At 45.6% G+C, this 72089-nt stretch overlaps 1 protein-coding gene and 1 long non-coding RNA gene across 3 annotated transcripts; one reads left to right on the forward strand and one right to left on the reverse strand.

Annotated features, from left to right (window-relative positions):
* Window positions 1–6454: 6454 nt before the first annotated feature.
* On the reverse strand, window positions 6455–17050 carry LOC139272676 (uncharacterized). Its single transcript, XR_011594934.1, has 2 exons — window positions 16965–17050; window positions 6455–7166 (listed from the first exon to the last, which is right to left on the reverse strand). It is a non-coding gene; the product is annotated as an uncharacterized lncRNA (long non-coding RNA).
* A 12580-nt stretch (window positions 17051–29630) lies between these two features.
* LOC139272677 (galectin-related protein-like) lies at window positions 29631–38313 on the forward strand. 2 transcript variants are annotated; one of them, XM_070888761.1, is made up of 5 exons: window positions 29631–29695; window positions 30358–30423; window positions 30566–30654; window positions 32006–32183; window positions 36449–38313. In XM_070888761.1, exons 1-5 carry the CDS (start codon window positions 29672–29674, stop codon window positions 36590–36592), a joined length of 501 nt encoding a protein of 166 aa, XP_070744862.1. In that variant the 5' UTR covers window positions 29631–29671; the 3' UTR covers window positions 36593–38313. The 2 variants fall into 2 exon arrangements, with proteins under 2 accessions (XP_070744862.1, XP_070744861.1); XM_070888760.1 differs by lacking the exon at window positions 29631–29695 and adding an exon at window positions 29940–30261.
* Window positions 38314–72089: the final 33776 nt, after the last annotated feature.

Below are 72089 nucleotides of genomic sequence, written 5' to 3' on the forward strand. Positions count from 1 at the left end.
TGATAAGGGGTTATGGGGAGCGGGCAGGGAAGTGGAGCTGAGTCCATGATCAGATCAGCCATGATTGTATTAAATGGCGGAGCAGGCTCGAGGGACTGTATGGCCTACTCCTGCTCTTATTTTTTATGTTCTTACATATCAGGTTTTAAGCAAATACAGAGCCAGGGAAATGGGGGAGGGTTGCGATGGTTTCTGATAAATATAAAACTATCGTCTCATCTAACACAAGCCTCTTTTTCTTTTATAGTTGTTAATAAACTTCAATCATTTTATTTTCTTGCAAAATCTAAGTACAATAACATCACTTTCCATGCTTAACCTTCACAGCACCATGGATAAATGCAGTCATGTCGCAGGGACAATGATGTTTTGTTTGTTTGCAGCAAATATTTCCTCACTGACATGATTTTCATGTTATGTAGGGGTACACAGAGGCTACCAGTTAATTTGGTAGCATGCCAAACATCAATTGTAAGGGTTTCTGCCGTGTAAAGGTGCTGCACAATCCTCCAAACATACTCATTTTGTGATTGCCAAATATCGAGCGGCAAACACTTTTTCCAGTCTTGTTTGTCGAACTGATTTGGACAAGGAAACCAATCACAAACCTGATCTTGAGGGATCATGTCTATCTGCAACTCTTGATCTGTGAAAATTGAACTGATCATAGATACATGTCTCGATTCCATTATAACGGAAATATGTGTTCTATTAATACTTTGGTGGTACTTTGCTGGGCAATATGCCGAGTCATCTAGTTTGTAAATGCTTTACAGCACAACCTCACAATTTAGAGGAGTGTCCACATTGAGATTAGTGATGAATGGACTACTGCCCTGGCTAGTAATGAGCAGTGCAGAAGCCTGCACCTGTGTTATCAAATTTTATTTGATAACACTCCTGTGAAGCACCGTGGGTCATTTTACTATGTCAAAGGAACTAAACAAATGCAATTTGTTATTGATGTGGTGATCACCAAACATTATAAAGAGAGGTTTGCAATGTGTTTACAACTCACTTAAGTTGAGGTGATATTCGGTTGCCAAAGTGAGATCGATCATAGAATGATACAGCACAGGAGGCCATTCGGCCCATCGTGCCTGTGCCGGCTCTTTGAAAGAGTTATCCTATTAGTCCCACATAGCCCTGCAAACTTTTCCTTTACAAATATTTATCCAATTCCTTTTTGAAAGTTACTGTTGAATCTGCTTCCAGGCAGTGCATTCCAGATCATAACAGTACGCTGCTCATCTCACCTCTGGTTCTTTTGCCAATTACCTTAAATCTGTGTCCACTGCTTATTGACCCTCCTGCTGCTGAAAACAGTTTCTCCTATTTACTCTATCAAAACCCTTCATGATTTGGAACACCTCTATTAAATATTCTTTTAACCTTCTCTGCTCTATTTTTTCTTTTTTTTTCCTAAACCAATTTTTGCCACTTCTGTTGAAGCCTCGTGGTGTGGCAGCCTTGATTCGTTATTGGGGTTTTCAATTCATTTTCGTTAGCAGCAGAACAAAACACTAGTCCTTGCGATTAGACTTCTGTCTTGTTCCAGCTGACCTGAAGACCCAGGCTAGATGCTTCTCGGTCAGGAATCCATTGGGCTTTAGTGAGGGTGTACAGAATTCCAGCCAAGGGCCACTAAGTCAGCAACAAATTCTAGATCTGTATACATACAGTCACTGCCTAGGCTGTTCCCACATCCACTTCTTTCTGTTGCTGACTTCAAGATGTAGTCAAAGCCCGCCCAGAATACGGTTGGGGCGAGAACACGACCCTAATTCTCGGGTATTCAACTAGGAAGGCTCAGAAAGTTTATAGTCACTCTAAAAAGCGGTGAGAATGTCAGTTGTGTTCCTGTGCTGCCCAATAGCACAGCGTGGAGGTGTAACAATAGTGCCCTCTTGTGGTCCGAACTGGATATACCTGTCTTTTGTATGTGGCCCAATGTGCCTCACAAATCTTCTGAAAAGGAGGTTGAGTCAACAGCTGATAAGACAAAGGCGGATAAAAAAAATATTCAAGCTGCGTCATACAGATATGATCAGGCTCACTTTGTACAATTTGCCTTTGCATAACAATACAAAACAGTGAACACACTAACCTACCCATGTCATCTTACCTGATTTAAACAAAATAACTTCTAACTACCCTCCTGCCTAGCAACCTTTGCAGCTTCCCTCACAGCTTCCTGTTGTTAATTAGCTGCGTGTCTACCTGTGTCTCTGACTCTATTTTTATCTCCCTTTGTTCACAGCCAGAAGTGAAGGCCTGTCATGCAAGTCCCACTGAGCAGCTGGGACCAGGGGCAGCAACCCAAGACAATGGATTGGAGCTGTTCACTGGATTCCTGAGACAGGCTAAACATGTGTCTGTGATGGTGGGTGGGAAGAGGATCAGGTTTTGGCTCCATCACCCTGCCAATGGATTCAGTTGTGATAAATACGGTGGAGGCTCACACTTTAGAAAGGACCACTTGTAGAGGGGTTGCTGCCTGTAGAACCAAACTCTCAGCTTCAGGGCAGCAGGAGGCATGAAAATTAGAGATGGAAAACATGTAATGATAAATAAAGCTCCTCGATGTCTGAGCTGGTTTAGGTATTGGGTAGTGTAAGCCCTGGCTCAGTGGGCAGCACTCTTCACCTCTGAGTCAAAAGGTTGTGGGTTCAAGTCCCACTCCAGAGACTTGAGCACATAATCCAGGCTGACACGCCAGTATGGTGCTGAGGGAGTGCTGCACTGTCGCAGGTACCGTTTTTCAGATGAGATGTTAAACCTAGGCCCTGTTTGCTCTCTCAGGTGGACGTAAAAGATCACTATTTCGAAGAAGAGCAGGGGAGTTCTCCCGGTATCCTGGCCAATATTTATCCCTCAATCAACATCGCTGAATCAGATTATTTGGTCATTATCACATTGCTGTTTGTGGGAGCTTGCTGAGCACAATTGGCTGTACCAGTTCCTACATTACAACAGTGACTACACTTCAATAGTACTTCATTGGCTGTAAAGTGCTTTGGGACATCCTGAGGTTGTGAAAAGTGCTATATAAATGTAAGTTTTCTTTTCTTTCTTTTTAACCAAAGGGAGAATTAACTTGTATAAGTTAAATAAGAAAGAAAATATGAAAATGATGGGCAGGAAAAGATCATCTGGTTCATCAGGTGTGCCCCGCACAGTCATGATGCCTGAAGCATCATGATTCAACACCCGCCCCGCTTACTCAGCAGCAGCCTGTAATTTCCTGGGAGAAGCAAAAAATCAAAAGAAAACCCAGGGCCAATTAGGGAAAAATAATCGGACAACTCCTCTTTACCCTCCTTAGCCAATCAAATCTAGTCCAGGAAAATAAGAGGAACTAAGTCCATAACTTGATTGAAGCAGAGATCAGCTTGGAAGTAGCCACTTGAATAGATTATTTGCTTAAGAGTAACCATGTTTAATAAATAATTTATTCGTGAAATTAAACGGAAGAAACCTAAGGGTGTGGTGGGGTGGAGAGAATTCATTTGTAGTTAATTCTTGACAACCAAAACTATTAAAGGGAATGCAATCCCAGGGAAACTGGTCATTGAATAATTTAGTAGTCAGGAATAAACAGAATTGTTGACAGTAAGAAATTAACTTGTTCCACAGGACTGACAGTTGGAGTTATGGGCAAAAAATTTTAGAGTCAGAATATAGATAGAAGGATTGCATTGAAACGATATGCACGCACTCTGCAGGTAGCTAAAGCGAGTGGCAGTGGATTTAGTATTTTATTAATTTGGAAACAGGAAAGTGAGGAGGAGATTCAATTAATTATTGACAGCGAATGTGAGGCTCCTGGCTTTTAACATGGAAATGTGAGGAGACTGGGAAGGAGATATTTCTGCTACATCTTAACGGTCATAGAATCTTACAGCACAGGAGACCATTCAGCCTATCGTGCCTGTGCCGGTTTTTGGAAAGGGCTATCCAATTAGTCCTGCGCTTTCCCCATAGTCCTGCAATTTCTTTCCCCTTTAAGTATTTATCCAATTCCCTTTTGAAAGTGAATGTTGAATCTGTTTCCACCACTGATATAGTGGTTACAAATTAGGAAGAAAGCGCCAGAATTTCCCTAACCTGTTTTTCTGGCGCTCTCACTCGAGCTGCGCCTCTTTTGTCTGCCTCCAAGCGTGCCGAAAAAAAGACCTCCATATTCTGGCCGCTTGCCAGCCTCTCCTCTGTCGTGGCGCAGCGTGGTCCAATGGATTGGGGACAGATCCAGATCCTGGCGCTGAAAACAGTGCCGGGACCTCTGCACATGCGCGCTAGAGTCTGCCCGCATGTGCAGTAGCTCCTGGCAGGCCATTTCTGCAAACGCGCGCTGCAGGCTGCGTGGGAGGGGCCCGAGGCATGCCGTCCCTAGCCCTAGCCAAATGGGCTCCCTCATCGGTGGCCAGAGTGTGCTCTGCAGGCTGTGTCATCTGATTGTTTTCTTCCCTTCATGTCAAAAGATGATTTGATTCATTTCAGCCTTGGATTAGGGGATTTACAGATTAGAAACACTGAGAAAATCAAGGTGGAACTTTGGCCAGAGAGGGGCCCGTGGTGATGGTTCTTGAATCCACCAGTGGCGACACCTCTGACCTGATTGTAAAACTCCTGCAGAGTATCTTGGGGTCAGGGTTTGTAACTCTCGATCAGGTGAACCGGGGATTCATGCGGGTGTTTGATGCCATGCCGGATATCAGTCTAGACGTGCTTCGCAAGAGGGTACTTCCACCTCCCCCCACCCTGCCCCCTCCTCTCCCCCCACTCCCTCCCCCCTCCTCTCTCCCACGCCCTCTCCTTTCTCCCCCCCTCCCCGCCCCCCAAGCCCTGGTCGAATGGGCTCCCTCATCGGCAACCCGCTGCATTCCCTAAGGTAGGACTTCTATTTATTATTTGTTATTTACTGATTGATTTTGGTGCTTTAGGTGCAGGGTTCCTTCTATTTTTTTATTTGTTATTTATTGATTGCTTATTACTTTGGTCTTGGTGCTTTAGGGGCAGAGTTCCTTATATTTTATTTATTAATTAATTGCTTAATACTTTTTGTGCTTTGTTTGATGCTTGGTGGTGCTTTAAATGTAGTTACTTGCGCCGATTCCTTAACAGTAAGGTGTTTCTGTGCGGATAAAAGTGGACACATACGCTGCCCTAAGTTAGTTTAGTTCAATTTTTTTCTGGCCAAATCTGCATAAATGATGTAAGTGGCTGGGAACGCCCCCTTTTGAAAATAAAACTGACCTTACAAAAAACTTAACTCACTTACACTGGCGCAAATTAAATGGCCATATTTGTAACTAAAAATATACACCAGAAAAATCAAGTTACGCCAAAAAAAACGGTGCAACTCATGGGGAAATTTGAGCCCATAGGACTTATCTTTATATAGCATCATGTCACATCCTCAGGCTTTTCTCAAAGCATATCCAATTAATTGCTTCTTTAAAGTCCAATGACTATTGTTATGTAAGCCAAACACAGCTGCCAATTTGTGCATAGCAGTATCCCACAAACAGGACACAAGACAAATGACCAGTTCATCTGTTTTTGGTCATACTGGGTGAGTGAAGAATATTGGCAGGACAAAGCAAAATATTAATATAGCAATCAAGTAAAGACAAGGGAGAAACTTACCTGTTTTTACTTCGTAGCAACAAAACATTTATAATAGAAATTAATGTATTTCTCCCCATATTTTCTCTTTTCCCCTTCTTTTCTGTTTCCAAGAATGTCAGATGCCTTCTGGTACCTCAGCCAAGAGATAATACATTATGCTTAAACATTGGCAGTGAGTTTTGGCAGCCTATTTGATTATGGAAAAGGTGGGAAAAACATAGTTGAGCCTAACTTGACATCTACATGTGTACTTTCAGAAGGGGTCACTGGAGAGCAGTTGGAAGCAAGTATCTCATACAATTCCCCTTCCCGATCTTAACTGTAGTGGCTGACTACAGCCAACTCAACACAGATCCAATTTCAGGCTTTGTATTGAACAACACCCATCCCTCAACCAACACCATCAAAACAGATTCACTCGGCATTTTTAAAATCTCATTGCTGTTGTGGGATCTTGCTGTGTGCAAATTGGACAACACATTCTCCTACAAAGCATCTTTGACTACACTTAAACAGTTATTGGCTGTGAAGAACTTTGGGACGTCCTGATGATATGAAAAGTGTTATATAAATGGAAGTTTGTTCTTTCTCTCCATAGGCAGGGAAACATTCCAGTTATGACGGTGGCAATGTGCTGCCACATTGTACTTGAGGACCATTGTGTAATGCCATAGAGTGGTGTGATTTGGGACACATGTGCAACATTCCCTACAATTCTAGGTTTGTAATCTCAATCATATCCCCTGTGGGGAAACAATAAGTAGAAGGTTTAAAGTAGTGACAATGCAATCTGTTTGAATCAAAACAGGACAAACAGCATGAATTTGCATAACGGGTACCATATACTACAACATCACATTGTTACTGAAAAGCCAACTTGCAGATCTGCAAAATGCTGAGTTATGGAAATTCCTAATTACTCCTACAAAACATTGCAGTGTGTAGGACTGTTAAACAATTCGAATGGGTACATTTTGAACAACGCTTAGATTGGTTGCATATTTAAAGGTCTAAATATGTCATCATCATCATAGGCGGCCCCTCGAACGAGGATGACTTGCTTCCACGAGAGTTCACAGATGTTTCAATGAAGGACCCGATGTTCCAGTCCTGAACTTCAGTTGAGGGGGTGGAAGGTGCCCATGCGTGAATTTTTTTAACGTGTGGTGACCGTTGCATATCAGCCACCAAATAGGCTTGACAGAGCTCGGCCTTTATCCAGTGGCAAGGATTAACCAGGATGACTGGAGACCTGCTCTGTCACACGGACCTAGTGTGCACACATATCGCAGTGTGGGCAGGTCCGTGCTGCCCCTGGGCCTTCGACTCTTCTGGGCCCCATACCCTCATTCGCCACACCTCCACCACGATGTTCCAGGGCCCGCGTTCCAGCTCTATTTATAGCCCCGACAAGCGGTGGTGTTCTCTCACAGGTCGGGGTGGCCCATGATGTTCCAGGACCCGGTGCTCCAGCTCTATTTATGTATATACCTTTTGTCAAACTTGCTTTGAGACGGTGGTACAACATGTTAAACCTGCACCAAGAGAGATTGAAAGTTACAGTAGCCTAGACATTATATAGGCAGATAAACATATAACGTGTTTCTATGACATCTTTTTCTCCGCTATTTTAATAGAGGCAGTCACCAATTTAAATAAACAGGTTAACATCTTTATTGACATAGTGAACTGGGGAAATGTCTCATCCTTTTCAACAGTTCAACCGTCACAAAAACAGTTAGTCAAATTATAGATCTGGAGATCACACTCATCACCATCCCAGGTCAAGGGCGATTGCAGACGTGTGTGTGTGTGTGTGTGTGTGTGTGTGTGTGTGTGTGTGTGTGCAAACCATGATCCCCAATGCCAACCACGGGTCCCCATCTAAAGAGGTCAACACTAGACGGTGGGGGGGGGGGTGGGGGAAGGGTTGTTGTATATGCAGACTATGGATGTACTCTCTGTGTAGTCACTGTGTGGTTGCATAAGATGGAGACTTGTTTACCTGATGTACGATCAATAAGGGTTACACTGTGTATATACATGCTGGCACCACTAGAGGGTGCAACTGGTGGAGACTAGGGGTTTCCTACCCTGGTGGCAGGGCCCAGTATAAAAGGCTGCACACAATGCTTGTGCCTCACTCTGGAGTTTGGAATAAAGGATCAAGGTCACTACAGTTTGAGTACAACACATTGCCTCATGGAGTCATTCATAAGTACATCACAGACATAACGCGGGGATAGGAAAATCCACCTAATATGTTAGAAAGTATAAGAGGAAGACCAGCAGGACATGTGGGCAGGGTGGGGATAGAGCTCTGTACACAAATGCATTTATAATGAGAAATTACATAGAATTACATGGAATGTACAGCACGGAAACAAGTCATTCAGCCCAACTTGTCTGTGCCAGTGTTTATACTCCACACGAGCATACAACAAATGAGTTAGAAACATAACTTCAGTTAAAGGGTATGATGCAGTGGCAATTACAGAGACTGGGCCACAAGCTGGGCATGATTGGGAGTTAAATATTCTAGGCTATATGATCTTTAGAAAAGGCAGGGCAATTGGGAAAGGAGGGAGAGTAGCAATGTTGGTAAAATACACAATTACAACAGTGGAAAGCAGTAAGGGTGATCAGAATGAGTTGACAGTCTGGTGGGAGTTGTCTACAGACCTCCTTGTTGTGTATAGAAGAACTCCACGAGGCTGAGTACTGTGAGCTAAACTTAGTGTGACCTTAGTCTTCTTTATTACAACTCCAGAGTGCCTAAACAACATGGCAGCCAACCTTTTATACTGGCCCTGCACGTATTAGCAGGTGACCATTAGAACTCCAACAGTCGCGCCTTCTGGTGGCAAGTATTACATAGTTACATACATAACATCACTCCCCCCCCCCCCCCCCAAAGTCTTCGGTACAAATTATTTACAAGTTGAGGCGATCCGGAGCCCTTCACTCCCTGGTTGATCCTCGAAGTTCAAACCCTGGCGTGTGTGAATTGGCCAGACCATTGCTGCACTGCACCGCAGCTGGTCTGACAGGACTGTCCAGAACGGTGGGTTCATCCTCGTGATCGACAGCGAGGTCGTTTGCTGGTTGGGTATGTGTTGGTGGATCGTCGATGGTGATGTCCTCTTCAAGTCGTTCCTGGTTGTCAGTAAATTGCAATTTGGTCTGATCTAAATGCTTTCTGCACGTTTGGCCATTTAACAGTTTGATTATAAACACCCTATTCCCTTCCTTGGCCAAAACAGTGCCAGCAACCCACTTGAGACCATGACCGTAATTCAGAACAAACACAGGGTCGTTGACATCGATGTCATGTGAAACAGCCGCACGAACGTGGTACATGTTCTGCCGGTGTCGCATGATCATTAAGATCCGGGTGGACTAGGGAGAGAGCCTGGTTTTGAGGACTCTCTTCATTAACAATTCTGCCGGGGGAACCCCGGTGAACGAGTGGGGTCGCGTCCGGTAACTGAGCAGAATGCGAGACAAACGGGTATGCAGGGAGCTGTCCGTCACGCGTTTCATGCTCTGCTTGATTGTTTAGACTGCCTGCTCTGCTTGACCATTAGACGTGGGCTTAAACGGAGCAGACCTGACATGCTTGATGCCATTGCGGGTCATAAATTTGTTGAATTCCGAGCTAGTGAAATATGGTCCATTGTCGCTGACAAGGACGTCGGGCAAGCCATGGGTGGCGAACATAGCCCAGGGGCTTTCAATGGTGGCTGTGGACGTGCTGGATAACATAATTACACATTCAATCCACTTGGAGTAAGCCTCCACAACTACTAAAAACATCTTTCATAGAAAGGGGCCGGCAAAATCTACGTGGATCCTGGACCATGGTTTGGAGGGCCATGACCACAGACTCAGTGGAGCCTCCCTTGGTGCATTGCTCAGTTGTGAGCAAGTGTTGCACTGATGCACGCATGACCCCAAGTCCGAGTCAATGCCGGGCCACCAAACATGTGACCTGGCAATTGCCTTCATCATGACAATGCCTGGAAGGGTACTGTGTAGGTCGCGTATAAACGTTTTCCTGCCTTTTTTGGCAAAACCACGCGATTATCCCATACGAGACAATTGAATTGGATGGACAATTCATCTTTGCGTCGGTGAAACGGCTCAATTTCATCTTGCATTTCCCCGGGAACAACCGACCAGTTCCTATTTTGGACGCAACTCTTTACTAATGATAGCACAGGTCCAGGTCCTGATCTGGCAAGCTGTGACAGGTGACCCCTCGCTCTCAAAAGCATTAATGATCAGTAACAAGTCTGCGGGCAGTGCCATTTCAACTCCAGTGGTGGGTAATGGTAGCCGGCTAAGAACATCGGCATAGTTCTCCGTGCCTGGTCTGTGGCGGATAACATAGTCATAAGCGGACAATGTTAGTGCCCATCTTTGGATGCGGGATGAAGCATTGGTGTTTATACCTTTCCTTTCTGAAAACAGTGAAATGAACGGCTTGTGGTCAGTTTCAAGCTCAAACCAAAGTCCAAATAGGTGTTGGTGCATTTTCTTAACCCCATATACACATGCTAACGCCTCTTTCTCGACCATACTATAGGCTCTCTCAGCCTTAGACAGACTTTTAGATGCGTATGCAACCGGTTGGAGGTTGCCCGATACATTGGCTTGTTGTAACATACAGCCGACCCCGTACGATAAGGCGTCACAAACTAGCACTAAACATTTATATGGGTCATAGTGTACAAGTAACTTATTTGAACATAGCAGGTTTCTGGCCTTCTCACAGGCTGTGTCTTGAGATTTGCCCTAAACCCAGTCACCACCCTTACATAGCAACATGTGCAAAGGCTCTAACGACGTGCTCAACCCGGGTAGAAAGTTACCGAAATAGTTGAGGAGTCCCAGGAACGAACGCAGCTCCGTCACATTCTGTGGTCTGGGTGCATTCTTGATGGCCTCTGTCTTTGAGTCCGTGAGCCTGATGCTGTCTGCTGCAATCTTTCTCCCAAAAATTCGACTTCTGGCACCAGGAAAACACACTTGGAGCGTTTCAGCCTGAATCCCACTCTGTATAGGCGACTTAGAACCTCTTCCAGGTTGTGTAGATGTTCGATGGTGTCACGACCAATGATCAGGATGTCGTCTTGAAACACAACGCTGCGCGGAACAAATTTCAGCAAACTCTCCATGTTTCTCTGGAAAATGGCTGCAGCCGAGCGAATCCCGAAAGGGCACCTGTGGTATATAAACAGCCCTTTGTGTGTGTTGATGCACGGCAGTCTTTTCGAAGAGTCAGCCAGCTCCTGTGTCATGTAGGCGGAGGTTAGGTCCAACTTGGTGAATGACTTCCCCCCCTGCTAATGTTGCGAACAGGTCATCCGCCTTGGGCAGTGGGTACTGGTCCTGCAGTGAGACTCGGTTAATCGTTACCTTGTAGTCTCCGCCGATTCTGAACGTGCCATCGCTTTTCAACACCGGAACAATTGGATTGGCCCACTCATTGAACTCGACTGGCGATATGATTCCTTCGCATTGGAGTCTGTCCAGTTCGATCTCGACTTTCTCCCTCATCATGTACGGAACCGCCCGAGCCTTGTGATGGACAGGGCGTGTATCGGGGCCTAGATGGATCTGTACCTTAGCGCCTGTGAAGTTGCCGATGCCTGGTTCGAATAGCGAGAGAAACTTGCTCAGCACTTGAGTACATGAGGCGTCATCCACTGAAGATAGTGCTTTGATGTCATTCCAATTCCATCTAATCTTTTCTAGCCAGCTTCTGCCAAATAGCGTTGGGCCATTGCCTGGAATAATCCACAATGATAGGTCATGCACAGCTCCATCATACGTTACCTTCACTGCCACACTTCCAGTGACTGGTATGAGCTCTTTGGTGTAGGTTCACAGCTTTGCATTAATTGGGCTCAGTTTGGGCCTTTGTGCTTTATTGCCCCACAGTTTTTCGAAAGCCTTCTGCCTCATTATTGACTGACTCGCAACCGTGTCCAACTCCATGGATGCTGGAACTCCATTTAATTTGACTTTCAGCATTATAGGAGGGCTCTTGGTGGTGAAGGTATGGACCCCTTACACTTCTTCCTCAGGTTGAGTTGCCTGTGCTGCGTGATCCGCGCCGGATCAATCACCCTCTGCCACATGGTATGTCTTAGCACGTTTGCCCATTCACTGGAGGTGCCCCATCATTGTGCAGCCTTTGCACACGTAGTGCTTGAATCGACATTGATGGGCCCGATGATTACCCCCGTAGCGTCAACACAGTGCTAATGGATTCACATTCACCCCCGATGGCAGACTCTGAGTCATCACAGGTCTTGCAGCCACAGACGTATGGGCCCTGCCATATTCAGTTTGGCCTGCTAGCGATGTTATTTTATGCACAGTACTTGCCGGTGCGCTTCGATGTTGAGAAGATATCTATTTGGTGTTATTGTCCGTGGCCATGCATGCCTGGGTGATCGCGATGGCCCTGTTCAGGTCTAGGGTTTCGGCAGCCAGCAACTTTCGAAGAATGATCTCGTGGCTGATGCCCAGCACGAAAAGGTCCCGCAGCATTTGCCCCAACGCAGCTCCAAAATTGCAAGGTCCCGTGAGGCATCTCAGGTTGGCAACATAATCCGCCACGTCCTGGCCCCCGGAGCGATGGTGCGTGTAAAAACAATACCTGGCCATGAGGATACTCTCCTTCAGCTTGAGGTGGCCTCGAACCAGCGTGCACAACTCTATATTCCTTCTCCGTTGGTTTTGTCGGTGCGAGCAAATTCTTGATGAGGCCGTATATTTTAGGCCCACAGACGATGAGGAGAACCGCCCTGCACTTGGCCATGTTAGTATCTCCTTCCAGCTCGTTGGACACGAAGTACTGGTCAAGACGCTCGACGAAAGCTTCCCAATCATCACCCTCTACGAATCTCTCTAATATTCCAACAGCAGCCACGATTGCGTGAAGGTTCGTATTTTGTTACTCGTTGCCAGTTGTTGTGTATCGAAGAACTCCACGAGACTGAGTACTGTGAGCGAAACTTAGTGTGACCTTAGTCTTCAGTATTACAACTCCAGAGTGCCTAAACAACATGGCAGCCAACTTTTATACTGGCCCTGCACATGTGTGCAGGTGACCATTAGGACTCCAACAGTCACGCCCTCTGGTGGCAAGTATTACATAGTTACATACATAACACTCCTGATAGTAGTGATGTAGTGGGGGATGTATAAATACAGATATCAGGGAAGCATGGAGCAAAAAATATATAGTTATAATAGGAGATTTTAATTTTCACTGACAGTGAGAATCAGAACAGCTTAAGTATTAAATGTGATGCATTTCTAGAATCGACGCGGAACAGTTTGTTAGAACAATATGTTATCATACCCAGAAAGGAACAGGTCTTATACTAAATTTGGTGATTAGTAACAAACCAGAAGTAGTTAACAATCTGAAGGTATAGGAACATCTTGCAAGTCGTGACCACAATATGACTGAATTTGATATTAGGCTTGAGAAGGAGATGGGAGAATCACAAATCAAGGTTTTAAAAAGTAAGAACTGAACTAACCACAGCAAACTGGGCTAAAATTGTTAATGGATAAACCTACAGACAGTGCAAAGTATGCAAAAAGAAATTGGTAAGTTACAAAACCAGTCTAGTTCCCTTGTGTAGTTAAGCAATCATAGTCAGCAAATGAGGTAAGAGACAGCATCAAGTTAAAAGAAAAGGCTTCCACCACTGCAAGGAATTGTGGAAACCCAATGGACTGGGGGAGTCATTAAGAGTAGCAAAGGGATACGAAGAAAGTAATGGTACAAAAGAGGAATATGAAAAAAACTTAAAAGGGGTATCAAATGTACTAGCAAAAGTCTTTATAAATATATAGAGAGAGTGGTAAAGGGGGTGGGCTCATTAAAGACAGATGCAGATGAGAGTATAATGGACAATAAGGAATGGCAGACTTGTTAAATGAGTACTTTGTGTCAATTTTCAGTGGAGAAAGAGGATAAATTATCAGCGTTACAAAGGAAACTAAAGGAAAGTAGAGGAACTTAGTGGATTTAATATAGTAAGAAAATGACAATGGAGAAAGTAATGGGATTTAAGGTAGGCAAATTTCCAGGACCTGATGATTCCCACCCTAGAGTATTAAAAGAAACAGGTGAAGAATTGCTGATGCGTTAGAATTTTGCAAAGCTCTCTAGATTCAGGAATTACACTTTTGGATTGGAAAATTGAAAATGTCATTCCATTATTTAAGAAGGAAGAGAGGGAGAAATCAAGTAACTATACACCTGTCAGTTTAACATCAGTTAATGGGAGGTGACTGGAATCTATCAGAGAGAGTTATCATGGATTTACGGAGGGTAGATTATGTCTGACTAATCTACTTGAACTTTTTGAGAAGGTCACGAATGTGGTGGAGAGGGGAGTGTCTATGGATGATGTCTATATGGACTTCCAGAATGCATTCGATAAGGTTCCTCATAATGGATTATTAGCAAAATTCAAAGCGCACAGAATTGGATATAACCTTATTGGTAATTGGTTGGGAGATACAAAACAGAAAGTAGAGATAAAGGGAATGTTCTCTAATTGGCGGAATATGATAAGTGGTGTTCCCCAGGGATCTGTAAGTAGGACTTCATAGGATATGTAAGACAAAGGTCCTCCACCAGTCTGTCCTCGCTGCACAGCACTGCCCTCCAGTCATCAATATCCACGGCGCGGCCCTGGACAACGTGGACCATTTCCCATACCTCAGGAGCCTCTTATCAACAAGAGGCGCGTTGATGACGAGATTCAACACCACCTCCAGTGCGCCAGTGCAGCCTTCGGCCACCTGAGGAAAAGAGTGTTCAAAGACCAGGCCCTCAAATCTACCACCAAGCTCATTATCTACAGGGCTGTAGTAATACCCGCCCTCCTGTATGGCTCAGAGACATGGCCCATGTACAGTAGTCACCTCAAGTCGCTGGAGAAATACCACCAACTATATCTCCGCAAAGACCTACAAATCCCCTGGGAGGACAGACGCACCAACAAAAGCGTCCTTGACCAGACCAATATCCCCAGCATTGAAGCACTGACCACTCTTGATCAGCTCCGCTGTGCAGGTCACATTGTCCGCATGCCAGACATGAGACTCCCAAAGCATGCGCTCTACTTGAAACTCCTTCACTGCAAATGAACCAAAGTTGGGCAGAGGAAATGTTACAGGGACACCCTCAAAGCCTCCCTGATAAAGTGCAACATCCCCACCGACACCTGGGAGTCCCTGGCCAAAGACCGCCCTAAGTGGAGGAAGTGCATCCGGGAGGGCGCTGAGCACCTCGAGTCTCATCACCGAGAGCATGCAGGCAGTGGAAAGAGCGTGCGGCAAATCTGTCCCACCCTCCCTTACCCTCAACGACTATCTGTTCCACCTGTGACAGGGACTGTGGCTCTCGTATTGGACTGTTCAGCCACCTAAGGACTCATTTTAAGAGTGGAAGCAAGTCTTCCTCGATTCCGAGGGACTGCCTATGATGATGACATACGATATATGGCACAGAAACAGGCCATTTGGCCCAAACAGTCCATGTCGGCGTTTATGCTCCACTTGAGCCTCCTCCCTTCTTTCCTCATCTAACTCTATCAGCATAACTCTCCATCCCCTTCTCCTTCATAGGCTTATCTAGCCACCCCTTAAATGCATCTATACTATTTGCTTCAACCACTCCCTGTGGTAGCGAGTTCCTCATTCTCACCAGTCTTTGGGTAAAAAGTTCTGAATTCCCTATTTGATTTGTTGGTGACTATCTTATATTGATGGCCTCTAGTTTCGCTCTTCCCCACAAGTGAAAACTCTCTGTATCGACTCTATCAAAACTTTTCATAATTTTAAAGACCTCGATAAGCTCATCCCTCAGCCTTCTCTTTTCAAGAGAAAAGAGACTTTGCCTGATCATCCTTTCCTGATAGTTATACTCTCGCATTTCTGGTATCATCCTTGTAAATCATTTTTGCATCCTCTCCAGTGCCTTTTTATAATATGGCGACCAGGATTGTGCAGTACTCCAAGTGTGGTCTAACCAAGCTTTGATACAAGTTTATCATAACTTCTCCACTTTTCAATTCTATAGTTCTAGAAATAAACCATAGTGCTTGGTTTGATTTTTATGGCCTTGTTAATCTGTGCTACTACTTTTAGTGATTTGTGTATTTGTACTCCGAGATCCCCTTGTTCTTGTACCCCGTTTAGATTCGTATTTTCCAAGTAATATGTGACCTCTTTTTTTTTACCAAAATATAATTCCTTACATTTATCTATGTTGGAATGCATTTGCCAATTATATGCCCATTCTGCAAGTTTATTAATGTCTTCCTGTAATTTTTTGCAGTCCTCCTCAGTACTAACTATCCCCCCCGCCCCCCCAATTTGGTGTCATCCACAAATTTAGAAATTGTGTTTTTATTCCAAAGTCTAAATCATTAATATAAATTGTGAACAACAATGGTCCCAGCACTGATCCTTGTGGAACACCACTTCCCTGCTTCTGCCACTCTGAATAGCTACCCTTTATCCGTATTCTCTTATTTCTGTCTTGAAGCCAGCTAATTATCCATTCTGCTACTTGAACCCTGACTCCGCATTCTCTGACCTCATTCAATAGTCTATTATATGGTACCTTATCGAAGGCGTTTTTAAAATTTAGATAAATTACATCTACTGCATCACCTTTATCTGCTCTCTCTGTTACCTCTTCAAAGAATTCAATAAGGTTGGTCAAATAAGACTTTTCCTTTTGAAATCCATGCTGACTATTCATTATTATATTTTTGGTTTCTAGATGTTCTTCTATTTTTTCCTTTAGTAGAGATTCCATTATTTTTCTTACCACCGATGTTAAGCTGACTGGTCTATAGTTCGCTGGAAATATTCTGTTTCCCTTCTTAAATATAGGTATTACATTAGCTATCCGCCAGTCCTCTGACAATACACCTTTTTCTCACGAATTATTAAATAAGTATAGGAATGCCTCTGCTATCTCTTCCTTAGATTTTTTTAAGATATGTGGGTATAATCCGTCCAGACCAAGGGTTTTATCTTCTTTGCGTTTGATTGGTTTATTTAATATTGTTCTTCTTTTTATTTTAAATGCAGTTATCTCATTTCGAATCTCATCACTGATTTCATGTCCACCTGTTCGGTCTCCCTGGCAAATACTGAAGCAAAGTAATTATTTAATATTTCTGCCATCTCGCTATTGCTGCCTGTGATATTGGCCCAGAAATTCCTCTGGGGGTCTTCCCGCGGGCAATTGCCTCCTCGCTGGATATTTTTTACGAATTTACCTGGTGGTCCCAGGAGGCGCCCTGATTTCTGATGGGGAGGCCTTCTCCTCCCACACTGTGAAGCGCGCTCCCGTGCAGAGGGTCCCGACGCAGAAGATGCAGTCATGTGTGACTGCTCAGCCAATCAGGTAAGTATTTCACAGCTTTCCATTAATAGCACTGAGAACTATAATAGCACTGAGACTCGCGTAACTATGAGTTCTCAGTGCTATTAATGGGAACAAAAGAAATCACACAAAATAATAAAAAATAAAAAACAGACCACACATATTTAAAATTAATTGAGATTAAAGTTATTATGTCTTATAAAAATAAAATAGTTTCCCGATTTTTAAAAAAGTTTTTAAAATTATGGTTAAAAATAAACTTACCGTAGTGGGGAGGGTTTTTACCAATAGACTATGTGTTTTTAATTTTATTTTACAATTCTTTTTGTGTGTTTTAAAACACTTGCGCCTGTAAAAGTAGGCGAAGATTTTTGAGGGCATTTGCCGGGCAAGATATGGGTAAATAGCCCAATCTTGCCAATATAAATGTCCTCGCTCCCGATCTGGCTACGATCTGTCAAGCTCCAGCTTCAGCGCATGCGCATTGCGTGCTGAAAACTGGCTTTTCCGATGCCTTCCCGGGTCTGTAGAAACTTTGTACGGGTCCGGGATGTCGGAAATTCTGCCCCACTATCTTGTCCATCCCTTAGTAGCCCTATTTACATCCGGACTTTCCTTTTTATATTTATGTGCCTGCAAAATATTTTACTATTTCGTTTCATGTTCCTTGATACTTGAATTTCATTGGGGTCAAAATTGGGTTTTTACGCCACCTGTTAGCACGCGCGGGAGATGGCTAATGGGCGGCAAAGGTCTCCCATCATCGGTAAGCGGTGTCGACGTCTCGACCTAAATTGAGTCAGCTCTTTGACAGAGGCATCAAGAGGCAATGCTGCGCCGCCCACGTGGTGACGTCATCCAGCGTACAACGCATGTGTTGCGACATTTGATTTGTGCAGCTGCCGTACAAACAGGCGTACAGCCAGGAAAAAGCTGTTGTAACAGAGCAGACCTCGCCCAGAAAGGAAGGTAAGTTTTTCTCTTTAGTTATTTCTGCATGTTTTCTTTGGTGTTAAGAGTGGGATCAGAGAAGTTTTAGTTCTTTTATTTTGTTCCCGTTTTTTTCTCGCATGGCAGCAGCCTCCCGTTGAGAAATTCAGTTGGCCTCCTGAGCTCCCACACCAGGATGACTGTGCAACACCACTTTTTAGCGCTGCTCTCCCATCTTTGGGCGTAAAAACTGAATTTAGGACTTTGAGGCTGCGCCTAACGCCCGGCGCTAAAATCAGCACTCAGGCGGTGACACCGTCTCAAAAACAGTGGTGCAGAATTTCAGCCCCATTGTTCCTCTTTGCCTTCCTAATTGTTTTTTTGACTACACTCCTAATCTCTTCATATTCTCCTTTGTTATGCTCTCCCCTGCTGTCCATATACTTAGTGTATGCCTCTTTGCTTACCCTCAATTTTTCCCTTATGTTTTTATTCATCCATGTAGATTTATTAATGTTTAGCTTGTTCTTGTTTTTTAGTGGAATATATTTTTCATGGATTCTGTTAAACACCATTTTAAATGTTTCACACTGCTGTTCTACATCATTATTTGCCAATATTATTGTCCATTTTATTTTCCCAAGTTTTATTCTCAGCCCCTCAAAATCATTTTTTTTTTCCAATCTATTACCCTGTTCTTCATCATCCTTGTGTCCTTCTCAATTATTATCTTAAAATGATTATATTATGGTCACTATTGCCTAGATGTTCCCCTACTTTTACTTCTCTTATCTGTTCTGGTTCATTCCCATTACTAGATCCAATATTGAATCCTCCCTTGTTGGGCTTCTTACATAATGGGTTAGAAAGGAGTCCTGTATACATTGTAGAAACTCCATTCCCATTTCCCCTTTGCGATTCTGGTCAATTAATATTGGGGTAGTTGAAATTCCCCATGATGATTATTCTATGTTTTTTACTCATTTCCTTAATTTGTTTGCATATTTCTTGCTCCACCTCCCTTCCACTATTAAGTGGTCTGTAGATTACCCCTATTAGAGTGATTGATCCTTTATTATCTTTTATCTCTATCCACATGGATTCTATTTCTGTCTTGCTGATAGCTGCGTCACTTTTTTCTACTGCCATTATATTATCCCTAATAAGTACAGCTACTCCACCTTCCCTTTGTCCCTCTCTATCTTTTCTAAATATGTTATACCCAGCAATGTTTAATCCCAGTCCTGGTTTTTCTGTAGCCATGTCTCAGTAATCCCTACTGTGTCTGGTTCCTCGCAACGTATTATTGCCTCTAGTTCCCATGTTTTATTCTGGACACTGTGTGCATTGCTGTACAGACAGTTTAAATCATTTTTAATAGCAGTTTCTCTCACGTTATTTTCAACCAGCTTTATACATTCCTGTTCTATAAATATATATTTATTCCCTGGCCATCAATGTCCTCCCTTATATTATTCTTTCCTCTGCTCTCCTTTCCTGTTTTGTTTATATTTAGGCTGGCTTCATTTCTTGTAGTTGTCTGGGGCCTCAGTTTTTCATCTTATATATAAATTACTTGGATAAATTAATCGAGAGTTGTATATTTGCAGATTACACTAAGTTAGGAAGCACAGTAAGTTGTGTAGATTGGAGCAGGAAGCTACAAAGGGACATAGACAGACTAAGTGAGCATACAAAACTATGGCAGATCGAGTTCAATGTGGGGAATTGTGAGGTCATCCACTTTGGATCCAAGAAAAACAAATCAGAATATTTTCTTAATGGCAAGAGACTAGGAGCTGTGGAGGAGCAGAGATTTAGTTGTCCAGGTACACAAATTACTAAAAGCTAGTGCACAGATACAAAAAGTAATCAAAAATTGGCTGTTATCTCAGGGGGTTTGGAATACAAAAGTGAGAAAGTGACGCTTCAGTTGTACAGATCCTTGGTCACACCCCATCTGGAGTTCTGCGTTCAGCTTTGGGCACCAAACCTCAAGAAAGATAAGTTAGTTTTGGAGGGGGTTCAGCGCAGATTCACCGGATTATACCAGGGCATAAATGGTTAAATTATGAGGATAGGTTGCATAAAATTAGTTTGTCTTCACTAGTGTTTAGAAGGTTGAGGGGTGGTCTAAGTGAGGTGTTTAAAATGATAAAGGGATTCGATAGAGTAGAAAGAGAGAAACTATTTCCTCTGGTGGGGGAATCCAGAACAAGGGGGTATAATCTTAAAATTACAGCTAGGTCATTTAGAAATTATATCAAGAAGCATTTTTCACACTAAAGGTAGTGGAAATCTGGAACATTCGTCCCCAAAAAGCTGTCGATGCTGGTGGTCAATTGAAATGTTCAAGATTGTGATTGATAGATTTTAGTTAGGTAAGGGCATCAAGGAATATGGTGCAAAGGTGGGTAAATGGAGTTAAGGTACAGATCATCCATGATCCAAGTGAATGGCAGAACAGTCTGAAGGGGCTGAATGGCCTCCTCCTGTTCCTAAGGATGTGTTCATCTCCAACACCATTGGCAGATCCAGTATGTTGCAGCCGTTGATTGATCTGTCCTTTCTTGCCAGCTCATAACTTGAATCTGCCTGAAACCACAATGCTTCTTACTGGCTTTGCTTTTTGTGCTGAAACATGAAATTGATAAGGCAATCTATACAGGGGCTGATTGATCCATTGTCAGCATTCTGTTGGTGCCACCAGTAGGTAATTAAAGGGAGCTTTACAAATCAATCTTTCTCAACAGAATGGGAAGCTATTTAGGTCTACTTAGAGTGTTGGACCTCTTCCATTCAGTTATTTGAGGGTTAATATGTATTATAAATGTACTAAAATCATAAGCCGTAATCTTGCTGCAGGGTGGTGATGGCAATATGGGAGGTGAGGCAACAACACATCAACAGGTGTACGGAATTTATTTTTTGAGCTGTACACCTTCCCAGACGGTAACTCCTGATCTCCCCTTTTTTTTTCCCTTTATTCATTCACAGGATGTGGGCATCGCTTGCAAGGCCAGCATTTATTGCTCATCCTTAATTGCCCTTAACTGAGTGGCTTGCTAGACCATTTCAGCGGGCAATTAAGAGTCAACCATATTGCTGGATTTCCTTCCCTAAAGGACATTAGTGAACCACATGGGTTTTTACGACAATCCGTTAGTTTAATGGTCACTACCACTGGTACTAGCTTTTACCAGTGAATTCAAATCCCACCGTTATAATAAATAAATACAGATGTACATTTATTATAATGGTGGGATTTGAATTCACATCCCCAGAGCATGCGTCCAGTCCTCTGGGATTACTAGTAATGTAACCACTATGCTACCATTACCAACATTAGCTGCCTATTGATTAAAAATAGAATTTCCTGCAAAGCTGGGACACAGGTTGACATGTGTCAGGGTCCCTCTTGATCCTGGTCCTGATGCCTTTTTCGCCAAAGCACTCTGAGCAAGCTAATTAAAAGCAAGTTAGAGCTGGCCTCTTTATGCACTCACTGTAACATGTGTGGGTGAATGTGAAATTCACAGCTTCAGGCTGAGAGGGGACTGGGTTTGGGAAGGAACGGGGATGGGAGCCACAGTTCGGGAAGGAGAAATAGGAGGTCAGTGCTGGAAATCTGGTAGGATTAGGGTATCTGCTGTCTGCAAGCCATTCAGCCCGTAGGAGACCGGACCTTAGGGGTTGGGTCCAGAAAGGACTAAGTGTTAAAATGGCTTCCATGTACTGAGTGTGGCAGGAGTACTAGCTGCCAAGACAATGCACTGCCATGACCCACACACCAAGGGAAGGGAAGTGGTAGTTTTGCTCGGTGTCTTGATGTATCGGTCCTCAACACAGAAAGCTGGGGGAAGGGCAGAGATTACGCTTTGGTTTATTCACCCTCCTGGGGTTTAGAAAATGCCAGCTTGCTGTAAGTTACATAGAATTACAGCACAGAAACAGACCATTTGGCCCAACTGAACCATGCTGGTGTTTATGCTCCACACGAGCCTCCTCCCAACCCTTCTTCATCTAACCTTATCAGCATAACGTTCTATTCCTTTCTCATGTGCTTATCATGCTTCCCCTTAAATGTATCTATGCTATTCACCTCAACTGCTCCTTGTGGTATCGAGTTCCACATTCTCATCGCACTCTGGGTAAAGAAGAGGTTTGAAACAGGGAGAGAGGGAGAGAATTGTCTTTTTCTAAAGTTAATGCCACAGTTCAGTGTATATTGACATAAAAGCTGGACTCATGCGAAGTTTGCGTAATTCATTGGCTCTAAAATTGCGGTCGGAAGCTTCCCTCGGGCGGATGCCTCTGACGACAAAAATATTTACGAATGTACCTGATGGTCCCGGAGGAACGAAGACTTCTGCTAGGAGGCCTCCATGCACAGCCCAGCGCAGAGGCCCCCCTATTCCAGGAGCGTATGTGCATCCTGGGATCACGTAGGCCGGACTAACCAATAAAAACGACATATCCCCATTCACAGCAATGTTGAGTTCTGTTTTACAGAGCTGCCATTACTATCAATGGGGATGTTATGTATTTAATCCTCGGCAACCTGTATCACATCACTACCAGAAGGCCTACCTGTTGGAATCCCAAGGGATCCCAGCATCCCTTGGGAGCACTCTATATAAGGCCACCCACATGGTACCTGCACTCTGGAGTCTAATTAAAGGAGCTAAGGTCACACTTACTCATTGCATACAGTACTCAGTTTCATCCTTTATCATGAGCGTAACAATTGGCGATGAAGTAATGAACAACCACGCGAAAATGCAAAGAACAGTTGGTATCCTGGAGAAGTTCTCAGAAGGGGACGATTGGGAGACCTTTGTGGAGCGACTTGATCAATACTTCGTGACCAATGAGCTGGAAGGGGACAAGAATGCTGCCAAACGAAGGGCGATCCTCCTTACCGTCTGTGGGGCAACAACCTATGGCCTCATGAAGAATCTTCTAGCTCCGGTTAAACCAACAACCAAATCCTATGAAGAATTGTGTACGCTGATCTGGGAGCACCTAGATCCGAAGGAAAGCGTTTTGATGGCGAGATATCGGTTCTACACGTGTCAACGGTCGGAGGGCCAGAAAGTGGCGAGTTACGTCGCCGAACTAAGGCGCCTTGCAGGACATTGCGAATTTGATGCTGAGAGACTTTTTTGTGCTTGGCATTGGCCATGAGGTAATCCTTCACAAACTATTGACTGTTGAAACACCGAATCTGAGCAAAGCCATAACGATAGCCCAGGCATTTATATCCGCCAGCGATAACACCAAACAAATTTCGCAGCATTAAGAGGTTTCGGCCAGTAATGTGCACAAAGTAACGTCGTTTTTGAGCAGGAATATACGTGGCAGAATGTACACGCCGGCTGCTGCATGACCTCAGATGACCCAGAGTCTGCCATCAATCGTTAATGCGAGGCAGTTAACATCTTGTTGGCATTGTGGAGGTGATTATCGGGCCTTTGACATGCTGTGGTGCAACAAGGCACACAGGCCCAAGCTCAGCCCCATTCATACCAAGCTAAGAACTTACACTAAAGAACTGATCGCTGTAATTGGCAGCGCAGAAGTCAAAGTCTCCTCTGATGGAGCAGTGCACGAACTCCCACTATGGATCGTGCCAGGGGTAGCCCCACACTGTTCGGTAGTAGCTGGCTGGGAAAAATCCGCTGGAACTGGGACGACATCCGAGCGCTTTCGTCCGTCGACGATGCCTCATGTGCAGGTTCTGAGCAGATTTCCATCGATGTTCGAGCCAGGCATTGGAGGTTTCTCGGCGGCAAAAGTGCAGATCCATTTGGTTCCTGGTACATGATCCATCCACCACAAGGCACGGGCGGTACTGTTTATGATGCGAGAGAAAGTGGAAATTGAGCTGGACAGGCTGCAGCGAGAAGGCATCATCGCGCCGGTGGAATTCAACGAGTGGGCCAGTCCGATTGTCCCGGTATTAAAAGGTGATGGCATGGTCAGAATTTGTGGGGACTATAAAGTAACGATTAACCGTTTTTCGCTGCAGGACCAGTACCCACTACCCAAGGTAGACGACCTATTTGCGACCCTGGCTGGAGGAAAGACGTTCAACAAGTTGGACCTGACCTCGGCCTACATGACGCAGGAGCTGCAGGAATCTTCGAAAGGCCTCACCTGCATCAACACGCACAAAGATCTGTTCATCTATAACAGATGCCTGTTTGGGATTCGGTCATCCGCGACAATTTTCCAACGGAACACGGAGAGCCTGCTAAAGTCAGTTCCCCGCACCATGGTTTTCCAGGACGACGTACTGGTCACAGGTCGGGACATATCGAACAAGTGAAGAATCTGGAAGAAGTTCTAAGTCGGCTAGATCGTGTGGGACTCAGGTTGAAACGCTCGAAGTGTGTTTTCCTGGCGCCGGAGGTCGAGGTCTTGGGAAGAAGAATTGCAGCAGACGGCATCAGACCCACCGACGCCAAGATGGAGGCGATTAAGAATGCGCTGGGACCACAGAACGTGACGGAGCTGTGGTCGTTCCTGGGACTCCTCAACTATTTTGGTAATTTCCTACCCGGGTTAAGCACCTTGCTAGAACCCCTACATGTGCTACTGCGCAAGGGAGATAACTGGGTATGGGGGAATTCACAAGAGGCTGCCTTTGAGAAAGCCAGAAATCTGTTATGTTAAAACAAACTGCTTGTTCTGTATAACCCATGCAAACAATTAGTGCTAGCTTGCGATGTGTCGTCATATGGGGTCGGGTGTGTGTTACAACAGGCTAACGAATCGGGGATTTTGCAACTGGTCGCTTATGCGTCCAGGAGTCTGTCCAAGGCCGAAAGGGCCTACAGCATGATTGAAAAAGAAGCTCTGGCGTTTACGGGGTGAAAAAAATGCACCAGTATTTGTTTGGTCTCAAGTTTGATCTTGAAACTGACCATAAGCCGTTCATGTCGCTATTCTCAGAGAGCAAAGGGATTAACACCAATGTCTCTGCCCGCATCCAAAGATGGGCGCTCACACTGTCGGCATATAACTATGTAATCCGCCACAGACTGGGCACAGAGAACTGTGCTGATGCTCTCAGTTGGCTACCATTGCCCACCACTGGGGTGGAAATGGCACAGCCTGCAGACTTGCTCATGGTGATGGATGCATTAGAAAACGAAAAGTCACCCATTACGGCCTGCCAGATCAGGACCAGCTAGGATCCTTTACTGTCCTTGGTAAAAAACTGTGTCCTCCATGGGAGCTGATCCAGCGACCCAGTGGAGATGCAGGAAGAGATTAAGCCATTCCACAGGTGCAAAGACGAAATGTTCTTACAGGACTGTCTTTTGTGGGGTAATCGCGTGGTCTTGCCCAAGAAAGGCAGTGAAACGTACATACGTGACTTTCACAGCACCCACCCAGGCATTGCAATGATGAAAGCCATAGCCAGATCCCATGTGTGGTGGCCCGGCATTGACTCAGATTTAGAGTCATGCGTGCGCCAGTGCAACACATGCTCTCAACTGAGCAATGCACCCAGAGAGGCACCGCTAAGTTTGTGGTCGTGGTCCTCCAAACCGTGGTCTAGGATCCACGTTGACTATGCGGGCCCATTTCTAGGCAAAATGTTCTTGGTTGTTGTGGATGCTTATTCAAAATGGATTGAATGTGTAATAATGTCTGCAAGCACGTCCACCACCACCATCGAAAACCTACGAGTTATGTTTGTCACACTCGGCCTGCCTGATGTCCTAGTCAGCGACAATGGGCTGTGTTTCACCAGTGCTGAATTCAAGGAATTCATGACCCGCAGTGGGATCAAGCAAGTCATATCTGCCCCATTCAAGCCCGCATCCAATGGCCAGGCAGAACTGGCAGTTCAGACCATCAAGCAAAGCTTGAAACACGTGTCGGAAGGCTCCCTGCAGACCCGACTGTCCCGAGTTCTACTCAGCTACCGCACCAGACCCCACTCGCTCACCAGGGTTCCCCCAGCTGAGCTGCTCATGAAAAGGGCTCTCAAAACAAGGCTCTCTCTTGTCCACCCTGATCTCTATGATCACATCAAGGGCAGGCGGTATCAACAAAGCATGTACCATGATCGCGCAAATTTGTTAAGCGATATTGAGGTCCACGATCCTGTGTTTTTACTCAATTATGGACATGGTCCCAAATGGCTCGCTGGCACGGTCATAGCCAAAGAAGGGAGTAGAGTGTTTCAGGTCAAACTGGTCAATGGACTAACGTGCAGATTGGACCAAATCAAATTGCTACGAGCAACCCGAAGAGGACACCACCAACTTCGATCCTCCAACACACACACAAGTGGCAACCAACATCACGGTTGACCACGAAGCCGAACTCACCATCCCCAGCAGCCCGGCGAAGCCGGCTGCCCAGCAACCCTGTGAAGAACTAACCAACTCACCCACAACTGCATTTGTACCGAGACGATCAACAAGGGAGCGAAAAGCCCCAGATCGTCTCGCCCTGTAAATAAGTGTACTATTGACTTTACGAGGGAGTGATGTTGGCAACCTGTATCATACCACCACCAGAGGGCCGACCTGTTGGAGTCCCAGGGGATCCCTGCATCCCTTGGGAGCACTGTATATTGAACTCTGGAGTCTTATTAAAAGGAGCTAAGGTCACACTTACTCGTTGCTTACAGTACTCAGTTTCATCCTTTATCATGATGTAATTGAATTGGAGACAAAAAAAAGTGTTTTTTTTTATTGTGCCGAAAATTCCAGCCTTGCCAGGTGAGTAAGGGCCCATCGAGGCCTCGCAAAAGCCGGTTTTCGGGGCACGATGCGCATGTGCCGAAAACCAGTTTTTCTAATCTGTCAAGATTTCACTTGACAGATCCTCCGCATCCCTGGGAGAAGGACATTCGCGTGAGAGAGATTGGGCTATTTGTCCAACTTATGCCCAGCGAATGTCCTTCAAACTTTTACGTCTGATAAAAGCAGACGCATAGCTTACTTTTACCAGTGTAAAAATTTTAAAACATATAAAATTTAAATTTATTCATACATTTTTATGTTAAAAACCCTGTCCATTAAGGTAAGTTTATTTCAAACCTTATTAAAACACATTAAAAAAAATTCCAAAAAATATATATTTAACTTTAATTTCAATTAATTTTAAATATGTGAGGTGTTTTTTAATTTATTATGTTGTGTTTCTTGTTTTAGGAGGGTTTTCTCATTGATAGTAATGGGTACTTGTAAAAACGGAGTTCCCATTATCAATGAGAATACTACCTAGTGATTGGTGGTCCAGACCCACGTGACTCCAGCATTTTCGTAGGTACAGAGAATGAAGGCCTCCGGGACCACCAGGTATTTTCGCAAAGATTTTTCGGGTCGGAGGCGTTCATCCGAAGGAAGTCTCTGACCTGAATGTTCCCCCCCAATATGTTTTAATAGGGTAAAAATAAACTTACAGGGTTTTTAATATAAAAATTATTGATAACATTTTATTTTTCTATCTTTTAAAACTCTTATGCTGGTAAAAACAGGCCATCTCCTCGTCCAAACCACTCGCATTTTGAGATCCAACATATCTACTTTCTGGAACCAATTCAGTACCAGAGACAGCATTGCCAATATGCAGTGTATGGTTTTTATTTTATATATAGGAAAGAAAGATTTTGATGAAGCAATACAGCTTTATGTAAAATTGTAGAATATAAACTATCTTAGTGTTTAAATTACCAGGAATTTTAATTTTGGGTATTGGGTCTTTGACTCCAGTTAAATATTGCACATCCTTTACTATTTTTAGCCATAACATCATTAGACCAGCTTTCATATTATGCACAGAAATAGTAACACACATCATTATCTCTTGTTTTGTGGATTGGCAAATTTAGACAGATGGAGAGTTAATATCTGTACAGCCTATTAGATTAATCACCTAGTTATACAGATTAAATCACATTAACGGAGTTTGTTTTGTAAAGCAATTGTGCGTTGTTTAACACTGTGCACAATGACAGTGCTGACCTATTTGTATAAGTCATCGATCTCGATTAAAACAGACAAAGTTAAAAACAGATTTGTCATGCTTACATTTCCCACAGGACATTCCTAAAAAAAAAATCACATTTAAATCACTAACATCAAAATAATGCATATTAAAAACAAAAACATCCATAATCGAATGATGCCTGGGTGGTTATCGAATATAATGGTGAATATTTGTGTTTGATATATTGTCTCCTGTAATTCCTAGTTTGAGATTTGTGCTCGAGTTATACAAAATCAGAAAGAAAGAACAAACTAGCTAACTTACATTTATATGGTGCCTTTCACGACATCAGGATGTCCCAAAGCGGTTTACAGCCACGACCTTCTGACTCAGAGGCGAGAGTACTTTTGAAGTACTGATGTAATGTCGGAAACGGAGCAGGCAATTTGCACACAGCAAGCTCCCACAACCAGCAATGAACTCATGACCAATCTGTTTTAGTGATGTTGGTTGAGGGCTAAATACTGATCAGGACACAGGGGGTAACTCCTTAGCTCTTCTTCCAAATAGTGGCCGTGAGATCTTTTATGTCCACTTGAGAGAGCAGAAGGGGCCTCGGTTTAATGTCCCATCCAAAAGATGGCATCTCAGACAGTGCAGCACTCTTTCAGTACTGCACTGGAGTGTCAACCTGGATTATGTGCTGCTGAACCCACGACCTTCTAACTCAGAGGCGAGCGTGCTACCAACTCGGTCACAGCTGACACACTAAGGAAGATTACGAGGATTAGTGGCAAGGTGCTATTATATCCTGTGTCACCACAGGATCATACAACACCGAATGAGGCCATCCGGCCCATCCTTCCTGTGCCAGCTCTTTGAAAGAGCTATCCAATTAGTCCCACCCCACGCTCTTTCCCCATAGCCCTGCTAATTATTCCTTTTCAAGTATTCATCCAATTCCCTCCTGCCACTGGAAATAGTTTCTCCTTATTTACTCTATCAAACCCTAAAGGAGACTAGAACTAGAGGGAATGATCTTAGAATAAGGGGCCACCCATTTAACATTGAGATGAGGAGAAATTTCTTCTCAGAGGGTTGTAAATCTGTGTAATTCACTGCCTGAGAGAGCTGTGGATGCTGGAACATTGAATAAATTTAAGACAAAAATAGACAGTTTCTTAAACGATAAGTGAATAGGGGGTTATGAGGAGCCGGCAGGGAAGTGGAGCTGAGTCCATGATCAGATCAGCCATGATCTTATTGAATGGTGGAGCAGGCTCGATGGGCCTTATGGCCTACTCCTGTTCCTATTTCTTATGTTCTTATGTTAAACCCCTTTATGATTTTGAACACCTCTGTTAAATCTCCGCCTAACCTTCTCTGCTCCAAGGAGAACAACCCCAGTTTCTGCACGCTTGTGTGTGATATGTGGGCTGCAATTTCTGGGTTTGTGCTCCAGTTATACAAAAATCCGGGAAGATTTAGCGGGATCCTGCAACGGGATTGTGGACATGAGACGGTGCAAACACCGGGGGGCGGGCATTGTGCATTGTGCCTGGGAGAGCGCAGCCTGGGCTGAGCTGAGCGGAGCAAGCGCCGGGAGCAGGCGGAGCCCGGGCCAGTGGGGGCGGTGCGGCGCGGCTCGGCTCAGACCCGCCTCCTCCTGCAAACTCAGCCCAGTTTCTGCAGCTCCCACCGGCTCTGTGCAAGATGGCAGCGAAGAGGGACGGAACCGTAAGTGCACTGGCGGGAAGGGGGCGGCGAGGCATCAAATCACCAGCGGAATATTAATCATAATATTCATCATCAGCAGATTAACTCTCGCTTCCTTTCCTCGAGCTGCAGGGTATCCCCGGGAGGGAGGGAATCCGGGACCGACTCCGGCTCTGGGAGCCCGGGAATCCGGGACTAATTCCGGCTCTGGGAGCCCGGGAATCCGGGATTGACTCCGGCTCTGGGATCCCGGGATTCCGGGACTGACTCCGGCTCTGGGATCCCGGGATTGGCGATCAACCTGGGCCTCTCCCTCCTCCTGCTCCCGGAGTGCTCGGGCTCTGATGCTCTTTAAACCCGGAGCTTGTTGTTGCACCAATTGATTGCGTGCCCTCCCCAGTTTGGTGGGAACTGTCCATTGATATAATGCCATTTTCCCGCGAGTTCAGCGCGGTGTGTTTTTTTTTAAAGTGATATTGATCAAAGGCACATTTTTTTGAATCCCTGGAGAAATGCCAGATTGTGCAGAATCCATGTTTGTTTCCCATCAACACCTCGCTCACCCGACCCTTCAATCTCCGCTCAAAGTGTGTGTGTGTGTAAATTACAGGACATTGACATAATGCAACATTGAATAGTAACGTGCATTTAAAGGGATTGATCATCTTCCACTCTTGTTTTAGATAGTGGACGGACCGCACCTGAACAACTCACTGACTTCCCCACACTCTGAACACATACCAGGCTTGGTAAATATATATTTTTTACAATTTATAGCTTCATCAATGTAGTTTGCCTAAGATTTCCTAGTTACATGTACTTGCTGATTGATACTGTGCAATTCTGCTCTCCTGTGAGACTTACAAGGACCAATCCCTTACTTTCTTTAAGACTGTTCCTTTTTGTGGTACTATAAAAGGAGGAATGAAACCGGGGAAGAAGATCATTGTGATGGGTATAGTGGATCCCAACCCTACAAGGTACTGATCAATAAATATGTCTGTTTAATATTCATGAGTGCCAAATTCCCCTAAAATAATTTAAGTAGAATTGTTGGCAAAATCGGAATAATCCTGAATACCATGTTCACCTCCATCCCACAAAAGGGGTGTCCAAATCATCACTCATGACTATTATTGTATAATCTGCAGTGAACTGAGACAATTTAATACAACTTTCAATATGTAATGTAGAAAAATAAAGATTTTAACAAGGCTACTTACCAAAGAACAGAATATTGCATAATTTAGCCGTTTAAAAGTATGTGATTTAGGATCTTCTGGAGAATAACTTTCAGAGAGGTGTTATCGGACCTAATGTTGGAGAAATGATTGAGGAATATTTATCGTCATTCTGGTTTGGAAAGCTCTTGGTGTCTAACGGAGGCTGTTACAGGGCAAGTGAAAAAACACATTTCTGCACAACTCTGCAAACAAGTACAAATTGTTCTGTTTCCATTTTCTATTGAATAAGTGCAAATTTGTTTCAGTCTGTTGTTTTCTGCAAGGAACCACTGCCAACAGTTTGATTTAACCGCATGAATTTAAAACGTTTAGGGTCTAATCTCGTGTATATATCGCAAATATGCAGTCAGAAAAGGAATTATCTACAAAAACGATTCTGTTCATGCAGTGTTATGTAAGTAAACAAAAATGCAGAACAGCGTTGTAGGTGGGAAATATTCAAGTTTTGCCAATTGACCTTTAACAATCCTGGTGCATGCTATTAATACATTTGTTACAATAAGTGCACATACTGAGTCATGTCAGTGATACTGTGCTTGGGCTGTGGGTTACATTGACTTGTTGCTTTAAACACTTTTGTTCATCGTAGATTAAAATATCACTGCATATTGCACTTTTCATACGGCAATGCCTCGATTTTAAAATTCTCATCCTTGTTTCCAAATTCCTCCAAGGTCTCGCCCTTCCCTATCTCTGTAACCTCCTACAACCCTCCCAGATCTCTACGTTCCTCCAATTCTGGCCTCTTGCGCATTCCCAATTTTTAATTGCTCCACCATTGGCGGCAGTGCGTTCAGCCCTAAACTCTGGAATTCCCTCTCTGCCTCTCTGTACTCCTTTAAGGCGCTCCTTAAAACCTACCTCTTTGACTAAGCTTTTGGTCACCTGACCTAATATCTTCTTATGTCGCTCAGTGTCAAACTTTGATAATGCTCTGGTGAAGTGCCTTGAGATGTTTTACTACTTTCAAGGTGGTATGTAAATGCAAGTTGTTGATACAGACAGTTCACTTCATTTAAAGGCTTTGATAGGTTAAGGAACCTTTTTTTCCTGACTGTAGTTTGCTTTCTTGACATTTCTGTTGAAGCTTTGAAATCAGTCTGTGCTGCGGAGACTCTGATGTGTCGCCAGCTGATGTTGCCGTTGAGCTCCAGGCGAGATTTCCCGATCACCAGTTCGTCAGAAATGCTTTTGTCTCTGGAGAATGGGGAGAAGAGGAAACGCCCATCCCCTACTTCCCCTTCATCCCAGACCAACCATTTAGGGTGAGTAGCTATGTTAAACACACTTGAAATATTGTGTACAGTTCTGGTCTTCATAGACATTGGTTAGACCACACTTGGTGTACTGTGCACCATTCTGGTCTCCATATATGTTGGTTATACCACCATATACGTTGGTTAGACCACACTTGGAGTACTGTGCACAGTTTTGGTCTGCATATTATAAAAAGGATATAGAAGCACTTGAGAAGCTGCAAAAACGATTCACAAGGATGATACCAGAACTGAGCGGTTGTATCTACCAGGAAAGATCGAACAGGCTGGGGCTCTTCTCTCCAGAAAAATGAAGACTGAGACATGACCTGATAGGGGTCTTTAAGATTATCAAAGGGTTTGACAGGGTAGACATAGAGAAGATATTTCCACTTGTGGGGAATCCAAAACTAGGAGCCATAAATATAAGATAGTCACTAATGAATCCAATAGGGAATTCAAGAGACACCTCTTTCCACGTATGGTTAGAATGTGGAATTTGATACCACAAGGAGTAGTTAAGGCGAATCGCATAGATGCATTTAAAGGGAAGGTAGAAAAACACATGAGGGAGAAAGGAATAGAAGGTTATGCTGATGGGGTGAGATGAAGTAGGGTGGGAGGAGGCTCATGTGGAACATAAACATCAGCATGGACCAGGTGGACTGAATGGCCTGTTTCTGTGCTGTACATTATGTGGAATCAAAAGTCAGTGCTCAACTTGGGAGGAGATGAGAGAGGTGGGCTACATGCTTTCTGAAAGGATTAAAGAGCATGTATTAACTGTTGAATGCCAAGACATAACTCGGATGGTATGGTTAACCTATTGTTTCATTTAGTGCATTTAAGTTAATAATTTGTAACAGGTTTTGTTTTTTAAAATGTGAATTATGTTACCCTGGACTGTCAGATTTTGACACATATACAATGCAGCTGTAATTAATCCTTGGGGCAGAAGATCATCATGGATGATGGAAGCCATTTAGCCCATTTTAGTTAATTCAGCCAGAAATACCCTAAAGTCACCCTGTTGCCGCAGTTGGTTGTTTCACAAATGAGTCCAAGGTTTTCGCATCCTCTGCCCTATCTGGGATCCAATGTTTGCCCTTTGTTAGTATCAGCTAATGAGAAACTGTCACCCACATTTTGAGAGCAAGTACGGTTATTCTCAAACTAATGTTGCAACAACCTTTGCAGCTAATGATCAAAATATTTCTGTGATGCGTTGAGCAGTTAAATAGTCTGGAAGTAGATTACTGAAGACGCATACTCCACATTTGCAGTGGATAATACAGGCATATTATTTAAGGTAATTGGCAAAATAACCAGAGATGATATGAGGAAAAAAACATTTACATGCCGAGTTGTTGTGATCTGGAACGCACTGCCTGAAAGGGCGGTGGAAGCAGATTCAGTAGTAATTTTCAAAAGGGAATTGGATAAATACTTGAAGGGGGAAAATTTGCTGGGTTATGTGGAAAGAGCAGGGGAGTGGGACTAATTGGATAGCATTTTCAAACAGCCGACACAGGCACGATGGGCCAAATGGTCTCCTTCTGTGCGATATCATTCTATGTAATAATTTATCATCATTATCATAGACAGGCCCTCGAAATCGAGGAAGACTTGCTTCCACTCTAAAAATTAGTTCTTGGGTGACTGACAGTCCAATACGGGAATTACAGTCTCTGTCACAGGTGGGACAGACAGTGGTTGAAGGAAAGGGTGGGTGGGACAGGTTTGCCCCACGCTCCTTTGCTGCCTGTGCTTAGTTTCTGCATACTCTCGGCGATGAGACTCGAGGTGCTCAGCGCCCTCCCGGATGCACTTCCTCCACTTAGGGTGGTCTTTGGCCAGGGACTCCCAGGTGTTCGTGGGGATGTTGCACTTTATCAAGGAGGCTTTGAGGGTGTCCTTGAAACGTTTTCTCTGCCCACCTTGGGTTCGCCTGCCGTGTAGGAGTTCTGAGTAGAGCGCTTGCTTTGGGAGTCTTGTGTCAGGTATACGAACACTGTGGCCTGCCTAGTGAAGCTGGTCGAGTGTGGTCAGTGCTTCAATGCTGGGGATGTTGGCCTGGTCGAGGCCACTAACATTGTCTGTCCTCCCAGGGGATTTGCAGGATTTTGCAGAGACATTGTTGGTGGTATTTCTTCAGCAATACAGTCTACTGTATATGGTCCACGTCTCTGAGCCATACAGGAGGGCGGGTATCACAACAGCCCTGTAGGCCATGAGCTTGGTGGCTGATTTGAGGGCCTGATCTTCGAAAACTCTTTTCCTCAGGCGGCCGAAGGCTGCACTGGCGCACTGGAGGCAGTGTTGAATTTATTATGGAGATGTAATAACAGCTTTCCTTGTCCAGGGAGTCTCGCTCCACTTCACCATGCCCTGACTTTGGATTTACATTACACCTTTAGCATTGATGTGAAGTGACACTGCTTCAGTTGTACTGTAAATGTTGCTGCATGTTCAAACTTAAGTAATAATTACAACAACAACAACAACTTGTATTTATATAGCTCCTTTAACATAGTAAAACATTCCAAGGCGCTTCATAGGAGTGTTATGAGACAAAAATGTTGACACCAAACCACATAAGGAGAAATTAGGGCACGTGACTAAATGTTGGGTCAAAGAGGCATGTTTTAAGGAGCGTCTTGAAGGAGGAAAGAGAGGTAAAGAGGCGGAGAGGTTTAGGCAGGAAGTTCCAGAGCTTGGAGCCTAGGCAATAGAAGGCACAGCCACCAATGGTTGAGCGATTATAATCAGGGATGCTCTCAAGAGGGCAGAATTTGAGGAGCGCCGATATCTCTGGGGGAGGGGGAGGGGGGGGGAGGCGTTGTGGGACTGGAGGAGATTGCAGAGATGGGGAGGGGTGAGGCCATGAGGGATTTGAAAACAAGGAGAATTTTGAAATCATAGAAACATAGAAAAAATAGGTTGCAGGAGTAGGCCATTCAGCCCTTCGAACCTGCACCACCATTCAATAAGATCATGGCTGATCATTCCCTCAGTACCCCTTTCCTGCAATCGAAGCGTTGCTTAACCGGTAGCCAATATAGGTCAGCGAGCACAGGGGTGGTGGGTGAGCGGGACTTGGTGCGAGTAAGGACATGGGCAGCCGGGTTTTGGATCACCTCAAGTTTATGTAGGGTAGAATATGGGAGGCCAGCCAGGAGTGCCTTGGAATAGTCAAGTCTCGAGGTAACAAAGGTTTCAGCAGCGGATGAGCTGAGGCAAGGGCGGAGACAGGCGATGTTACGGAGGTGGAAATTGGTGGTTTTAGTTATGCTGCGGATATGTAGTCGAAAGCTCATTTCAGGATCAAATATGGGAAAACCAAGGTTGCGAACAGTGTGGTTCAGCCTCAGACAGAAGTTGGGGAGAGGGATGTAGTCAGTGGCGAGGGAATAGAGTTTGTGGCGAGGATGGAAAATAGTGGCCTTGGTCTTCCCAATATTTAATTGGGGGCAATTATTGAATGTGAAGCAATTCTTGTGTTTTTTTTCCACCTTTCATGCCTCCATTCCTTAAAGACATTAACACCTTCCATGTTAGCAGGCCTCTGGTACCTCACCCAAGTGACCATTGTTCATGTGAGCCTAGACACTCAGTATTAGGCAATTCAACCATGGAAAGCATCATTGTTCTGTCTATGTTGCTCTCGCGCTGTATCCACACACCTGCACTTTCCAGTATGGGTCACTAGATAGCAATCAGGAGCAGGGGCCATCAATGGACTAGGCAAATCAGACCTGGCATCAAACATGGTAAGTTCTTAGTCTATATGGCTTAGTGCCACAATAGTCATTGCTTTCATCCACTGTGCTGTTAAGGGAACTTGCATTTTTTTACAGTTATAGGTAGTATACTGCAATAAAATAGCAGGGACATAGCCTTAAAGGTAGAGCCAAACCTTTCAGGAGGGAAGTTGGGAAACACTTCTACACGCAAAGGGCGATAGAAGTTTGGAAATCTCTTCCACAAACTGCAGTTGATGCTGGGTCACTTGTTGATTTAAAATCTGGGATTGATAGATTTCAGTTAACCAGGGGTATTAAGGGATCTGGGTAAATGGAGTTAGATCACAGATCAGCCATGATCTCATTTAATGGTGGAACAGGCTCGAGGGGCTAAATGGCCTACTGCTGTTCCGATGAGTAGGAGCTAATGTTTTATGTGTTTAATATTCTGGATAAATGTGTCATATCTTAAACGTTGTTTTGATAATCACACTTTACCAAAGGCTATTTATTTATTTTCATGATTGACAGCTCGAGATGCACTGCGAATACCAGCGATTCCGCATACTCATCGATGGACACCAGCTTTTTGACTTTCATCACCGTGTCTCAAATTTTTCAGCAATTAACATGATAAAAATTATCGGCGATTTGCAGCTGACCAAACTTGGTTAAGCATCATTGGGATTGTCAGGAGGAACTGTGACCTTTCTGCTGTTAGGTCAAAGACTCGCCATCATGCATGCGTGGCAGTACCAGCTGGGTCTGAGCTGCCTCGTGCCAGTCTCCATTGTCTGTTGTGTGAAAGGAAGAATCAACACGTTGTTTGTCATTGGCAATGTAATTGATCTGGGGAATTGGCCATTTGGGGGAGCAATTGGGGGAATTGCTTGCGACGGCGAATAAAATCCAGTTAGCAGCGGTCCTGACACGGCAAGGACGACTCATTCTAGCAGCTTCACATGTCTGGAACGACACAAAGCGAGGGGGAGGGGGGGTGAAGGGGCAACAAATCCAGTGATTTTTGTGTTGTTTGCACCATGCACTTCAGTATGTGTTTCCACACTGAAATAACAGCACAAATAATTAACAAATATATATTTTAAAAAGGACATAAATAGTCAGGGTATTGTCTAGATTGTAAATTGTATACCTTTTGCATTCTGTAACATGGATGGTGTGGTTTGTGCTCTATGACACTACATACTTATTTATATCCATCATGCCTTTTAGTCCTAATAAATTATTAACCATCAGCTATAGAGATTGTTAGCAAATGAATGTACCAGATGTTTAGATTGTATAAATTTTAAAAGTATATTTCTTGAAACTTACTAATAATTTTATAGATTGGAAGCAATAAGATTGTAGATATTCCTGCAAATAAATTAAACAATCACTTCAAAAAAGCAAATAATAATAGAATCCATAATGCTCTTCATAAAAAATATATTGCAATTTATGCTTCAATATGCTTTAGATTTATTCTGCTAAATTAAACTGTAATTTAGAGAAATCTGTGTCAAAGAGGGAGCTGCTTTTTCTAATACTGCAATCAGTTATATTGTAACTAACAATATTTCACCAGATAACATTTTCTAAATGTAAAACAAAAGTACTAATTTAGAAGGAAACTGGAATATCTGATATTTTACAAGCTTCCATTTACAACACCGGTAAACTGAACTGTCCTACAATGGCCTGAAGTTTATTTTCAGCTTGCTGCTGTTAATGCAAAGAACAGACTTGGAGAATTCCATAGATCTAATCGGAGAGATGAGTGGTATGTTTTATGACAAAATATTTTGAATCAGGGTATTGACATATTATAGAAATTGTGTCAGAAGTTGGTGAGTTAATTTTATGAACATTGCATTCAAGATATCCATATGTCTGTGTATTGGGAACTAAAAATATGTTGCCATTATCCACTCATTTTTCTTTTAATATATGTTGCATTTGTCAAAACTACATTTTTCACAAATTCTTCGGTATAATGTGTGTGCATCTATATGTCTGGACATTTTGCTACTGTGCTAAAGCAGTCTGACATTTGTTGAATTTGGATTAATATTAATGAAACTGACATTTTTGCCCCATTATAGGATATATCAATAGCCTGGAAACCCTGGCTTAAAATGACCTCATGGCGATGTGTTGACTGAAATAACAGCAGAGTTCTGCTGCTTAATTATTATATTCAATGGCTCATTTTTTTTCTACTTCTCTAATACTGCGATGTACTTGGTGGATACTTTGACAAATTATCAATGTATGGAGACAGGTAAATTTTTTGATGTAATTTATCAAGCAAAGATGCCTTTTGAAATGTAATGCTGTTATGTCTTAATTTTGTTAAATCAATCTATAGCAGAATTAAAAATAAATATTTGTAATTTCTACGTGCTTTCTCTCTTTCCCCCTCCTCCCCTATCATTTTAGTTCCCTTCTTCCACTTGGTCTTCCATGGTTGAGAAGGCAGGGGTAAACTACGGATGGTATGTGTACTGCTCATGGTTGATCTGCTTGGAAACTCGGTTGAACGATGCACCTGTGGAGCTCCTACAAACCCAGTCACCTTTGCTCCAAATGGCTCCATTAACAGGTAGCAAATGGATTCCGAGGGCAGTGTTATCATTAATCTTTTGCCAAGGGTAGGGCTAACTCGCCCTTTAAGATGTCAGCCGTGGCTCAGTTGGTAGCATGCTCGCCTCTGAGTCAGAAGGTTGTGGGTTCAAGAGATTTGTGCACTAAATCCAGGGTGACATTCCCAGTGCAGTACTGAAGGAGCTCTGCACTGTCAGTGGTGCCGTCTTTCGGATGAGACCGAGTTAAACTGACGCTGTTAACTATTTGCAACACCAAAGTTCTGATTGGTCCCCCTGGATGACAAGACCAGATTTCTGATTGCTCTCCTTGGAGGACAAGACACACCCAGCAGTTTGTCTGGAATGTGTAATTAGATCTTGCCTGAATGAGCAAGGGCTAGAAATTCCCCAGACTGTTGTTATTTGATAAATAACGTCATTTTAGTGAATAAATAAGAATAAAAATGTTGTCATTTTTTAAGGGTAAATTCAGCCACAAAATACACTTGTCGTTAAAAAGGGTGTTGCACGATGATTCGCGTTAAAAACCGCGATCTCACCAACTTTAGCCTGAGGCCTATCAACGCCAAAAATACAGGAGGGGAGAAATCACAACAAAAAAAATTGCAAAAAATCACAAAACATTTACAAGACCCTTTTAACTAAGTCATTGCTGCAAAAGAATTAAAAAATAAAAACTTTTAACTTTTTTGCAGGTCTTCCTACTTACCGACTGCAATGCCTGCTTCTCCCGTGTGTTTTTTCTTCATCCCAAAAAGGGTTCGCCGAATGGCCAAACATAGGCAGTGCATTTTTTTTTTGCAATGGACATTGGTGATATGCATTTTGGCGATATTTTGAAAACACCATTCTTAAAGTTTGAGGAATTTTGTGCACTTCATTTTAGGAACAAAAAAGTACTTTTAACGTGTAAAAATTGCGTTAAGGCGTGCGTTAGGCTGGGGAAATTCTAGCCCCAAGATCTTTGCAATGTGTAATTTGATCCATTCATTGTAACAGCCAGGCTCCAGAACTCTGTGCTAACACAACTGCTTTCAGAGAACAGACAGAGTTCACCCTCGGGGGTTAGGTCCTTCTTCTCTCATTCCCCCCCCCCCACCCCCGCAACCAGTTCCTGACCTTATCCCTCTTCCGCCCCCCCCCCCCCCCCCCCCCCCCCCCTGTCAATATCACGGCAGGCAGCAAGGGTAGCAGCTCAGGCTCCAGGCTTGGCAACATGGTTCAGCAGGCCTCACTTCTGGCTTTTGCATATATCGTACTGCGTATCTGTGACTGGATTGCGGATTGAGTGCGCATGCGTAGCTCTGGTGGTTGTAGGACGGTCTTTTTGTTCCGTCCCCATACAGTGCGCATGCGCAGAAAGACTCACATTTTTTCGTTCAGATATTCACCCCCTCAATCAACACCACTAAAACAGATTATCTGGTCATTATTTACGTGCAGCAATGGTTTGTACCTGCACTCATTTCTTTCACAGGTTCCGGGACGTTCATTCCATAACAATACTCTCACCCTCTCAAAAACGATTCCATAGATTATCTTTAAATTATTACTTTGTACAATGCGGTATCTATTCTTAGTATTCTGAGTGTGAGAATGAACAAAAATTACAAAATAATTTAGGAAATAAGGCATAGTTATTGACAGTTTGAAAATGGTCATCAGAAACGTTTGTGAAGTAACCGTGAAATGTCTTTCAGATGAGATGTTAAACCAAGGTCCCGTCTGCCCTCTTAGGTAGATGTAAAAGATCCATGGCACTATTTTGAAGAAGAGCAGGGGAGTTATCTCCGGTGTTCTGGCCCATATTTATCCCCCAACATCACTAAAACAGATGATCTGGTTATTATCACATTGCTGTTTGTGGGAGCTTGTGTGGGCGCAAATTGGCTGCCGTGTTTCCTACATTACAACAGTGACTACACAACAAAAGTACTTCATTGGCTGTAAAGCGCTTTGGGACATGCTAGGTCGTGAAAGGTGCTATATAAATGCAAGTTTTTTTTTAGACTTTCTAACATGTTTTCCTCAGCTAACACTTTGACCTGGTTGAGCTGTGGATGAATGTACAGCTTGGGCAGAGTCAGTCGCATGAGCATGGGGCATTTAAAAAAAAAATCAAGGATTGGAAGCTGGACTTTTACTGTCTTCTTCCGGTTATGAAAATGACTGGACAGCAAACCCCAAAATGGTACTGTCCAGTTCTAAACTGGCGAGGTAACTACCCTAAGTCATAGAAAATTCCGACACAGAAGGAGGCCATTCGGCCCATCGTGCCTGTGCTAGTTGAGGACCACAATCAATATATTTCTTGAGGGTCACTTTCTGGAATGCTCAACACACTGCCCCCTCAGTGAGGGGACACAGGTTGGAGCCTGAAATTCCCCACAATAAATTCTTGATTCCATGACATTGTTGGGCAATACATTTTTTTAAATAATGGCCAGGAACCTCCCTACTGCAAGAGGAAGAAAAATAAACTTTAGGAGCAATACCAGTTTTGTTTAAACAAGGGTCTTTATTTGTATTTTGCTGGAGAGCAAGAAATGAGAAAGAATCCCACGTTAGTCAACATCTCATAGCGGCAGAGATTAGGAATGGAGTGCCAGAGGCAAGTGTGCTGCAGGTCAGAGTTGAGGGGGTCAGATACAGCGATCCCCCAGACAATGTTATGGTTATCACTGCCCTCGGTGATGCCAGAATGTGTTCTACATTTATAGCTGCCTGTCTGCTCCAAGATTATACCTGTTTCATAATTTTGAAGACAAGGTCTCTTTTTTAAAAAAAAACATTTTTATGTCTTATTAAAGCTGTTTTCTAAATTTATATCATTTGTTTAAAAAAAAGCTGAATATGACTCAACACGACAAGAGCAAGGTTATGAGGTGCACATCCCCCGATTTTAATCGCTCCGTTATTGGCAGTCGTGCCTTCAGCTGACTGGACCCTAAGCTCTGGAATTTCCACTCTAAGCCTCTCTGTCCCTCTGCGCCTCTCTCCTTTAAGACACTCCTTAAAACCCACTTCTTTCACCTGTCCTATATCCACTTATGGAGCTTGCTATTTGATAACACGCCTGTGAAGCGCCTTGAGATGTTTTACTATGTTAAAGGTGCTATATAAATGCAGTTATTGAGTGCAACAGTGACTAGAAGTCAGGTCGGTGTGTGACACTGGTGTAGAAGTCAATCCTTTGTACTCGAGCTTTACCTTCACCATCATAGTGGTGCATCGTGGGTGAACGAGAATATTTTTCATTAACAAAATCAACGTCAGTGGCTCAAGTCGATCAAATTCCCTTTTCTCAATTGTTTTTTGCCTTGTACACCAGGAACACATCGCACCACCATGCCCTTCAAGCAATGCTTTCCCCACCCCCTGCCGTGGTACAGTTAATTTCCATTGTATCATGAAGGAGAAAGCAGAGGTGCTAATAATGCATCATCTGAGGCATCAGTGTTAGTGGTTTATTAATGGTCACCATGCTGGAAAACACTCTGGTGAGTATATGAATTTTAAAAAGAAAATTTAATCTGATGTATAGAACTGTTCTTTTACTCTGGTGGAAAGGAGGATTGTATCTCCACTCAGCTTTCTTCCCTCTCCTTGAAGGTTTCATGGAGACTGGTCTTTCTTCATGTGTAAGCCTAGACAGTGTCAACAGGATATTTGACTGCATGGAAGGGAGTGGGGTGGGTGAGGGAAAGGGAGGGTTGGGGAAGGGCGAGGGGAGGGGGGAGGGTGGTGGGAGGGGAGAAGGGATTGGGGTGGGGTGGAGGGGAGTGGGGTGGGGAAGGGGATCAAAACCAAACCTGATCCCACCCTCACCATATACACACACTAATATTCTCCAGCAAGAGTCACTATAGAGTAATCAGGGGTGGGGAGGGGGGGGGGGAAATGCAGGCTGATTTCCTCCAGCCCGAGGCTGTTGAGGCTATTTGAAGTGCATTCCCCGCGTCCCACCCCCCGGCCCTGGCTTCAGCAGACAGCAGCGCTCAAACCTGCGAATGACCTGATCTCTATTGCTTAATTCTACACAAGTCAGCATCTACCAATTCTGTCATGAGGAACTTTATTGCCCCTAAGAAATTCAGCTAGAAAAGATTTATATTGTATCTTATCACAACCTTGGGACATCTCAGAGCACTTCCAACCCAATAAATTACTTTGAACTGTCATCATTTTGTTAAGTAGGCAAATATAACAGCCAATTTGCATACAGCAAGGTCACCGAGCAAATGAGATTACACAGGATATCCAGCATTTATGCTCCACTCAAGCCGCCTCCTGTCTTTCCACATCTAAATCTATCAGCATAACCCTCTATTCCCTTCTCCCTCACATGCTTGTCTAGCCTCTCCTTAAGTGCATCTATACTATTCGTTTCAACCACTCCCTGTGGTAACAAGTTTCACATTATCACCACTCTTTGGGCAAATAATTTTCTTTTGAATTCCCTATTGGACTTCTTGGTGATCATCTTACATTGATGGCCTCGAGCTATGCATGGAGTGCAGCAGCATAGAGTGGCATTCATGAGTTTGGTAAGTGGGTGAGTTTTAAGGGTTATTCTCTTTAAACTATTTGGAGACTGGAGTAAATTGTTAGTGGCAATTGCCAGTAGCTTCTAAGTAGCAGTTTAATTTAAAGGGGAAAAGTTAAGTAGTTGGGAATCTTTCAAGTTTAGGCAGAGAAAAACAAGGTAACTCTCCAGTAAGAGGCAATTAGCGGCTAGTTAAAAACCAGTTCTGTAAACAACTGACCTAGATACAGTTTAAAAAGAGGTAGTTCGTGCAGAGGCAAAGAGTGGCATTCGTGAGTTTGGTCAGTAGGTGAGTTTTAAGGGTTATTCTCTTTAAAGCATTTGGAGACTGGAGTAACTTGTTAGTGGCAATTGCCAGCAGCTTCTAAGTAAGTAGCAGTTTAATTTAAAGGGGAAAAGTGAAATAGTTGGGAATCTTTCAGGTTTAGGCAGAGAAAAACAAGGTAACTCTCCAGTAAGAGACAATTAGCAGCTAGTTAAAACCAGTTCTGTAAACAACTGACCAGTAGTGAGTCATCTGACCTAGATACAGTTTAAAAAGAGGTAGTTCATGCAGCAGCAAAGAGTGGCATTCATGAGTTTGGCAAGTGGGTGAGTTCGGGCAAGTGGGGGTGGCAGGTGCTCTTTTGTCTTATTTTTCCTACCAGTGCTGACACTAGAGCAGCTGATAAGGAGTGCGAGAGTAGAAGACAGAGGCCCAGAGACCAGCCCAACCAGCTGCAGACAAAGATAGAGGGGTGCAAAATTGAGAGGTGGTGTCACAGCCAAGCTGGTAAATGATTGGCTGTTCGACTGGTAAGTATAACTCTCTTTTAGACTGACTTTTAAATTGGTTTAATTGGCAGCGAACTACTAAGTAGCTGTTTGGTGTTTAAGTAAATTTTAGTAAGTAAATTAATTTAAGGGTTAAGTCATGGCAGGAGAGCTCGAACCCGTGTCATGCTCCTGCTGTGCTATGTGGGAAGTCAGGGACACTTCCAGTGTCCCTGACTACTATGTGTGCGGGAAGTGTGTCCAGCTGCAGCTCCTGACAGACCACTGGAGCTGCGGATGGACTCACTCTGGGGCATGCGCGATGCTGAGAGTGTTGTGGATAGCATAATTGGTGAGTTGGTCACACCGCAGGTAAGGGTTAGGACAGATAGTGAATGGGTGACCAAGAGACAGGGCAAGAGCAGGAAGGTAGTGCAGGAGTCCCCTGCAGTCATCTCCCTCCAAAACAGATATACCATTTTGGATACTGTTGGGGGAGATGACTTACCAGGGGAAGGCACTAGCAGCCAGGTTCATGGCACCATGGGTGGCTCTGCTGCACAGAAGGGTGGAAAAAAGAGTGGGAGAGCTATAGTGATAGGGGACTCTATTGTAAGGGGAATAGGTAGGAGTATCTGCGGCCGCAACCAAGACTCCAGGATGGTATGTTGCCTCCCTGGTGCAAGGGTCAAGGATGTCTCATAGCGGCTGTAAATAATTCTGGAGAGGGAGGGTGAACAGCCAGTTCTCGTGGTACATGTAGGTACCAACGATAGAGGTAAGAAGTGGGAAGAGGTCCTACACGCTGAATTTAGGGAGCTAGCAGTTAAATTAAAAAGTAGGACCTCAAAGGTAGTAATCTCTGGATTGCTACCAGTGCCACGTGCTAATCAGAGTAGAGGGAGCAGGATAGTTAGAATAAATACGTGGCTTGAGCAGTGGTATAAGAGGGAGGGATTCAAATTCTTGGGACATTGGAACCAGTTTTGGGGGAAGTGGGACCTGTACAAAAGGGACGGTCTGCACTTGGGCAGGGGGTCCTGGGGGTATCATTTGCTAATGCAGTTCTGGAGTGTTTAAACTAATATGGCAGGGGGATGGGAACCTATGCAGCGAAACAGGGCGAAGTAATATGGAGTCAGAAACAGATGGTAGAAAGGTAAAAAGCAATAATGGAAGGCCGAGTAAACAAAGGCAAGAAACAAAAAGGGCCACACTATATCATAATTCTAAAAGGACAAAGGGTGTTAAAAAAAACAAGCCTGAAGGCTTTGTGTCTTAATGCAAGGAGTATCCGTAATAAGGTGGATGATTAAGTGTGCAAATAGATGTTAACAGATATGATGTGATTGGGATTACAGAGACGTGGCTCCAGGATGATCAGTGCTGGGAACTCAACATCTCGGGGTATTCAACATTCAGGAAGGATAGAATAAAAGGAAAAGGAGGTGGTGTAGCATTGCTGGTTAAAGAGGAGATTAATGCAATAGTTAGGAAGGACATTAGCTTGGATGATGTGGAATCTATATGGGTAGAGCTGCAGAACACCAAAGGGCAAAAAACGTTAGTGGGAGTTGTGTACAGACCTCCAAACAGTAGTAGTGATGTTGGGGAGGGCATCAAACAGGAAATTAGGGGTGCATGCAATAAAGGTGCAGCAGTTATCATGGGTGACTTTAATATGCATATAGATTGGGCGAACCAAACTGGAGGCAATACGATGGAGGAGGATTTCCTGGAGTGCATAAGGGATGGTTTTCTAGAACAATATGTCGAGGAACCAACCAGGTGGGAGGCCATCTTAGATTGGGTGTTGTGTAATGAGAGAGGATTAATTAGCAATCTCGTTGTGCGAGGCCCCTTGGGGAAGAGTGACCATAATATGATGAAATTCTACATTAGGATGGAGAAAGAAACAGTTAATTCAGAGACCATGGTCCAGAACTTAAAGAAAGATAACTTTGAAGGTATGAGACGTGAATTGGCTAGGATAGATTGGCGAATGATACTTAAGGGGTTGACTGTGGATGGGCAATGGCAGACATTTAGAGACCGCATGGATGAACTACAACAATTGTACATCCCTGTCTGGCGTAAAAATAAAAAAGGGAAGGTGGCTCAAATGTGGCTATCAAGGGAAATCAGGGATAGTATTAAAGCCAAAGAAGTGGCATACAAATTGGCCAGAAATAGCAACGAACCTGGGGACTGGGAGAAATTTAGAACTCAGCAGAGGAGGACAAAGGGTTTGATTAGGGCAGGGAAAATAGAGTACGAGAGGAAGATTGCAGGGAACATTAAAACGGACTGCAAAAGCTTCTATAGATATGTAAAGAGAAGAAGGTTAGTAAAGACAAACGTAGGTCCCCTGCAGTCAGAATCAGGGGAAGTCATAACGGGGAACAAAGAAATGGCAGACCAATTGAACAAGTACTTTGGTTCGATATTCACTAAGGAGGACACAAACAACCTTCCGGATATAAAAGGGGTCAAAGGGTCTAGTAAGAAGGAGGAACTGAGGGAAATCCTTATTTGTTGGGAAATTCCCTTATCCCCTTTACCTACCTCTTCTGTCCAATTAATATCCGGGTAGTTGAAATTCCCCATGATTATTATTCTATGTTTTTGCTCAGTTCCCTAATTTGTCTGCATATTTCTTTCTCTGCCTACCTTCCGCTATTAGATGGCCCGTAGACTACAGCTATTAGTGTGATTGATCCTTCATTATCTTTTATCTCTATCCACATGGATTCAATTTTTGTCTTGCTGATAGCTGCATCACTTTTTTCTACTGCCATTATATTATCCCTAATAAGTACAGCTACTCCACCTTCCCTTTTTCCCTCTCTATCTTTTCAAAATATGTTATAACCTGCAATATTTAATTCTCAGTCCTGATTTTCTGTAGCCATAATAAGAACTTAAGAATTAGGAGCAGGAGTAGGCCATTCGGCCCCTCGAGCCTGCTGCGTCATTCAATGAGATCATGGCTGATTTTCTACCTTAACTCCACTTTCCTGCATTATCTCCGTATCCTTTGATTCCCTTAATATCCAATGTCTCAATAATCCCTACCATGTCTGGTTCCTTGCAACACATGATTGCCTCCAGCTCCCCTGGTTTATTATGGACACTGTATGCATTGAATGACTATTTAATCTGCTTTTTGGTGTTGGTTGAGGGATTAATATTGGCCAGAACACCAGGAGAACTCCCCTGCTCTACTTTGAATAGTGCCGTGGAATCTTTTACATCTAATTAAACGTGCAGGCAGGTTAATGTCTCATCTGAAAGATGCACCTCCCACAATGCAGCACTGCTGTCAGTCAGATTATGTGACCTTGTTTTAGAGTGGGGCTCAAAGCCACAACCTAATGACTCAGCAAGTGTTACAATTAAGCCAAGCTGACTCACAAAAGTACTTTACAAACTGATAGTTATTTAGTTAGGATGAAAAATTGTATTTTTGCACCTCCACAAGTAACATTATTGTATCTTCAAAGGATCCCTGCTTTTGTTACATTTCAACACACTCTTGCCCAGCATCCCATCCTGCACCCTCCATAAACTTAAGCTCATCCAAAACTCTGCTACCCGCATCCTAACTCGCACCAAGTCCATTTCACCCATCACCCCTGTGTTCTCTAACCTCGATTTTAAAATTCTCAATCTTGTTTTCCAATCCCTCCATGGCTTCGCCCTGCCCTATCTCTGTAATCTCCTCCAGCCTTACAACCCTCCGAGATATCTGTGCTCCTCCAATTCCAGCCTCTTGCGCATCCCTGATTTTAATCGCTCCACCATTGTCGGCTGTGCCTTCAGCTGCCAAGGCTCGAAGCTCTGGAATTCCCTCCCTAAACCTCTCTATCTCTGTACCTCTCATTCCTCCTTGAAGGCACTCCTTAAAACCTACCTCATTCATCTGCCCTAATATCTCCTTATGTGGTTTGGTGTCAAATTTTGTTTGATAACTCTCCTCGGGACATTTTACTATGTTAAATATGCTATATAAATGTTAATTGTGGCTGTTCATTGATACCATAAATCCCAGGTTTAGAGCCTGTATATTTCATGGCACGGACTCGTGAGTCTACAGCCAGTTGACATAATCCAGTTACATAACATTCTATCGCGGCACTCCCATATTTTAGTCACTCCAGTCTGACTGGTTCCTTTGCTGGGTAGGGTGTTTTCCAAGTGTAGTTTTTGTTTTCAGAAGCTTCTGTCTACACATACTCTGTGTATCTGTAGAGCGAAACTCCGCTAAATTCCACAATCCAAGAAGTGTGTTTTTTTGAACAGATCTGTATAAGTGCTGCGACACAAAATGGGCATACCCAGAACGAAGAGGCAGAAGGAGAGATAAAAACATAAACTAAGGAGAGACAAAATAGAAAAATAATAACAAAGACTGAAGAAAACAAGGGGAAGGAGTTACAAAGAAATGGGAAAGATGAAACTGAGAAAGATGTTTAATATATGATGGGGAGAATTGCCCTTCTCCTCTCTTAACAAGCCCGCATTCAACAGACCTTGGATAAGTTTCGATTACTTTAATTCCAACACGGGAGCATCTCACTTCTCAGCCGCCTAAGAGCTATTCAAATTGCACTTTAATTATACAGGTTTTAGCACGAGTGTCCTCGTGGACAGACCTTAACAGTGACGTGATTGGTTGTACCAACGCATGATCAAATATGTCATGTTTGTAACCTCACAGAACTGTAACCTTTATGTAACAACACTGTACACTGTATACACCTGAGAAATGCACACCTTGACCACAGGGGGTGAACTTGTGGGAGACACTCCTCACCTTGTCATCCAGGTATATAAAGGGAGGTCCCACGCAGGGTCACCACTCCTTGGTCCTATGAATAAAGGTACAGGTCACAGAGTGACCTTGTCTCCAGTATGTGCCTCGTGTTGATTTGCTGTCGTGTGTAAGGACATAACATTTGGCGACGAGAAACGGGTATCAACAACTCAAGAGAATGGCCACTGGTAGCACGGAGGAACGGTACTGTGTTGGTGAGGACTGGGGCGATTTCGTTGAGAGGCTCCAGCAGAGTTTTGTCACGAAGGACTGGCTGGGAGCGGCAGCGGCTGACAAACGAAGGGCGCATCTACTGACCAGCTGTGGACCTAAGACGTACGCGCTGATGAAAGACCTGCTCGCACCTGAGAAGCCGGTAGACAAAACCTTCGAGGAGCTCAGCAAACTGATCGGTGAGCACCTCAAACCGGCGAGTAATATACACATGGCCCGACACCGATTCTATACGCACCGACGTCGGGAAGGGCAGAGCTTGGCCAGTCTCTGTAAGTTCACAGACGCCTGCAGGGGGGAGATGTTGTGGGATTTCTTCATTGAGGGCATTGGTCATGCCAGGATTTTTAGGAAGCTAATTGAGACCAAGGACTTGACCTTGGAAGCGGCGGCGTTGATGGCTCAAATCTTCATGGTGGGGGAGGAGGAAACCAAGATCATATACGCCCGCAACTCTGCTCCCAATGTGGCGATTGAGCAGGGAGTTAACAAGGTAAATGCGACTCAGAATCCTGCAGGCAGGCAAGGGCAATTCGACACTAACCAGACAGTAACAGACTCTAGGGTGGGTCCGCAACAGGGACAATGGCAAGTTGAACGGACATTTACACCATCACAAGGGACAATACTTCCCGGGATGGGACCATTGACAGCCACAAACAGAGTGCTCAAGAGTAATCGAAGAGATAATCAGAGAAGAATGCCTGGTAACAGCTCTTTTGTTCTCAACAATCTCAGCTCATGCTGGAGATGCGGGGGCAAACATGCTGCGAAGACCTTCCGGTTTCAACAATTCATCTGCAGAAATTGTAACTTGAGTGGACATTTAGCCAGGATGTGCAGGAAGCCCGCAGCGAGGCTGGCTTACGAAGTGGATGAATTGCAAGAGGGGTCTGCAAGGCAGGGGTAGGCCTGGGGCACAGCAATGATTGCCGAAGTTCAGCGGGTCCAGGTGGCAAACATCCACAGCTCATACACAAAAACGCCACCTATGATGATGAGAGTACTGTTACGGCATCCCGGTACGCATGGAGCTGGACACGAGCCAGCCAGTCACTTATGAGTGTCCAAAAATTCGAGAAACTGTGGCCACTCAGAGCTAGCAGACCCAAACTAGAACGCATTGACACGCAATTACGGACGTACACCAAAGAGATCATCCCAGTGCTAGACAGTGCAATGTTGGTGGTCACACATAATGGATCGCAGAACCGGCTGCCACTCTGGATTGTCCCGGGAAATGGTCCCGCGCTTTTGGGGAGGAGCTGGCTAGCCGAAATGAACTGGAAATGGGGGGGATGTGCACGCCATTTCATCTGTGGAGCGAAGTTCATGCTCATACGTTCTACTAAAGTTCGAGTCATTATTTCAACCTGGTGTCGGGACTTTCAAAGGCACCAAAGTAAGGATACGCATCACCCCAGACGCCACACCAGTGCATCACAAAGCCAGAGCTGTGCCATATGTGATGCGGGAGAAAATTGAGAGTGAGTTGGACAGGTTGCTTAGAGAGGGCATAATTTCGCCCGTTGAATTCAGCGACTGGGCAAGCCCCATCGTCCCTGTTCTAAAAACGGATGGCTCAGTCAGGATCTGTGGCGACTACAAGGCCACCATCAACCGACTGTCCCTTCAGGATCAATACCCGCTTCCGAGAGTGGAGGATCTTTTTGCCATGCTGGCAGGCGGCAAGCTGTTCACCAAGTTGGACCTCACTTCGGCCTACATGACCCAGAAACTGGCCGAAGGGGCTGTTTGCCTACAACAGGTGCCCATTTGGCATTCGTTCAGCAGCCGCTATCTTTCAGAGGAACATGGAAAGCCTGCTAAAATCCATCCCCGGAATAATCGTATTTCAGGACAACATCCTTATCACGGATCGAGACACCGAGGAACATCTCCTCAACTTGGAGGAGGTGCTACGCCGACTGGACTGGGTAGGCCTGCGACTAAAGAATTCCAAGTGTGTGTTTTTGGCCCCAGATGTCGAGTTTTTGGGCAGGAGGGTTGCTGCAGACGGGATCCGGCCCACCGAATCCAAAACGAAGGCGATCCGTCACGCGCCCAGGCCCAGCAACACATCAGAGTTGCGTTCATTTCTGGGACTATTGAACTATTTTGGGAACTTGCTCCCGAATTTAAGCACATTGTTGGAGCCACTACACGTGCTCCTGCATAAGGGTTGCGATTGGTTTTTGGGGGACTGTCAGGAACGGGCTTTCAATCGGGCGTGGAACCTGCTTTGTTCTAATAAGTTATTGACCCTGTACGACCCCTGTAAGAAATTGGTTTTGACATGCGATGCATCATTCTATGGGGTTGGGTGCGTGTTGCAGCAGAGTAATGATGAGGGAAAATTCCAACCTGTGGCTTATGCCTCCAGGTCGCTCTCCCAAGCAGAAAGGGAGTATGGGATGGTTGAAAAGGAAGCACTCGCATGTGTCTACTGGGTGAAAAAGATGCACCAGTACCTTTTCGGCAGAAGGTTCGAGTTAGAAACGGACCACAAGCCGTTAACATCCCTGTTGTCTGACAGCAAAGCTGTCAATGCCAATGCGTCAGCTCGCATACAGCGATGGGCTCTCACGCTGGCTACGTATGATGACACCATACGGCACCGGCCAGGCACCGAAAATTGCGCTGATGTGCTCAGCAGGCTTCCACTGGCCACCACTGAGGGGGCAGCGGAGCAAAGCGCTGAGATGGTTGTGGTGTCCCTGCACCTTGTTAATGAATCACACGAGGCATATATTGCAGACACGGTCACTGCGTGACCTTCCTTTATTCCCAGGACCAAGAAGTGATGACCCTGCGTGGGACCTCCCTTTAAATACCTGAGTGTCCAGGTGAGGAGTGTCTCCCACAAGTTCACCTCCTGTGGTCAAGGTGTGCATTTCCAGGACATATATACAGTGTACAGTGTGGTTGCATGAAGGTTACAGTTACAAGATAGTTACAGTTGTATGAAGGTTGCATACATGACAATGGTCATGGCCATCGATGCCTTTGACAGCGCAGGCTCCCCCATCACAGCCCACCAGATCAAAACCTGGACAAACAGAGATCCCCTCCTATCTCTGATTAAGAAATGTGTCCTGACTGGGGATTGGGCGCCCGCACACGGAGCATGCCCTGAAGAGGTCAGACCGTTTCACAGGCGGATGGATGAACTCTCCATCCAAGCCGACTGCCTACTATGGGGCAGCCGGGTAGTCATGCCCCAAAGGGGTAGGTAAGTATTCATCAGGGAACTCCACAGCGAGCACCCAGGCATCATGCTTATGAAGGCCATTGCCCGGTCACATGTATGGTGGCCGGGAATTGATGCAGACCTGGAACACTGTGTTCGCAGGTGCACGACGTGTGCCAGCTGGGCAATGCCCCCAGGGAGGCCCCACTCAGCCTGTGGCCCTGGCCCACCAAGCCATGGTCACATATTCACGTAGACTACGCGGGCCCGTTCATGGGGAAAATGTTCCTCATTGTTGATGCGTACTCAAAATGGATCGAGTGCATCATATTGAATTCGTGCACGATATCCACCACAGTGGAGAGTCTGCGTGCGGTCTTTGCGACCCACGGCTTGCCGGACATCCTAGTTAGCGACAACGGCCCGTGTTTCACTAGCTATGAATTCCGGGAGTTCATGTCGGGTAATGGCATCAAACATGTCAGGACAGCGCCATTCAAGCCGGCTTCCAATGGCCAGGCGGAACGTGCGGTCCAAATCATAAAGCAAGGCATGCTCCGGATTCAAGGACCCTCCCTTCAATACCGTCTATCGCGCCTCCTGCTGGCCTCCAGGTCCAGACCGCACTCGCTCACGGGAGTCCCGCCAGCAGAACTACTTATGAAATGTACACTAAAAACTCAACTGTTCCTCATTCATCCAGTCTTGTCAGACATTGTTGAGGGCAAGCGCCAGTCCCAAAATGAGTGCCACGACCGTAAGTCAAAGGGGAGATGGATAGGAAGCGATGACCCTGTACTTGTTCTCAATCACGCTGTGGGGCCCAAGTGGCTCGAGGGTACTGTAATTGGTAAAGAGGGGAATAGGGTCATAGTGGTCAGACTCAACAATGGGCAGATATGCCGCAAGCAGCTGGACCAAGTAAAAAAAAGGTTCAGCACGGACACTGAGGAAAATCATGAGATGCTGCCCACACCACTGCCAGTGAACGAGCAACAAGAACCGTCAGCAGCATGCACAGCCTGGATGAGCTGGAATCACCTCAGGCGACAGAGACGCATGCCAAGGCTCAACCACCAGAGCCCCAACTGCGGCGCTTCACGAGAGAGCGTCGACCGCCTGAAAGACTCAATCTTTGACCCAAAGACATTGGGGGGAGGTGATGTCATGTCTGTAACCTTCACATAACTGTAACCTTTATGTAACAACACTGTACACTGTATACACCTGAGAAGTGCACACCTTGACCACAGGGGGTGAACTTGTGGGAGACACTCCTCACCTGTGTCATCCAGGTATATAAAGGGAGGTCCCACACAGGGTCATCACTTCTTGGTCCTGTGAATAAAGGTACAAGTCACAGAGTGACCTTGTCTCAAGTATGTGGCTCGCGTTGATTTGCTGTAGTATGTAAGGACATAACAAAATACCCATTTGTTCTCTTCTTCCAGGTGTTACTCGCCTTGTACTGTTACATGGTTATATTAGTTCCTCTTTGGATGTTCTTTATTGCTCCCTTAAGCCCGACACATGGTCATCTTGTGTACGTGTGGTTCTAAGCCTTTTGTTTAGCCAGCTCAGGGCCTCCATAATAACCAGATAACACCTTTGATATTCAATCTTACTCTTGCAATCCCCCCTTTTGGCCCTTGGCTTTATACCCCTAGATAGGCCAATGTGCCGTCCCCTCATTATTTCATCCAAAGGGGAAGTGATATTGTCAGCTTAATCCGTCCGTGTGGGTGGCCAAACCCTTACTTTCGGATGGTTTCTCGTATCTCTTTCCTTTTACACACCATTTACCTGTTTTATAGACTTTTCCTTAGATACTAAAGGTTTAGTTTCTTCTAAGGCTTTTATGGGGGCCTGAGCTATGGCTTTCCTCGCCCATCGTTTACATCTCCAACATAATTCAATCAATCGCACACCAGGGTTGGTTTGCCAACATTTCTTTAGTGTCCTTCAGAAGTTTGGTCGATCTTCTTCATCAAGATCATGTACTTCTGCCGTTGTTCATGGATGTCCTGTTCCAACTTAGTTTGTTCTTCACTAAGTTTGGGTATATGTCGTCCTTGTGGTTCCTCGAAACCTTTATACCCTGCTTTGATAGTGTCCACCGCCGTTCCGTTGACGGACTCTCCTTTCAATTCCGGATATATGATAAATCCCTGAATATCGATTTCTTCTTTTGGCGCAAAACAGAAGTCGATGATCGTGATAGGGCAGTGGGTAACTCCCCCCACCTTCATGTTGACCGCCATGGTGCTCACACATCAGCCTCCATTTCCTTGTGAGGTTGCGGTCCTTTCAGAGTCCAATGTCAGCGGTGTGACACTCAACACACATCCTTCTGTTTGGCCATATTCACAGTTGTTATTATCGAGGTCTGGGTACTCTTGGCATAAAACAACTTGATTCTTCTTATAACAATCTTTAATATAGACACCTATGGTATTGTTTCCCTTTTTAATTATGGACTGGTGCAATTTGTGAGACCGCACACGGGTCTGATTCCTTATTTCTCCTATATTGTTTACTTAGTACAATGTGTTTCCCTTTGTCACGTTGTATTGTGGTATTGATAAAATAAACCCTGTTGTATTGTGATGTCCGGTTATACACCTTGATACATATGCTTATCATTATAATAAATCACACATGGCCCATGCTGGAGCTGATCACCTTGTGACCTTCAGGTTTAATGTAAACTCCAAAAGTGAGCACTGCAGGGGGAGCCTGCTTTATATAGGGAGGCAGCACGAGGTGCAGTAATGTGTGCCTCCCGGGCTTTCCCCATCTGTTGGCTGTTACATGTAATTACATGGTACAATGCATGGTACAGAGCATGGCTGCAAATACATCACAACACTTTCCCCCAAGTCTTAAATGCAGTTTACAGGTCAAGCCTGACCGGGGGTCTCTCTGGTTGAGCGTCTGAGTTGGACACTGGGTGTGGGCGGCCTGACCGGAGTGTCGCCGCCTTGCGGTACTGCGGCTCTGGTCGGACTGTCCGGTGCGATGGGTTCTGTCTCTTGGTGAACCGCCAGTTCTATTGCTTGTGGTTGGAAGTCGATGTCACTGTAGTCATCCAGCAGTTCTGGATCATCGGTAAACCTCAATTTGGTTTGGTCAATGTACTTCCTGCAGGTTTGGCCATTGGTGAGTCTTAACACAAATATCCTACTCTCCTCTTTAGCTACGACAGTGCCTGCGAGCCACTTGGGGCCCGTACCAAAGTTCAGCAAGAAAACAGGGGCATCGACATTGATGCAATGCGTTACAGAGTTGCGGTCATGATATGTACATTGCTTAAGATGCCGGTTTTCGACAATCTCACTTAAAACCGGGTGCACGAGGGACAACCTTGTTTTGAGGGTCCTCTTCATGAGGAGTTCGGCAGGTGGAACCCCTGTGAGTGAGTGGGGCCTCGTCCGATATGCAAGTAGTACACGAGACAGACAGGTCTGCAAGGGGGCTTCTGTCACTCGCTGCATGCCCTGCTTTATGATCTCTACTGCCCGTTCAGCTTGGCCATTGGAGGCTGGTTTGAATGGGGCCGACCTGAAATGCTTTATGCCGTTACAGCACATAAATTCGCAAAATTCGGAACTTGTAAAGCATTGTCCATTGTCACTAACAAGGACGTTGGGCAGGCCATGGATGACGATCATTGTCCGAAGGCTCTTTATTGTGGCGGTGGATGTGCTGGACGACATTATAACACATTCGATCCATTTAGAATAAGCATCAATTACAACTAGGAACATTTTTCCTAGAAAGGGACCCACGTAGTCTTCGTGGATGTGGGACCAGGGTTTGGAGGGCCAAGACCACACCTTCCCTGGGTGCGTTGCTGAGTTGCGCGCATGTGTTGCACCGGCGTACGCACGACTCTAAGTCTGCGTCGATGCCGGGCCACCTCACATGCGATCTCGCAATGGCTTTCATCATTACGATGCCGGGGTGTGTGCTATGGAGATCCTTGACAAATAAATCTTTGCCCTTCTTGAGCAGGATTACGCGATTTCCCCACAAAATGCAGTCGGCCTGGACGGATAACTCGTCCTTGCACCGGTGAAACGGCTTAAAATCGGCATGCATCTCTCCATACGTGTTTGCCCAGTTTGCACTTAATATACAGTTTTTCACCTGGGACAACAGTGGGTCTTGGCTGGTCCAGATTCTTATCTGGCGCACCGTGATGGGTGACCCTTTGCCCTCAAAGGCTTCCATGGCCATGACCAGTTCTGCGGGCTGCTCCACTTCACCCTCGGTGGTTGCGAGCGGGAGCCGGCTGAGCGCATCTGCGCAATTATCGGTGCCTGGTCTGTGGCGGATCGTGTAGTCATAAGTGGACAGCGTTATTGCCCACCTCTGAATGCGAGCTGAGGCATTGGTATTAATGCCTTTGCTCTCAGAATATAACGACGTGAGTGGCTTGTGGTCGGTTTCTAGTTCGAACCGCCGGCCAAATAGGTACTGGTGCATCTTTTTTACTGCGTACACACAAGCTAGGGCCTCCTTTTCGACCATGCTGTATGCCCTTTCAGCCTTGGAAAGGCTGCGGGACGCATACGCTACAGGTTGGAGCTTACTCGACACGTTTGCTTGCTGAAGCACACACCTGATCCCGTAGGATGACACATCGCACGCTAAAACAAGATACCTACAGGGATCCTACAGCGGCAGTAGTTCGTTTGAGCACAATAAGTTTCTGGCCTTCTCGATGGCAGTTTCTTGATTTTTACCTCAGACCCAGTCATCACCCTTATGGAGCAATACATGTAATGGTTCAAGCAAAGTGCTCAGCCCAGGCAGAAAGTTACCAAAGTAGTTCAGTAGTCCTAGGAATGAGTGCAGCTCCTCCGTTGTTTTCGTGGTCTCGGGGCCTTCTGGATCACCTCTGTCTTGGAGTCTGAGGGTCTGATGCCATCTGCTGCAATTCTCCTTCCCAGGAATTCCACCTCTGGTGCCAAAAAGACGCATTTGGTTCGTTTCAATCTTAGACCTACTCGATTTAGTCGGCGTAGCACCTCTTCCAGGTTATGAAGGTGTTCATCGGTGCCATGTTCGGTGATCAAGATGTCATCTTGGATGACAACCGTTCCCGGGACAGATTTCAGCAGGCTCTCCATGTTTCGTTGGAAGATTGCAGCCGTTGAATGGATCCCAAAGGGGCACCGGTTATATACGAACAGCCCCTTGTGTGTGTTTATGCACGTGAGCTTCTTGGATGATTCCGCCAGCGCCTGGGTCATGTATGCCAAGGTGAGGTCCAATTTCGAAAACAGCTTTCCGCCCGACAGGGTCGGGAACAAATCCTCCGCCTTGGGTAGCGGGTACTGGTCCTGTAATGATACTCAGTTTATGATTACTTTATAATTCCCACAGATTCTCCTATCACTTTCAAGAATGGGGACAATGGGATTGACCCCGTCATTAAATTCCACTGGCAATATGATGTCTTCGCGCTGAAGTCGATCGAGCTCGACTTCTACTTTCTCTCGCATCATGTAAGGGACAGCTCTGACCTTGTGGTGAATGGGTCTCATGTCTGGGCTGAGGTGAATTGTCACCTTGGCCCCTATGAAGCTGCCAATGCCAGGCTGGAACAGTGACGAAAACTTGTCTAAGACCTGCGCACATGTGGCTTTCTCCACCAACGATAATGCTTTTACATCGCCACATTTCCAGTTAAAATTCCGTAGCCAGCTTCTGCCAAGCAGCCTGGGCCCGTTACCAGGAACAATCCATAGTGGCAATTTATGCACAGAACCATCATGCAGCACCTGTACCATTGCACTTCCAAGGACCGGGATAATCTCTTTGGTGTAGGTGCGCAGCTTCGGGTCGATCAGGCTTAGCTTGGGCCTGTGTGTCTTGTTTGCCCATAACTTCTCAAAGGCCTTCTGGCTCATGATTGATTGGCTCGCACCCATGTCCAGTTCCACTGGTACCGGTATGCCATTCAGTTTAACGTTCATCATAATCGGGGGACTCTTGTTGGTAAAGGTGTGCACTTCATGCACGTGCACCCCATGTACCTCTTCCTCCTCGGTCATTTCTGCGCGATCCTCAGGATCTACGCTTGACCTCCCATCCTCCGCTACGTATCGAGTTGTAGCACGTTTACACATTCGTTGGAGGTGCCCCATCATTGAGCAACTCTTGCAGACATATTGTTTGAACCTGCACTGGTTTGCGCGATGAGCCTCTCCACAGCACCACAGCTGATGGTCTTGCATTCACAGGTACTGATCTCTTCGCATTGTTGTGGTGAGTGAGTCATCTCAGGTCGAGCAGAGGTCGCATTAGCCCAGCTGGGGGCACTTCTCGTGTCTGCCGATGAATTTAGCTTATTCACGGTGTTTGGCCCCGGGTGATTCCGAAGTTGTGAGTAGAGTAGCTTTGTTTCTTCCTCTCTGGCCATGTAAACCTGAGCAATCAGGGTGGCTTTGGCTAGGTCCAAGTCTTTCTCTGTTAGCAATTTGCGGAAAATCCCTTCGTGCCCAATTCCCAAAACAAAGAAGTCTCTTAACATTTCTTCAAGAACTGTCCCGAATTGACATGGCCCAGCAAAACGCCTTAGCTCAGCGATGACCGCCGCCACGTCTTGGCCTACTCCGCGCCGGTGGGTGTAGAAACAGTACCTCACCATGAGCGCACTGCGCTTCAGCTTTAGGTGATTTCGAACTAGCTCACACAGTTCTTCGTAACTTTTCTCAGCGGGTTTCGTCGGGGCTGGTAGGTCCTTGATCAGTGCGTATGTCCGTGATCCACAGACCGTGAGGAGGACGGCCCTGCGTTTGCTGGCATTCGCGGCTCCCTCTAAGTCTTTCGCGACAAAGCGTTGATCCAGCCAGTCAATGAAGTCATCCCAGTCTTCCCCGACACAATATCGCTCGATGTAGTCAATGGTGGCCATAGCTGCGTGTTAGTATCCCATCCTCGTCGCTAGTTGATATATATGCTTATCACTATAATAAATCACACGTGGCCCATGCTGGAGCTGATCACCTTGTGATCTTTAGGTTTAATGTTAAGTCCAAAAGTGAACACTGCAGGGGGAGCCAGCTTTATATAGGGAGGCAGCACGAGGTGCAGTAATGTGTGCCTCCCGGGCTTTCCTCATCTGTTGGCTGTTACATGTAATTACATGGCACAATGCATGGTACAGAGCATGGCTGCAAATACATCACACACCTGTTCTTAGGGACCCAGACATGGTTATTCCTCTGGACCTCACAGGCTTTGGTATCATTCTTGCCCAATGTCCATTCAGCAAATACATCATTGGTTATCCAATCCGGCGTCTCCACATTCTGGAGTTGTTCTATGTTATGTTCTATCGTATTGAGCATCCAAGCACCATATCCCACACAAACTATCTCGGCCTCCATTCTTTTACTCATAGTTTGTCCAGCCTGGTTTACCAAATTTATCATTTTTGCATGGTCCCACAATGTATGGGCAACGTGTAGCAGTTTCCATTTCGCCCCGTCCCCTAGCTGGGCGTGCATTTTCACGTTATCATCTCCCCTTTCCAGCAGTACTTTTAAGGTCTGTGTGAGGGTGATAACCCGCTCTTCTTGTTGTGTATCTGTAAAGCATGTTCCGCCACCAGCGAGTGCATCCCCTGAAGTCCCAAGGGATCCCAGCATCCCTTGGGAGCACTGTACATAAGCCGGTCCCTAAGGCCTGTTCCTCACTCTGGAGTGTCTTAATAAAGACTGAAATCACTGTTATTTTAACCTCCCTGTGTGCAGTCTCATCTGTGTTAGGAACACAATAACTGGCAATAAGTATACAAATTCAACGCAAAGATGCAGCAAACTGTGGGCATCCTGGAGAAGTTCTCGGAGGGTGAGGACTGGCAAGCCTATGTTGAACGGCTGGACCAGTACTTTGTAGCCAACGAGCTGGACGGAGAAGGAAGCGCTGCAAAAAGGAGAGCGGTCCTCCTCACGGTCTGCGGGGCACCGACCTACAGCCTCATGAAGAATCTTCTGGCTTCGATGAAACCCACAGATAAGTCGTATGATGAGCTGTGTACACTGGTTCGGGAGCATCTTAACCCGAGGGAGAGCGTGCTGATGGCGAGGTATTGGTTCTACACGTGCCAGCGATCTGAAGGTCAGGAAGTGGCGGGCTATGTCGCCGAGCTAAGGCGACTTGCAGGATAATGTGAGTTTGATGGCTACCTGGAACAGATGCTCAGAGACTTTTTTATACTGGCCATTGGCCACGAGACCATCCTATGAAAACTTTTCACTGTAGAGACACCGACCCTCAGTAAGGCCATTGCGATAGCACAGGCGTTTATGTCCACCAGTGATAACTACAAACAAATCACTCAGTACACAAGTGCTAGCAATGTTCATAAATTAACTGGAACTGTGTTTGCGAGCAGAAATGTACAGGGCAGAAACCACGAGTCTGCAACTGCCAGCAGGCCTCAGGTGATCCAGATGACTCAGAGTCCGCAACAAAGGATGAATGCAAGGCAATTCATAGAAAATAGGTGCAGGAGTAGGCCATTCGGCCCTTCTAGCCTGCACCGCCATTCAATGAGTTCATGGCTGAACATTCAACTTCAGTACCCATTCCTGCTTTCTCGCCATACCCCTTGATCCCCCTAGCAGTAAGGACCTCATCTAACTCCTTTTTGAATATATTTAGTGAATTGGCCTCAACAACTTTCTGTGGTAGAGAATTCCACAGGTTCACCACTCTCTGGGTGAAGAAGTTCCTCCGCATCTCGGTCCTAAATGGCTTACCCCTTATCCTTAGACTGTGACCCCTGGTTCTGGACTTCCCCAACATTGGGAACATTCTTCCTGCATCTAACCTGTCTAACCCCGTCAGAATTTTATATGTTTCTATGAGGTCCCCTCTCATTCTTCTGAACTCCAGTGAATACAAGCCCAGTTGATCCAGTCTTTCTTGATAGGTCAGTCCCGCCATCCCGGGAATCAGTCTGGTGAACCTTCGCTGCACTCCCTCAATAGCAAGAATGTCCTTCCTCAGGTTAGGAGACCAAAACTGTACACAATACTCCAGGTGTGGCCTCACCAATGCCCTGTACAACTGTAGCAACACCTCCCTGCCCCTGTACTCAAATCCCCTTGCTATGAAGGCCAACATGCCATTTGCTTTCTTAACCGCCTGCTGCACCTGCATGCCAACCTTCAATGACTGATGTACCATGACACCCAGGTCTCTTTGCACCTCCCCTTTTCCTAATCTGTCACCATTCAGATAATAGTCTGTCTCTCTATTTTTACCACCAAAGTGGATAACCTCACATTTATCCACATTATACTTCATCTGCCATGCATTTGCCCATTCACCTAACCTATCCAAGTCGCTCTGCAGCCTCACAGCATCCTCCTCGCAGCTCACACTGCCACCCAACTTAGTGTCATCCGCAAACTTGGAGATACTACACTCAATCCCCTCATCTAAATCATTAATGTACAGTGTAAACAGCTGGGGCCCCAGCACAGAACCCTGCGGTACCCCACTAGTCACTGCCTGCCATTCTGAAAAGTACCCATTTACTCCTACTCTTTGCTTCCTGTCTGACAACCAGTTCTCAATCCATGTCAGTACACTACCCCCAATCCCATGTGCTCTAACTTTGCACATCAATCTCTTGTGTGGGACCTTGTCGAACGCCTTCTGAAAGTCCAAATATACCACATCAACTGGTTCTCCCTTATCCACTCTACTGGAAACATCCTCAAAAAATTCCAGAAGATTTGTCAAGCATGATTTCCCTTTCACAAATCCATGCTGACTTGGACCTATCATGTCACCTCTTTCCAAATGCACTGCTATGACATCCTTAATAATTGATTCCATCATTTTACCCACTACCGATGTCAGGCTGACCGGTCTATAATTCCCTGTTTTCTCTCTCCCTCCTTTTTTAAAAAGTGGGGTTACATTGGCTACCCTCCACTCCATAGGAACTGATCCAGAGTCAATGGAATGTTGGAAAATGACTGTCAACGCATCCACTATTTCCAAGGCCACCTCCTTAAGTACTCTGGGATGCAGTCCATCAGGCCCTGGGGATTTATCGGCCTTCAATCCCATCAATTTCCCCAACACAATTTCCCGGCTAATAAGGATTTCCCTCAGTTCCTCCTCCTTACTAGACCCCCCGACCCCTTTTATAACCGGAAGGTTGTTCGTGTCCTCCTTCGTGAATACCGAACCAAAGTACTTGTTCAATTGGTCCGCCATTTCTTTGTTCCCCGTTATGACTTCCCCTGATTCTGACTGCAGGGGACCTACGTTTGTCTTTACTAACCTTTTTCTCTTTACATATCTATAGAAACTTTTGCAATCCGTCTTAATGTTCCCTGCAAGCTTCTTCTCATACTCCATTTTCCCTGCCCTAATCAAACCCTTTATCCTCCTCTGCTGAGTTCTAAATTTCTCCCAGTCCCCAGGTTCGCTGCTATTTCTGGCCAATTTGTATGCCACTTCCTTGGCTTTAATACTATCCCTGATTTCCCTTGATAGCCACGGTTGAGCCACCTTCCCTTTTTTATTTCTATGCCAGACAGGAATGTACAATTGTTGTAGTTCATCCATGCGGTCTCTAAATGTCTGCCATTGCCCATCCACAGTCAACCCCTTAAGTATCATTCGCCAATTCACACCTTGTTGGCATTGTGGAGGCTTCCATTCAGCATATTCGTGCCGCTTCAAAGGTTATGTTTGCAAGAGCTGTGGAATAATGGGGCACCTCCAACGAGCTTGCAGATGAGCTGCAAGCTCTGCAAAACCTTCTAACCACTACGTGGCAGAGGAAGATCGATCCATGGTGGATCAAAGCAATTTTGAGCCTCAGAGAGAGGAGGCAGATGCTGAAGTACATGGGGTGCACACATTTTCGATGAAATGTCCACCTATAATGCTAAATGTAAAATTGAATGGCTTACCCGTGGCCATGGAACTGGACACTGGCGCTAGCCAATCCATCATGAGTAAAAAGATGTTTGAGAGACTGTGGTGCAACAAGGCACTTAGACCAGCCCTGAGCCCCATCCACATGAAACTGAGAACGTACACCAAAGAGCTCATCACTGTCCTGGGCAGCACCATGGTCAAGGTCACCTACGAGAGCACGGTGCATGAACTGCCACTCTGGATTGTCCCAGGCGGTGGCCCCACACTGCTTGGTAGGAACTGGCTGGGCAAAATCCGCTGGAACTGGGATGACATCCAAGCGCTTTCACATGTCGATGAGGCCTCATGTACCCAGGTTCTCAACTAATTTCCTTCCCTTTTTGAGCCAGGCATTGGAAACTTTTACGAGGTGGAGGTGCGAACCCACTTGGTCCCAGAGGCACGACCCATTCACCACAAGGCGCGAGCAGTATCTCACATGATGAGGGAGAGAGTGGAAATCGAGCTGGACAGGCTGCAACGCGAGGGCATCATCTCCCCAGTGGAATTCAGCAAGTGGGCCAGCCCGATTGTTCCAGTACTCAAAAATGATGGCACGGTCAGGATTTGCGGCGATTATAAAGTAACTATTAGTCATTTCTCGCTACAGGACCAACACCCGCTACCACCTAAGGCAGACTACCTATTTGCGACTCAGGCAGGAGGCAAGACATTCATCAAGCTCGATCTGACTTCGGCCTACATGATGCAGGAGCTGGAGGAGGGCCTTACCTGCAATCACACGCACAAGGGATTGTTCATCGACAACAGATGCTCGTTTGGAATTTGGTCGGCTGCAGCGATCTTCCAGAGAAACATGGAGAGCCTACTCAAGTCAGTACCATGCACAGTGGTTTTTCAGGACGACATATTGGTCACAGGTCAGGATACCGTCGAGCACCTACAAAACCTGGAGGAGGTCCTCCAGCGACTGGATCGCGTAGGGCTGCGGCTGAAGAGGTCGAAATGCGTCTTCATGGCAACAGAAGTGGAGTTTTTGGGGAGAAAGATCGCGGCGGACGGCATTCGGCCCACAGATGCCAAGACAGAGGCTATCAGGAACGCGCCCAGGCCACAGAACGTCACGGAGCTGCGGTCGTTCCTGGGACTCCTCAACTATTTTGGTAACTTCCTACCGGGATTAAGCACCCTCTTAGAGCCCCTACATGTGTTATTGCGCAAAGGTGAGAACTGGGTATGGGGAAAAGAACCAAGTAATTGCTTTTGAGAAAGCCAGAAAAATTTTATGCTCCAACAAGCTGCTTGTGTTGTATAACCCGTGTAAAAGACTTGTGCTAGCATGTGATGCGTTGTCGTACGGAGTCGGGTGTGTATTACAACAAGCTAACGTTGCGGGGAAGTTGCAACCTGTCACCTATGCCTCCAGGAGCTTGTCTAAGGCCGAGAGGGCCTACAGCATGATTGAGAAAGAGGCATTAGCGTGTGTGTTTGGGATAAAGAAAATGCATCAGTACCTGTTTGGCTTCAAATTTGAGCTGGAAACCGATCACAAGCCCCTCATATCCCTGTTCGCTGAAAACAAGGGGATAAATACTAATGCCTCAGCCCACATACAAAGGTGGGCACTCGCACTATCAGCGTATAAATACACCATCCACCACAGGCCAGGCACCGAGAACTGTGTGGATGCTCTCAGTTGGCTACCATTGCCCACCACGGCGCAGCCTGCAAACTTGTTGATGGTGGTGCAGCCCGCAGAATTGTTGATGGTCATGAAAGCATTTGAAAATGATGGTCACGGCCCGCCAGATTAGGATATGGACCAGCCAAGATCCTGTGCTGTCCCTAGTAAAAAACTGTGTACTGCATGGGAGCTGGGCCAGCATCCCAGTTGAAATGCAAGAGCTAATCAAGCCGTTCTAACGGCGAATGGGCGAGCTGTACATTCCGGCAGACTGCCTGTTGTGGGGTAACCGCGTAGTGCTACCCAAAAAGGGCAGGGAGATGTTCATCTCGGATCTCTACAGCACACACCCGGGTATAGTAATGATGAAAGCGATAGCCAGATCCCACGTGTGGTGGCCCGGTATCGACTCTGACTTAGAGTTCTGTGTACGGCAATGCAGCATGTGTGCTCAGTTGAGCAACGCGCCCAGAGAGGCACCGCTAAGTTTGTGGTCCTGGCCCTCCAGACCATGATCGAGGATCCATGTCGACTATGCGGGCCCGTTTCTCGGTAAAATGTTCCTGGTGGTGGTGGGTGCTTTTTCAAAATGAATTGAACATGAAATAATGTCGGGAAGCATCGCCACCGCTACCATTGAAAGCCTGAGGGCCATGTTTGCCACCCACGGCCTGCCTGACATACTGGTCAGTGACAACGGGCCATGTTTCACCAGTGCCGAATTTAAAGAATTCATGACCCGCAATGGGATCAAACATGTCACCTTGGCCCCGTTTAAACCAGCCTCCAATGGGCAGGCAGAACAGGCAGTACAAACAATCAAACAGAGCCTTAAACGAGTCACAGAAGGCTCACTCCAAACCCGCCTGTCCCGAGTACTGCTCAGCTACCGCACAAGACCCCACTCGCTCACAGGGGTGCCCCCGGCTGAGGTACTCATGAAAAGGACACTTAAAACCAGACTCTCGCTGGTTCACCCCAACCTGCGTGATCAGGTAGAGAGCAGGCGGCAGCAACAAAATGCAAACGATGATCGCGCTGCTGTGTCACGAGAAATTGATTTGAATGACCCTGTGTATGTGCTAAACTATGGACATGGTTCCAAGTGGATCGCGGGCACGGTGATAGCTAAAGAAGGGAGTAGGGTGTTTGTAGTGAAACTAGACAATGGACAAATTTGCAGAAAGCACCTGGACCAAATGAGACTGCGGTTCACAGACTGCCCTGAACAACCCACAACAGACACCATCTTTTTCGAGCCCACAACACACACCCAAAGGATCAATGACACCACCACGGACCAGGAAATCGAACCCATCATGCCCAACAGCCCAGCAAGGCGAGGCTCACCCAGCAGCCCTGGAGGGCCAACAACACGCCAGCCCAGCTAGGGCACAGCCAACACACCAAAACAGACATTTGTACCAAGGCAGTCCACCAGGGAAAGAAAGGCTCCCGACCGTCTCACCTTGTAAATAGTTTTCATTTTGACTTTGGGGGGGAGTGATGTTGTGTATCTGTAAAGCATGCACTCCCATGTTCCGCATCCCCTGAAGTCCCAAGGGATCCCAGCATCCCTCGGGAGCACTGTATATAAGCCGGCCCCTAAGGCCTGTTCCTCACTCTGGAGTGTCTTAATAAAGACTGAGGTCACTGTTACTTTAACCTCCCTGCGTGCAGTCTCATCTGTGTTAGGAACACAATACTTCTATTGTTTGAAGATCTATTGTATTAATGGTCGCAATGCCCGCCACGTATCCTGCGCCCACCATTTCTAATATTCCCCTCTTTCTCCTCCCACCTTTCCCGTTTTTGTTCGGCTTTTTTACGTTGAACTTTATAGTCTTGGATTCGGGCCCCTCAAGGGCTCTAAGGGTTAGGTTTTTATAGAAGCTTATAGTTTTCTTACTGCAAAACAGTGGGATAGTTATATCTGTTAGGTTTATCAATACCGTAATTATCCTTTGGCATACGACGAAGTGGATTTTGTCTTTAGTTCCTTTTATTGCTAATCCTCCGCTTGCCCCCTGTGTCACGTTTGTGCATCCTGGGATTTCTGGGGTCGTTTTGGTTGGGGCTATTGTGGTGGTTAGGATCTCTATCTTACATACGAACATTCCCCATAAGGAACCATTACCGCATTGTGATTCCCTGATGGGTATGGGGGTAGTCCCCTCTGTCTCTCTGATGAGGTTATATCTTATCCACACACACTTGTGTGGATTTCCTTGGTCTGAGCTATTCATGTATGTCCAAGATTGGTTTTGCCATGAGTGTCCCTTATCCGGGCTTGTCCATTCCACTTCAAGTCGCCCCCTTTGGCATTTTCCGCAAAAGATTGAGTTTGTAGTGGAAACATTTTCTTGATAGCGTCTGGGCAACTTACTGCTGGGTCATGGTATAAGATGGGGTTACCCAGTATTCCTCCTACTGGAACTAAGCTTCTGTAACCACATGTTTTCCCAGTCGTCACCGGTCAGTTAGGATCTCATGATACGCATAACATTTTAACTGTGTCCAATGTTTCCACCATCCGGTTCCGCCAATCGCCACGCATGCGCACGTGTCGCTTACCATTATTACCTGGGGTGGGCCTGTCCATTTTGGTGAGAATCCTGGCTTTTCGGGGTTTATTTTTTACCATTATGTTGCTCCCAACCTGTGGTATCTGAGTCTTTTATTCCTTTCTGCCAGTTTCCAAGTACTTGATGACTTGCTGATCCCTGGCGTGTGCCTTCAGATCGTGTAATTATTTACATAATTCCATCACAAATCTCCTTACCCCGGTAAGGTCCGACGTCATCACTCCATCACTAGAACCTGTCTGGTGGTCCGGTTTGGGGTCGCCCTTAACTTCATTAAAATCCGGGGCAGCATATCTACCCATCCCTTTCCTGTCTCGTCGATCACCTTGATCAATGCATTCTTCAGGGTCCTTCGTTCGTTCTACTAATCCGGACGATTCCGGATGATCGGGGATATGGAATTTCTGCCTGATTCCCAGTAGGGCGCATGCTTGTTTCATTACTTTACCCGTGAAGTGTGTACCCTGATCTGAATCTATCTGTAGGGACATTCCCCACCTAGGTATAATTTCTTCTGCTAATATTCTAGCCACCGTCTCAGCTGAGCAATTTCTAGTTGCGAATGCTTCTATCCATTTTGTGAATTGATCTATTATAACCAAACAATATGTTTTTCCCTGGTGATTGGGCAACGGGCCCGTGAAGTTTATCTGCAGGTTTTCCCATGGTCCCTTTGTTCAGGGTTGGTGTCCCATTCTGACCTTTAGTTTTCCACCTGGATTATGCTTTATGCATGTTAAGCACTTCCTACAGTAATTTTCAATATCTCTTCCCATTCCCTTCCACCACCAGCATTGGGACATTGAACTCGTCATGCTGGTCTTACCTGTATGCGCATACCCGTGGTATATACTCAATAAGTTTTGTTGTATGCACTCTGGGGCTACCACATTACAATCTTTCCTCCGGATTCCATCCGCGCCTTGTTTAGCTCCCTGTCTTTTCCATTCATCTTTATCCTGCTGTATGGTTGCCTCCTGTACTTTAAACATATTTACTTCTTCCGACCCAAGTGCACAGGCACTTATTTTAGCCCGTAGGCCCCGTACTTCTGCCGCTTACTTAGCTGCCTCATCCGTCCATGCATTCCCTTGCTGATGTCTGTTAGTAATTTTCTTATGGGCTTTGATCTGTACTATTGCACATTCTTGGGGCTGGAGGGAAGCCTTTACCAGTTCCTTAACTATGTTCTCGTGTTGAATTGGTCCTCTCCCCAGTGTCATTTAACCTCGCCAACTCCAGGCTACCGTATATTCGTAGACCACCCAAACGCGTACCGGCTGTCTGTATATATTTATACCCTTTTATCTTTTGCCCATTTGAGGGCTTCTGTTAGGGCGACTAATTCGACACTTGGGCCAAGAGGCTCCCTTCTAACTGCCCTACTCCCCGTGTTTGTCCTTCAGCATCTACTACCGCCCACCCCATTCGGGGCGTTCGGTCGATGTACCGATGGGACCCGTCTACGTCAAGGTCCATTTCTGCTCCCTCGAGTGGCTCTTCCTTTATCGAGCTACTTTGCTCTGCCCCCTCTATCGGGTTACATTCATGATCCTGGCCTTCCGTAATGATCCATCCTGCGGGGTTGTTAACGCTATCTTTTGCTATTGTTACTGTGCCGCTCGGGGGTATTAGTACTGTCATGAATCCTACATGGCTACTGTTTGTACTATCACAAGGTGTGCCACCAGAGGGCACAGCAGTGGGAGACTTGTAAGTTACCTGTACAGGTGTGCCTGGCCTAGTATAAAAGGCAGGCCACCAGGTGTGATCCTCACTCTGGAGTTAACAAATAAAGGACTAAGGTCACTACAGTTCAAGTACAACACATTGCCTCGTGGAGTCATTGTTAGAGCATCTAAGGACACAACAAGTACCGCCTCCCATGTCGCCCTTCTTGCATCTGACACTGTTCTCAGTTTCCCCATGTTTAGTAGCTCTACCAGGATATGTTGCGTATGTAGGATAATTTGTCCTGACATTACTATGGGTTCACTAATTCTGACTGCCCTGCCTGCGCAGTCGAGAGCGGCCACACATCTAGATAATCCTGCAGCTACAGTTTGTTGCTTCGTGGAGTAATACGTCACCGGTCGTTGCCTGTCCCCATGTTGCTGGGTCACCACCGCATTATAGTGGTTTTTCGCTGTGGTGGTTATTAATGTGGAAGGGCTTATTCCGGTCTGGTACTCTCAGGGCGGGGGCGCTCATAAGGGCCTGTTTCAGCTGTTGAAAGGCTGCTTCTTGTTCGAAGTCCCAGTCTACCAGCTCTTGGGAGGGCTTTCCCCCTTTTACCCAATCTTGTATGGGCTGAGCCATTTCTGCATATACTGGAATAAAGTTCCGACAGTAATTAAACAGTCCTAATACCTGTCTGACTCCCTTTACAGTCCCTGGCTTGGCAACATCCCAATGGCCTCCTTCCTATCCTTGGGCATCTGCCTTTTCCCTTGGTGTTACTATGTACCCTAGGTATGTGACTTGGCCCTTCCCTATCTGGGCCTTTTTTGGGTTAGCTTTCAGCCCTGCCTGTTGTAGGGCCCCAAGCACCGTGGTCAATGCCAGCACCTGTTGTTTCTCTGTGGCGGACGCTATAAGAATGTCGTCCACATATTGCAAGAGGGTACTTCCTTCCCCTACATCTATTGGCTCCAGGACCCCAGCCAGCGTCCAGTGGAATATACTTGGGCTGTTATGGAATCCTTGGGGCACTCTAGTTCATGTATACTGTTTTCCTCTTACAGTGAAGGCGAACTTCCCTTGTGACCCTTTGTCTAAGGGTATGGCCGAATACGGTGAATATTTTATGTTCTGGGCCCAGGCCATTGAAAATCGCTGTCGGGCTGGCCACTATCGGGTATTCCCGAAGTGTAACTTTATTTAAGACAGTATAGTTTATTGTCAGCCTATATGAGGCGTCTGGTTTCTTTACCGGCCATACTGGTGAGTTGTTTGTAGCTATTGTTTGTCTCACCACCCCTTGCCTTTCCAATTATTTCACTATCTGAAGGACAGCTGCTTCAGCGTTGGGCTTCAGCGGGTGTTGCCTGTGGGCTTTATGTTCTGGGCCTGGGATCTTGACTGGCCCGGGCCCCACCAACCCACAGTCCTGTTTGTGTTGGGCCCATAGGGCAGGGTATAACTGACATATACTTCCCCAAGCACCCTTTGTTTCCCACTCGGGATCTATTGGACAGATCCCAGGCACCTGCTGCTGCTGATGGCCCGGGTGGTTAAATTTACACTGAGTTTGGTGCTCGTCTCCCCAGACTACTCGGTTACGAGTACCCCTATTTCCCTTAATATTTCTATCCTAATATGGTGCCTTTGGGATTGGGGCAGCACCAATACTGGGTGGGTAGTATTATCCCCTGTACTTCCAATAGTACAATTTCACTTAATGTTGCCTTTCTGTTACCTCCTCCCACTCGTTGCATGCTGATCGTTTCCTTGGTAAGGGGTAAGTCTAGATTAGTTATGGATATTGACGCTCCCGTGTCTATCAGCATCCCACAATGCCAGCCCCCTAACATTGCACTAACAAACATTCTTGGGTCCTCTCTTTGTGGTCCCACATCTTCACCGGGGGCCAGTGGCCCCTATTGAGTGGCTACCAACTGTAGCATACTTATGACGTCCTCGTTAGCAAGCGTCTCTTGCGGAGGGGGATGGTCACAGAGTCCGCTGAGCTTCTCTAAGGAGTGCTACCACTTCTCCCTTGGTCAGGGATGGTTCTCCTCCTGGGGCTCCTCTAATCTGTCCGGGTCCCTGTCCTTCCGCCCCTCCCCCTTAGCCCAGCATTTCCTCGCTGTATGGTCTAATTTGTCACAGTTCTGGCACTTCGGCCTTGATTGTCCACCCCTCCCTTGAGCCGCTTTTATCTGCTGGCACTCTCCACTAAAGTGGCCATCTTTTCCACAATTAAAACAAGTTTTCCTTCCTCACTCGTTCCTTCCGCAGCTGCTGCCACTGTGGCCACATGCGCTTCTACCGAAGCTACTTTCCTTTTCTGAGTAGCATCCAGCTCAGACGCCAGTCTGGACAAGCCGTCATAGTTTTGCATTGTGACTAGCCCTGTTTTTAATATGTCTTCGAGTGCAGTACTCAACCCGTCTTTGTATATTTTTAGGAATGCTTGATTATCCCTGGTGAGATTCAGTATTCCTGAGTACACTTGGAAGCTCACCCATTTCCGCTCTTCATAGTCATGTGCGGATTGCCCCTTGTTTTGAGTGACCCCCATGATTATTCCCCAGTTTATGGGTATTGCTCCTGCTACCCAAGTTACGTTTGCTTTAAACGCCTGATATTCTGCCTCCGACTGCGCAATGGTGGGGGCTATCATCGCACCCAAGTGTCGTTGTCCCAACTGTTGCCACATTTCTTCAGTCATTTGTGCTCTTGCTAATGCTTCCACATCTTGCTTGTGAAGGCTGTGGCATATTCTTATTGCTGGTATTTTCTGCCCAAACTCTTCAGTACTTCGTCTCCTCTCTAACATGGGTGGCATTTGTAATAACTTCAATGTGTCCCCGGGTGTCAGTGACACATAGGTGGTTTTTATCTGAGGCGTCACGGCAGGTATTGTGGGCGCGCCCAGGTTGCCTCCGGCAGCCGGTACTGCTGGGACAGCTGGGGTGCCGGGTACAGATTCTACCTTGATCGGGGCTGCCCGTACCTTCTGGTATGGGGGAGGTCCAACTTCTCTTCCCCAGTCGTCATAGTCTGGATTATATTTGCGAGCCTCATCGGCCAACTTATCCCACTCTGGTCCCCCACTATTCTCTATTTCTTCACTTAAAACTTCCAGTGGGGGATATATTAGTACCGGT

This window comes from Pristiophorus japonicus, chromosome 9 (assembly GCF_044704955.1).
Source record: "Pristiophorus japonicus isolate sPriJap1 chromosome 9, sPriJap1.hap1, whole genome shotgun sequence".
NCBI lineage: Eukaryota > Metazoa > Chordata > Chondrichthyes > Pristiophoridae > Pristiophorus > Pristiophorus japonicus.

Coding starts and splice junctions, on each gene's coding strand:
- LOC139272677 (XM_070888760.1), top strand. CDS start 30,187: ATGCCAGATTGTGCAGAATCCATGTTTGTTTCCCATCAACACCTCGCT. Junction 30,424..30,565: donor CTGAACACATACCAGGCTTG/GTAAATATATAT, acceptor ACTTTCTTTAAG/ACTGTTCCTTTTTGTGGTAC. Junction 32,184..36,448: donor TCCCAGACCAACCATTTAGG/GTGAGTAGCTAT, acceptor CATGATTGACAG/CTCGAGATGCACTGCGAATA.